The 71,934-nt window shown below is 35.9% G+C and overlaps 5 protein-coding genes across 20 annotated transcripts; 2 read left to right on the forward strand and 3 right to left on the reverse strand.

Annotated features, from left to right (window-relative positions):
- Window positions 1–14,325: 14,325 nt before the first annotated feature.
- LOC113330683 (CASP-like protein 5C1) lies at window positions 14,326–16,771 on the reverse strand. 3 transcript variants are annotated; one of them, XM_026577508.1, is made up of 4 exons: window positions 16,312–16,771; window positions 15,871–16,003; window positions 15,667–15,770; window positions 14,326–15,412 (listed from the first exon to the last, which is right to left on the reverse strand). In XM_026577508.1, exons 1-4 carry the CDS (start codon window positions 16,500–16,502, stop codon window positions 15,364–15,366), a joined length of 477 nt encoding a protein of 158 aa, XP_026433293.1. In that variant the 5' UTR covers window positions 16,503–16,771; the 3' UTR covers window positions 14,326–15,363. The 3 variants fall into 3 exon arrangements, with proteins under 3 accessions (XP_026433293.1, XP_026433291.1, XP_026433292.1); XM_026577506.1 differs by having other exon boundaries at window positions 14,326–15,351; window positions 16,312–16,770; XM_026577507.1 differs by lacking the exon at window positions 14,326–15,412 and having other exon boundaries at window positions 15,413–15,770; window positions 16,312–16,764.
- Window positions 16,772–17,702: 931 nt separating this feature from the next.
- On the reverse strand, window positions 17,703–20,262 carry LOC113330739. 3 transcript variants are annotated; one of them, XR_003350465.1, is made up of 6 exons: window positions 19,812–20,245; window positions 19,701–19,714; window positions 19,163–19,549; window positions 18,787–18,977; window positions 18,413–18,621; window positions 17,703–18,029 (listed from the first exon to the last, which is right to left on the reverse strand). XR_003350465.1 is itself a non-coding variant. In XM_026577576.1 (4 exons), the coding sequence occupies exons 2-4, from the start codon at window positions 18,795–18,797 to the stop codon at window positions 17,803–17,805; spliced, it is 447 nt and encodes a 148-aa protein (XP_026433361.1). In that variant the 5' UTR covers window positions 18,798–18,977; window positions 19,163–20,262; the 3' UTR covers window positions 17,703–17,802. The 3 variants fall into 3 exon arrangements, 1 of the variants encoding a protein (XP_026433361.1); XR_003350464.1 differs by lacking the exon at window positions 19,701–19,714 and having other exon boundaries at window positions 19,812–20,243; XM_026577576.1 differs by having other exon boundaries at window positions 19,163–20,262.
- A 3,800-nt stretch (window positions 20,263–24,062) lies between these two features.
- On the forward strand, window positions 24,063–29,319 carry LOC113330378 (dirigent protein 21-like). Of its 12 annotated transcripts, none has more exons than XM_026577197.1 (4): window positions 24,063–26,231; window positions 26,353–26,406; window positions 26,918–28,846; window positions 29,005–29,319. In XM_026577197.1, exon 1 carries the CDS (start codon window positions 24,163–24,165, stop codon window positions 24,727–24,729), a length of 567 nt encoding a protein of 188 aa, XP_026432982.1. In that variant the 5' UTR covers window positions 24,063–24,162; the 3' UTR covers window positions 24,730–26,231; window positions 26,353–26,406; window positions 26,918–28,846; window positions 29,005–29,319. The 12 variants fall into 12 exon arrangements, with proteins under 12 accessions (XP_026432982.1, XP_026432985.1, XP_026432986.1 ...); XM_026577200.1 differs by having other exon boundaries at window positions 28,527–28,846; XM_026577201.1 differs by having other exon boundaries at window positions 28,702–28,846.
- LOC113330479 (RING-H2 finger protein ATL65-like) lies at window positions 29,077–46,387 on the forward strand. The gene is made up of 8 exons (XM_026577286.1): window positions 29,077–29,217; window positions 29,725–29,784; window positions 29,989–30,039; window positions 31,642–31,740; window positions 31,932–31,989; window positions 32,237–32,338; window positions 43,407–43,496; window positions 45,231–46,387. Exons 1-8 carry the CDS (start codon window positions 29,077–29,079, stop codon window positions 46,385–46,387), a joined length of 1,758 nt encoding a protein of 585 aa, XP_026433071.1.
- A 22,150-nt stretch (window positions 46,388–68,537) lies between these two features.
- Window positions 68,538–71,388, reverse strand: LOC113330480. The gene is made up of 4 exons (XM_026577287.1): window positions 70,644–71,388; window positions 69,537–70,559; window positions 69,329–69,450; window positions 68,538–69,041 (listed from the first exon to the last, which is right to left on the reverse strand). Exons 1-4 carry the CDS (start codon window positions 71,386–71,388, stop codon window positions 68,538–68,540), a joined length of 2,394 nt encoding a protein of 797 aa, XP_026433072.1.
- Window positions 71,389–71,934: the final 546 nt, after the last annotated feature.

Below are 71,934 nucleotides of genomic sequence, written 5' to 3' on the forward strand. Positions count from 1 at the left end.
CGGATATCTGACGGAGAAGATATCATCAGTGTTGTTTGAAGGGCAAAATAGTCATTTTGCGGTTAGCCGCCTTGGCAGCCCTTATCCAAGCTTGGTTCCTCAGTATTGTGGTTGGTCTTATCTCAACTGAGAAGATAAAACTCAATTCTCTTTTATTTTCTTCTTCATTCTTTTATTCTCTTCTTTTTCTTTCTCTTTCTTCTTTCCTCATTCTTCTTCTTCTTCTTCTTCTTTTGTTCTTCACCTTTGGTGAATCCTTGTGAGATTTCTGAGGTTGTGAGTTCGAGAAAATTAGACAAGAGTCATGGGTTGTTGCTGGAGGTGGTGTTTTTCTTGTCTGGACGAAGAGAGGAGAGGAAGTATTAATTCAGATAAGATATGAGTTAGGGTTTATGGAGCTGATTGATGTTATGAAGATTTAGAAGATGAAATAAGGAGCTATTGTTGATGAAGAATCATAGGTAGAGGTTTAATTGAAGTTCTGAAGTTGTTTTAGAGAAGAATCAAATAATTAGGGTTTCATAAGAACAACTCAAGGAAGCTGTAGATGATGAAATTGATAATTTAGAAGATTGATTTGAGATGGGTTTTAACAGTTCGAATGAATTAGGGTTCGGATGAAGAGTAAATAGAAATTGAAGAAGTCAGGGTTCTTAAGTTGGGATCGATTGAAGCTCATGACTGAAGTTTTTAATAGAGTGAGGGTTTGATTGTGTTAGTAAGAAGGTGATAAAGATTAGGAGTCTGAAATCGAGAAAAGAGAAGTAGATTTAAGAACCAGTAGATGGTGGTGGTGTCAATTCAGGTGTTGATTCAGATTCTGGAGGAAGGGTAATTTAAGGTTTCTCCTATTTTGATTATGATTTTATGTCATCGAGTATGAAATGATGGGTTCTAAAATAGGTTTTGCTTAGATTGAAGTTGAAATGTTTAGAGTTATGCAGTGGGTGATTCTGTAGTTGCAGGTGTTGTTAGAATGGAGATTGTTGTTTAGGTTTATGTTGATGTTTAAGGATTTGATGGCTTACTTTTGAGATGGTTGGAGTACTGACAGATGCAGGGAAGAATTATGGTTGTAGTTCAGGTTAAATTACAGGGGTCATGATGGTGAAGGTCTGGAAATGTAGGTATTGGAGTAAACTGAATTGCAGGTGAAGATGAAGATGGCTGTAATCGACTGTTCTAGTGTCGCAGTTACAGACTTAGTATTGGGGGATTTGAATCACAGGGGGTTGTTAATGATGGTGATAATTGCTGAGATGGAGATGAAATTGGTGTTAGCTTGTGAGATGATGAAGTTGCAGATTGTGCAGGCATTAATAAATGAGTATGTTGGTTGAACCACAGATAAATTGTTGTGAGTATTGTAGTTAGTGAATATGAGATGGAGATGGTAATATGACTGATTGTAGTGGTAGTGGTGTAATGGGGATACAGATGATGCAAGTGAAGCAAGATACCATATCATATCTTTTATATTTCCTATATAAATACAAATATCAATATCAAATCATATTTTTATAAACATAATATCCAATCATATTTTTAATTTCTTATATAAACACAATATCAATATCAAGTCATATTTTTTTTATAAACACAATATAAAATCATATTTTCTAAATATATTTTTATCAAAAAAAAAAATCATATGGAAATACAATATGAAATCATTTTACTAACAAATAAAAAAATATTTTATATAAATACAATATGAAATCATACTACTAACACAAAAAAAAATTATACACACAAATATGGCTTCTCATCTTAAAGGTGTAAAAAAATCAACAATGACCGATGAAATTCGTAGAGAATTATTCAAGCACAAGAAGGATAATCCAACAACACCAAAAATTCTTGCAACGATAAAAAAAATTAGAGATGAAATTCAATGTGATATTGATTTTAGCAAAAAACAGAAGACAATTAAATCATTTTTCAAAAAGTCTTCGTGAATCATTAATGTATTGAATATTTATATATATATATATAATGCATTATTAGTTTATATTTCATATGGGGACTACATAGGTAATCAAAAAAGTATTATCTTATAAATTTAGAGAATTATTAATTTGGCACGTTGTCCCGACTCGAGACCGGCCAAAAATGTTATTTAAAAGAGTTTATTAAATAATGGAGTATTAATTAAAAGAGTTTCTATTGTATATCAATCCTTACGTGAATGTAAGATTATATCTAGAAGATTAAGGTTTAGTGTACCAACTGGACTATCAACTTAAGAATAATGAGAATAATAATACAGTTGATAATAGTATTTGAATAATTAGGCTCGTAGTAAATTTATAATAGATAATATTTGGAAAATTTATATATGGTAATATAGTAAAGTTAAAATTACCAAATATTATAAATTGACGTAAAATGGGATTACTTTTATTGGTAAAAGAAATAAATGGATAAATACTAAATTGCTTAAAATGTTATGAAATATGTATGTATTCTATGAAGTAAAATTTTAAATTACATCAGTTAAGATGGAAGTTAAAAACTAATTAATCTTAATAAGTTAAAACTTAGTTAATCCAATACTCGGGAATGGCGAGGTTGGTAATTCTGATGTGTTCGGGTGATACTTGTTACGTAGGTAGGCATTGTCGGGCGTCGCGAACCTAGATAGGGAAACTGTATTCTTGTATCACTAGGCACTGAAGGGAGAATTGCTTCTGTTAGTAAACTGATAGATCCTGAATATTACTTAGAGACTTTACTATAAAATATCTTCTCTCGTAATTAGAACCAGTGAATTATTAAAATAGAAACTAGTCTATTGAACCTAGAGCCACAAATTTTAGTTATAGTAAGCCATATAGGTTTGTGCTTTGTTTCATGTTGTTTGCGCTTAGTTGAGAGATAGAATTTTTTCTATAAGGTGGGGAGTTTTTGAAGACCAGAAGGATGGTTTGATTTTCGAGGATGAAAATTTATAAGGTGGGAAGAATGTAAAGACCCTTAAGCTCGTCAATGCTATTTGACTGGGTTAGCGATAGTCAATAGACGTTTTAGTCGATAATGACTCGATTAGTTTAACACGAACGTTAATTAATAGAAATTAATCTAACAACGATTTAGATACGAAACTAGTATCGTTAGATAGATCTTGAAAAGTTACGTGGAATGGACTACTCGAACGTGTCATTCGGATATCTGACAGAAAAGATATCATCAGTGTTGTTTGAAGGGAAAAATAGTCATTTTGCGGTTAGCCGCCTTGGCATCCCTTATCCAAGCTTGGGTGCCTCAGTATTGTGGTTGGTCTTATCTCAACCGAGAAGATAAAACTCAATTCTCTTTTATTTTCTTCTTCATTCTTCTATTCTCTTCTTTTTCTTTCTCTTTCTTCTTTCCTTATTCTTCTTCTTCTTCACCTTTGGTGAATCCTTGTGAGATTTCTGAGATTGTGAGTTCGAGAGAATTAGACAAGAGTCATGGTTTGTTGCTGGAGGTGGTGTTTTTCTTGTCTGGACGAAGAGAGAAGAGGAAGTATTAAATCAGATAATATATGAGTTAGGGTTTATGGAGCTGATTGATGTTATGAAGATTTAGAAGATGAAATAAGGAGCTATTGTTGATGAAGAATCATAGGTAGAGGTTTAATTGAAGTTCTGAAGTTGTTTTAGAGAAGAATCAAATAATTAGGGTTTCATAAGAACAACTCAAGGAAGCTGTAGATGATGAAATTGATAATTTAGAAGATTGGTTTGAGATGGGTTTTAACAGTTTGAGTGAATTAGGGTTCGGATGAAGAGTAATTAGAAATTGAAGAAGTCAGGGTTCTTAAGTTGGGATCGATTGAAGCTCATGACTGAAGTTGTTAATAGAGTGAGGGTTTGATTGTGTTAGTAAGAAGGTGATAAAGATTAGGAGTCTGAAATCGAGAAAAGAGAAGTAGAATTAAGAACCAGTAGATGGTGGTGGTGTCAATTCAGGTGTTGATTCAGATTCTGGAGGAAAGGTAATTTAAGGTTTCTCCTATTTTGATTATGATTTTATGTCATCGAGTATGGAATGATGGGTTCTAAAATAGGTTTTGCTTAGATTGAAGTTGAAATGTTTAGAGTTATGCAGTGGGTGATTCTGTAGTTGCAGGTGTTGTTAGAATGGAGATTGTTGTTTAGGTTTATGTTGATGTTTAAGGATTTGATGGCTTACTTTTGAGATGGTTGGAGTACTGACAGATTCAGGGAAGACTTATGGTTGTAGTTCAGGTTAAATTACATGGGTCATGATGGTGAAGGTCTGGAAATGTAGGTATTGGAGTAAACTGAATTGCAGGTGAAGATGAAGATGGTTGTAATCGACTGTTCTAGTGTCGCAGTTACAGACTTAGTATTGGGGGATTTGAATCACAGGGGGTTGTTAATGATGGTGATAATTGCTGAGATGGAGATGCAATTGGTGTTAGCTTGTGAGATGATGAAGTTGCAGATTGTGCAGGCATTAATAAAATGAATATGTTGGTTGAACCGCAGATAAATTGTTGTGAGTATTGTAGTTAGTGAATATGAGATGGAGATGGTAATATGACTGATTGTAGTGGTAGTGGTGTAATGGGGATACATATGATGCAAGTGAAGCTTTAGATTAATGTTAAGAGGTTACAAATAATGTTTTGGGCGAATGCAATGGTTAGCTGGACTGAAGTTACAATTGTAGATGGGTTGTTAGATTAGTTAGTGCATCAAGTGCAGGCTTGCAACTACTGCAATTGCAGGTAATCAAAATTGTTGTTTGTAAATAATTTATGAAGTTTAAGTTAAGGATATGTTTTGTTGGATCGATTGATTGTTAGAACTGATTAGAGATAGATATTGATATTGTTAGAAAAGAGATGGAATGAAGTCTGTAGTAGAGTTTTGGTCTGTCTGACTGAGCCTATTCAGTCTGACTCGGTTTGTTCTTAGCTAACTCAATTGTCTGACTGAGTTGAGCTAACTCTGTAAACCTTGATTCAACTCATTGAGTTGACTGACTTGACCTTGAATCTTTTGACTTTGACCTGACTTTGGACGTTGACTCCCTCTGACCAAACATTGACCGTTAGTGACTGTTAAGGGACCAGATAGACCATGCTTTAGTTTAATGGGCTGACTTAGTGGACTTGGGGTTTTTGGCAGAATTCTCAATTAAGTTTATTGGACCCTTATGGTCCGAATTGAACTTTGATTCCTTCTACAAAGTTGTAGATATTCATAAGACTTAGTTAATGGACTATAGAACAGACCTGATCCAATTAGTAAACCTTAGTTATGCTAAAGATAGAGTATGAAAAGGTATAAAGTCATAAATGGGCATGATTCTTGTACGAGCCATTTTGGCTAGATTCTTAAAGTTCTTGTGTGATTAACAGTTAGTTATTAACAACGATCGATTCAAAGGATGAATCAGTGGATCGTGGATCTCGAGGTAGGCGTGGCTTGTTATCAAAAGAGGTGGGAATACATTTATCTCTTTTGTGATTGTTGTTGTTTTCTATTACAAAAGTTTATGTTTAACAAACTCATGCATTATCTGATTGTGTATTTCTTGCATTGTTTAGTTTTAAATTTCGAAAGTTTTGTTATCTCTTTTAATCTTTCCATCGTTTGGGAAGGAATTATAATACTTTGATTGTCTTTATGAATTGTTTGGGAAATAAGATTTTCCATTTGTATGTTTGGAAATGAGAATTTCCATCTATGGTATATAGGATACTGCTCCTTATTTTATACCTACATGAATTCAGCTTTTATGCACATAGCTAGGGCGATACACCGCAATATTTATTATTGAGTGTGGTTAGCACAAATATTATACACTGTTTGATGAAGGAGTTAGTTCCATAAACATGATTGCTTATTTCTGCGAATTGATTGTCTTCTAATGTTTAGGAAAAACATGTAATGTTTTTCGGATCATTCCAATGATTACTTGAAAGTTAAATGTTATTCCTACTGGGAACCTCTTTTAAGGATGATGTGTTCACCCATTCCCACTTTCAGTTTCAGAGACAGATCAGAGTTGCGCAGCGAAAGCTTCAAGGGTTGATTTTGTTAGTTGGTTATTTTTTTATTATGTTTATTATATTGCATATTGTAAACCAAATGACTATTATATATGTATCATTTGAGAGGAGTTCTTATATATATATATTTCTGAGCGGGGCTAGTTTTTGGTTAAAATTTGTAACAGATTTCTTAATTGAATGTTTAAGTAAATGATTTAGATTTTTTAATGCATCTTATTTAGTTAATCTCTTGGATTAGTCAGCTGCTAGCTTAGGGGGCGCTACAAAATTCTTGTATATAGAGTAGGGTGAAGGAACTGTCTTAAGAACTAAATCCAACCGTTTTGATTGTTTTTCTTCTTGGAGAAGAGATGCTCTTGTAAAATAAGAGTAATTTGCCTAATATCTTGTCATCTTAAAGAGATTAATCAGGTGAAAAGTGAAAACCTTGTGAACCCAAATCAGCTAACCACGAACAAAACTTCAATAATAAAAAGAACCCCATAGGAGGGAAGGCTAGAATCCCACAAACATGGAAGGCAAGAATCGCACAAAAGCTAAACACTAAACCTAATTAAGATCAAGAAAAAATCAAACAAATAATAACTAGAATCAACAAACCTAATTAAAAATCAAAGTAGAAATCTTTACTCAGATCTAGTCCCAAATGGGCTATAGATCCGAGCAAGAAAAAAGCTAGGGTTTTCTTTTTTCTGGAGAGGGAGAGAGGGGAGAGAGGATTTTTGGAGTTTTCCAATACTTATACCATCATTTTAGTGGCATAGTATAAATTTGTATTATTAGCTTTTTGAAGTTTTTCAATGCTTATCTATTTCTCGAAATATGTGTTAGAAGTTTTTTGCTTTATCTATGTCATCATTACTCTTGGCGAGTTTAATTTCCAACAATTTATTGTTGGAAACTAAATACAATGTCAAAAGATGATCATGTGAAAATTACCTAGAACATCTTATATGATTTGTGTGAGACAGTCATTTGATGTTAACTTGGGAAGTTTCGTATTGATCATTCGATCACTTGAAAATTACTTGAAGCTAATGGTTTGTGTGAGAAAACCGTTATCGTCTTCCAAGGATGTTTAAGTGATTTAAATAAGAGTTTAGAACGATTACCTATGTATGGGTACATCATGGTGTGCATACCTAGTATGCGAACTGTTTTGTAATGATTCAGGTCCGGGAACCTTGTTTACGTACCCAGTATGCAAACAGTTTTACCTGAGAAAGTCCGGCAACCTTGTTTGCGTACTTAGTATGCGAACGGTTTTACCTAAGTTGGGTTCGGGAAGGTTGTTCGTGAACCGGGTTTGCGAACGGCTTGACTAGGCCAAGGTACGGAGCTGCTGTTCGTGTACCTGGTTGGCGAACACAGTGGTAAATTTCTAGAGTCGGTCATGTATGATTCTCATACTCATGAACTAATATATTTATGATCTAAAGATTTGCAAACCGTAGCTTAATGTTCATGAATTGATTCATGTATAAGTATTTTGTACGATTATGAATCAAACCGATTTCGATCCAATTTTTTCATATATATTTCTATGAGATAGTGAACAATTGAACAACTCTATTTGAAACACAACTAGATTCATTTGATTATCTTTCATGATTGATTGATCTTCATATTTGATCTAGAAATGTTAGATGAATAAGTCTAAGACAAAAGTGTTCATATGACTAACTTCTGTTAACTATTATTAAGCCAACTCAATATACACGTTTAGGTACGGTAACCCATATCTAAATGAGGGTATAATTCATTTGTGTGTAACAAGCTAAGACCATCTAACAGTGGATATTGATTGCTTTATTTTTAAGCAGACTTAGCTTGAATCTTAAATCAGGTTTTCATCTAATGGTGAATATTGAATGCTTTGTTACTAAGCTATCTTAGCTTTGATTGAAAGCAACCTTGATTTCAAAGACTATATAATGGAGAACTCTAGCAATGGGAAAACTTAATGCCCATACTTATGTGTGTTCCTAGTTGCGTACTAGAGTCGATTCTCCTTTAACCTAGGTTTTTCCTAAAACCATTATATGTTAACGACTTGAAGACTTCATTGGGATTCGTGAAGCCAGATCCAATTATTTTATCTGTAGTTGCTTATTCTGATCTTATTTGTTCTATCGTATTGAGTTTTATCTTCTCTAAGATTTACTCGAGATTTATCTCCGATAGGTAAGATATAAAAAATAATTACAACAGTTCTTCGTCTCAGAATCTTGTGTTTCCGCAATAAATTTTCCTATTAATCAGTTGGGTTATTGTGAGGTGATTGATATTTTTAGGCTGTTCTTGGGGAGTATAAAACCGGATTATCAATTGGTTCCTGTTCACCTTGATTTTATCAAAAGACTGAACAAAAACTGAATAAAGAATAGACATATATGTGGGAGACAAATTTATTTATAAGTTTTCGACTTTGGGCCGTAGAAACTCTTAGTTGTGGGTGAGATCAGCTAAGGGAATCAAGTGCGCAGAATCCGGCGTGGTTCTAGAGGCGTAAGGAACGCGACTCTACCTTAATCGCGGTTAGACTTGGTTAGGGCTCAACTACATTCTAGTCTGAAGTTAACTTGTATTAGGCTAGACTCTGTGGCGGCTTAATACAGTGTGGTGTTCAATATGGACTAGGTCCCGGGGTTTTTCTGCATTTGCGGTTTCCTCGTCAACCAAACTTCTGGTGTTTGTGTTATTTCTTTTCCGCATTATATTTTTATATAATTGAAATATCACAGGTTGTGCGTAGTTCAATCAGTTGATAAATCCGACCTTGTTTGTTGGATAGAACTTGATTGACACTTGGGCAATATTCTTTGGTATAATCCAAGTTATTTCTCATATCAATCAGGCTTGCAGATTTCTATCTGTTTGATTTGCTGATTGCATTGAGAAAGAGATAAGCTCTTTTATATATCTCTTGATTGAGCTTGCTATTAAGTTGGTGCTCTCGGAATTATATATATCGGAGTTTAGTCCATACAGATTGTCGAACGAATTATTGGGTGTGGTTGTTATACCCCTGCTTTTTCACCTCATACAATAGATTAATTAATATGATTCTCAGAAATTTGAGGATCATTTGCCGTTACAATATTGATATAATTTCTAATGTAAAGATAGTGCAAAATATCTATTAAACCATCATCTTTCCAAATGTTTTTGATGGCATTCCTATTACAAAAGGTTGTTATATTTGCTGCCTTTACATTGTTAAATCTAGAAGTTAGAATGAAAGCAGTAGCTTTCAAATTGGTACATGCTTTAATTTCATTTCCAGAATCCACACTTATATTGTATCTATGTTTTCGTGTCGTTGCATATCTTCCCATTAGCAGGTGCAGAGTTCGGCTAGAGTCACTTTGGAAAATGATGTTATGGCCACTGATTTCACTTGCCCATTAGAAGGTTAAATCTGCACCTTATTACTCAAGTTGTTCCCGTGTAGTACAATCTACATGTGATCCCCTTGCTTCGATAACTTTTCCTGCATGGCCATTTAAAGTTAGTCCAATTCCTAATGTATTAGCAGGATTGTTCATCGATAATGCAATAGATATTCTCAAACACATAAGTGACATCTCTACCTGGTTCCCTTTCCAGAATTTTTAGAGCTTCATCTGGTATTGGATTGTAATACAGTGTTTGCATAATATTATAATCTGGTTTATTTACATACATATAGTTGTTTATGAACCGTAATATCTTTTCTGCTGTGTTTTTACTGTTTTGTTGGTTCTTTTGAAAAGTGACTTCACACCTAGCTTTCCACATGTGCCATGTAATGATGTCGCAGAATTCTTGCCAGTTCAATGTTGTTCTCCTCTATTGTTATCATTAAACCAAGTACTCAACCATGGAAATCAATACAGTTGTTTGTCAGAATACTCATATCAAAATATAAATGCATCCACACCTATTTTGCAAAATTACAGTTGAGAAAAAGGTGTGTTAAGGATTCTTCTTCTCCATTACAAAGATGACATTTGGTATCTATGTTTAGAAGAACGACAACGACTCTCATACATGTTGGTAGTACTGCAAGTGCTGCTTTCCATATGCATATCTTTATGATTGGTGCTATTTTGAGATTCCAGATTCTACCCCACTCGGCGGAGTTATTATTTCTACTATTTATTGAATGATATAGACATTCAACTGTAAACGTACCTTTGCTATTTAGTTTCCAGTATGTAGTATCCTTTACCTCTTGCGTAAGTATTGGAATTCTTTTAATCGTGTCGACTGCTGTTTAGTAAAAACAAACATTTAGTTTGTGTTCATCCCACTCTTTGCTTTCGGCTATCAGATGTCTTACCTTACTTATGTTTTGTATGCCTGCAATTGGTATTACTATTGGTGCAGTGGTATCGGGTATCCATTGATCTTCCCATATATCAATTGGTGCATCATTTCCAAGTTTCTAGGTACAATTTTTCTTAATTTGTTGCACTCCACTATGAATTCCTTTCCACCCAACTATCTCCATCCTATGCTTTTTGTTTTTGATATGTAAGATATCACATTTGGGAAAGTATTTAGCTTTCAAAAATTTTGCATAAAGAGAATCGGATTTCTCTTTTAGTCTCCATTACATCTTGGCTATCATAACCAAGTTGAAATTTTCTATGTTCTGAATTCCTAGTCCTCATTCCTCTAGTGGTTTATAAACTGATTTCCACACTTTTAAGTATATACCTTTTTTTCCTTTTTCGTTCTTACCTTTCTCGTCCTTTCCCCACCAGCAATCACGTTGAAGTTTTGTCAGAGTTTTACATACAATGTTTGGAATTTTGAAGCAATTCATTTAATTAACAACAAGGGTAGATGTTACGTTTTTTATCATTACCGTTCTGCCTGCACTATTCGTCAGATTTCCATTCTAGTTTTGATAGCCTACTACTCATCTTCTTTACTAGTGGTTCAAAGATTTTGACCCTAGATCTATTAGTAAATAGGAGAGATCCCAGGTATACATCATCTAGAGGTATGAATCAGCTGGTGTTGGATAACTATACTACAGAGAATGTAACCTTCACAGGTTGCCAATTTGGCTAGCCGCTCTAAATATATATGCGTTTTCATGGAAAAAAGAAACGGGTAGCTAGCTCAGCTGGTCATCCCCGTTCCTCAAAAGGTTGACATGGAAGGTAAAGTTAGCTTTCCCCTCTTGCGACCTTGGCTGGTTCTTCATAAGGCTGAACTAATATAGTAGTGTGTTGTTGGAGCTTAGATCGTTAGACTTCCAACTAGTTTCTTGTATTAATCTTTATCCAATAATATCCGCATATAAAAAAAAGACGGGATTATTACCGATCACAGTGTACATTCCATTTGAAACGAAAAACTTTTGTCCCTACGGGGGTCATCCGACAAAATTGGAACGAAACATAGGAGAGCATTGCCCTAGAAATGGTAAATTGTTTTCAATGACGATATGTAAATTGTTTTGAATGACGAAATGTACAGGTAAAAATCCTCAACTTCTACGATTTCTTTTTCTTCGTGCCAATCCGCAGAATTTTCATCAAATTCTTATCAAACCCCTCCAAATAGAGCCCTAAATTCAATGGGGGTAGTACCGATGTTCAAAGAATCGAGAGGATTTCATCAAAACCTTAGATTTATATGAAGTCGCAGTTAGATTGAAGTTTGATCAAGTTTTAAACTTTTAGGATTTATTATATGAAAAGGAAAGCTCAGTAGTGTAGTTATCTATATCCAGCATCAACAATTTGTGTTAGGGTACCGACCCTAAATTCGTCATAATTCCATGGGTAGAACTCAACTCGAAAACCGGTTGACTAGATGAGGGAATCCATTGATTTATAGACTACCAATTAATCCCCATCAAACTAATGTGGGACTAGGATTCCAACATCCGACCACGCTTCCAGACCCAACGTCCTCGTTGGCCCACTCTATCGACACTGACCCGAAGGTAGCCCTTTCTCTTATGGCGGCTTCATTCCCCTATCAGTATTCAATGCGGGTGACAACTACGCCCATACATAGGTGCCCCAACACTTTAATCTAGCATATAGGTCACCCCATCCGTGGAGCGGGCATGGGTCGTGGTGGTTGGCTCTGATACCAAATGTTAGGGTACCGACCCTAAACTCGTCATAATCCCATGGGTAGAACTCAACTCGAAAACCGGTTGACTAGATGAGGGAACCCATTGACTTATAAACTACCAATTAAACCCCATCTAACCAATGTGGGACTAGGATCCCAACAGTTTGAAATGCCGGCCAATTTTATCAATAAACCACCTATTTAGTACGGGAGAGTTTTCTAAGACTCAAGTAAGAAAGAAATGGTATGAATATGTTGTTGGTTGTTAGGATCCAACCTCTTCTGCTCGATAGCTGAAGTGATGAACCCACTTGTTAGTATTGACTCTAAAGTTTTTATAACTGCACGATTTCAAAATTATTTATACCAGCTGATAGATTGTAAATACAGTGGTATTTGTGAAGATATCAGGCCTTTGTCCATTTTCCATTTGTTTATGCATAACGTAGGATGTCGTAGTGGCTTTTGTTTAACTTTGCTTATACCGTGTGAAATCCTTGATTGATTTATGCTTGCACCTGAGGGGCCTAATGTCGATAACTGTTAGACCATATTACTTTTGTATGTTAAAGGAAAAAAAGTGATACCACCTTGTAACAATTTGAAACCCTTCTGGTTATGCTAGTTAATCCTTTATCACTCTTCTTTTCTTGTATCTGTTCGTTACATGAACTCCTGAAGTTCCTACACATTGTTGCTGCCCTTGTCTATTTGTCTTCCTCACTCTTGGCTGTTTTTCTCAGGTTGAGCAATGCAATTATAAGCGGTCGTTTCAATTTGTCAACATTGAGACGCGTGAAGTCGAGGTATTAATTTTGCTTGTAATTTTCTGTTTTCTGATTACCTTTTGATTACATTGGTTTCCATGTTTCTGGTCACAGAACATGAGAAGCTTGAATTTGTGGGATAGTTAAATTGAAAATCAAATACTGGATTTTGCTGATCCCTGTACTGTGTCTGTGTTCATTCTGTATGACTGTCTGAATAGCATATGACCCAATTCTGAAATATATGGAATAACGAAAATGTTTGAACATTATCTCGTTCTATCTAGATCCTTTAAGTTCTTGCACTCTTGCTTTCTATATCTTTTCCGTAGGTTGTGCTTTCTTTCATGCATTTTACCTTTACAAGCCACAGGATTGTTGAACACCCACATTTAGGCAACTCAGTCTTTGTTGTTATTTTGTTCTTCAACCAATGGACAACTTTCAGGTTATAGCAGAAATTTTGGTTGCCCAGATCACGACTTTTTTTGAAAAGCCTACCCTTATATGTGGCCAGGTTTATATTTGGCCAGGTTCATATTGTCGACTCTCTTTCTTAGTAGTTAAATTTTCACTTTGTGTCAGAATTCTAGTTATATGTGAGGCTAATATGATCTTTCCTGGTCTAGCTTGAGTGAAGCTCAGTCTAAAACTTTGAGCCAAGTTACAAGTCAGGGAGGGGCTGCCAAGCACCTGTGACCTATATTAGTTGAAAACATCAGTTGTTAGATTTGCTAGTACAAAACAAAAAAGTCATAATTTTGAGTTTAAAAGGAATAAACAAAAAAACACAGCGTCACTTTTTCTTTCTTTCTTACAGTGCCACGATTCTGCCAATCTCTAGTTGGTGAACGAGAGAATGGTATTTCCATGTTTATGCATCTGGTTTACTATAAATATATGAACACATTTTTGGGTGTTAATGTTCATTCAAATGGTTAGATTGTTATAAAGTATTTATTTTCCTTTTGTGAATTTTATTGGGCCGACCGAGCGAAGCGAGGGAGGATTTTTATATGGTCATTTTTTTTTGTAAAATGTAAATGATCAATTGACTCAAAAAGATTTGAAATGGTTTGGGCCAAAAAATCAAAAATGTCCCTCCTTTTTAATCCAATTACAACTTCTTGTGTATCCTATCTTTTTAAGGGTATAATTGGAAAGCAAATTTTAATATAACATATTTAAAAATTCGTGCCTTGAAATTTTACAAAATTTATCTCGTTGGAAAGCTTATAAGAAACTCTACGCAACAAGTACAAACAACAATATCAAATTTAGAGTTTTTACGAAAAAATTGGAGGTATTTATCATTTTAGGCATAATTTTAGAAAATTTGTATATCCATTAATTATCCAAACCACGAATGATACATAATACTTTATGTAGCAAAATTTTGGTTTATGCATCAACTAATTTTCCGTTGAAACTAATTAAATGATGTACTCCCCAGAAAAACGATATTTTCATTTTAGGCACAATTCTCGAAAATTGAATGCATAGCCATTACGCAAACCAGCACAAAGGGTGCATAACACATCATGCAATCATATTTTGGTTTATGGATCGACTAATTTTTCGTTTCATAAAAAGTGGTACTTTCACATCCCGTTTCAGAAAAAGTGATACTTTCGCCCCTTTCGGAAAAAATGATACTTTGGCTTCGTTTCAGAAAAACATGGTGCAAGTATCACTTTTTCCAAAACGAGGAGAAAGTATCATTTTTGTCGAAACAGGGAGAAAGTATCACTTTTTCTAAAACGGAGCGAAAGTATCACTTTTTCTGAACAGGGTGAAAGTATCACCTTTTCTTAAACGGAACAAAAATAGTCGCAGACAAACCCCATCTTCAGATTCTTCTTCGGTCGGCCCTTCGACCGTGGCAACGGTCGTACTAGTTTACTTCATGTTACCACAATAAGTGGAATCCGTTCCTAATGATTTCTGAACTCTTGAGGAAGCATATTTTACGCAACTGTAGACTAGTTACTGCCGAACTTTGCAAGTATTCATTGCTCCTTGTCAATGGTTTGCAGTGGTACAAGAACTGGTAGGGTTGGAGTAAGTGGATAGAAAAAGATGCAAAGTTCAACCATATTGCAAAGTTTGAGTTGTGGGAACCCCATACTACTAAGCATTTACTCATCCACTTCTTCTTGTCTAGGAGTTTTATGACAGTGACAATTACAGATACCAGCCATAGGTTTTATGATAGTGACAATTTGAGATACCAGCCATAATTTCACAAATCTGCACTTGAAGGAAACTAGTTTTATTTCACAAGGAGGGTTTTGCACTCTTACTGCTTCGAAGATGCAACTGCCAGACAGAAAATGGAGATGTTTTAGGCCTGTTTAATGACCACCAAATATATTCCTGCAGAAGATGTAGATCCTTCGGGATTCTTCAGGGATCGGGAGGAAGGGGACGACAGGTGCATTCATCCCCCTGGCTGGCCTAGCAGCATTTCTTGTGCCAAGATCAGATGTTGTCAATAGAATGAATAGCTGATCGGCCATTATAGCATAATCTTCATTATAAAGAAACATTTTAATTTTTATCCAATATTTTTTTGTAAAATCAGTCTAAGTACATATTTTTCAACCATTTTCTCATAAAATATACTTTTTTTACTATTAAACAGTTAAGTTTTGTATGTATTAGATACAGCCCTGGGAGATCGTAAGTAATAATCACAAGGAGGGAATTACCCAAAGATTGAAAAGAGATGAAGCAGCGGTCAGAATCCAAGATAAGAAAGCCATTGCGGCAGAAAATTGGTACCTGCTGCAGAACTTTGGAGGACAATAGCTTCCATCATTTTGGAGCAAGAGATCCATCACCGCAGCCGTAGAGCAAGCTGCTGCTAAGGCAAGAATTGATAAAACCTGAACAGTGCAGCATTGAAGTGTATGAATTTTTGTTTAAGTAATGAAAGGGGTTGATAAGAGGGTCATTGAACAATTAAACAAGCGGATAGGCGCATACCCAATCTCCCATTATAATGATCCACAGAATTCCTGGTTGCCGAAGAGGACACTTTGCACAAAGCGAATATGCATCCACCATTGCCAGTGTAAAACTCCATGGAAGCACTAAACCCATGACTGTTACCAAGTAGCTGTATAAAGTATAAACACAATTAAAAAATTCGTTTCAGCTGGGATATCCACGACTTAAAATTAGTGTTCGAAAATTGAACTTGACATACTATTGGAAGTTTGGAACAAGTTCAGAAGTTAATATTCATATAACTGATTCAAATAATAAAGCAATTGAATAAATAAAAATCTGTTTGTTTTTCTTTTGAACTGTTGAAATTATGAATACAAACTGGAAAAAAAATGTAGGACGTGGGGTCTTGCAAATTAAGGTAATGATGCTTCAAAAAAAAAATTTAAGGTAATGATTTTCATTAAAGAGATTTACCAGAAGGCAGTATAGCTGTAAAATTCAACACCAAAAGATATAAACAACAGAGAAGCAGAAGAGAAAATAGCTTGTCCCAATCGTAGCGTCAAGCTTGTACTCGTTCCCAGTGACCCAGGTAACAACAGTTCATCCATGGCGATGATGGGTCCTAGGCTGTGATCGCCTCTGACCCAACAGAAGCAGTTCATCAATCTTTCATTTTTCGTGCCACATCTCCCATCAATCCGAATTCCGCAAAAACTCTGAATAAAACTAAGATATAAGCAATACTTTCTGTTTTCTTCTTTTCTACTCTGTATTTTTTGGTTGATTTTTGGTCGATGTTGATATCGGAAGAGTAAACTAGAGTAGATCACTAGACACGAATTAATGCAATTTTGTGCGGTTCAGGTTGTTTTCATCTTACACTCCACCCGTCACTAGTGACACTTGTTGGGGACTCTTGCTTTTTCTTGTTTCCTTTGTGTTGTCGTATAAGTGGAGCTCTTTTTCTACTTTTCCCTTGGAATAAATGTCACAATTGGATGTCACGTTGAAAAGACTCAAACAAGCCACGCTCCATATTCTTTACTATATTATTGCTAATACTGTACGGGCTTTATTTCTTGACTAGATTTTGTGCCCGTGCTACGCACCGGATGGGCCTTTTTTCTTCGAGTAAAAATTATTATGGGTGAAATGAACAAAAAAAAAGATAGCAAGGATGAAACTGGATTCATCCTGGCTTAAACTTAAAAAATAGCGAGGATGAAACTGGATGCATCCTGATGTAAATAAAAAATAAGAAAAAAATATTTGAAAATGGGTAGGATGAAACTGTTTACATCCTGGCTATTTTAACATTTTTGTTCATTTAAACAGTATTAAAACCTAGATGTCTTTTTACCCAGGAATTGTTGATTTTGGTCTTTTTAACCAATTTTGTGACTTCCAGCCATATTTTTGATTTGGTGTAATGTGGCTTCGCCTCGACCCTTCGCGATGCATTTTTGATTTGGTTTGGCTTGGCTTCGCCTCTCCCATCGTGTAAGATTTTTATTTGGTGTGGCTCAGGTTCGCCTCGCCCCGTCGTTTTGCTATTTGCGCGAAAGGACAATTCCAAACATTGAAAATATTTTATTTGGTGTGGCACGGGTTTTCCTTGCCCCCGTCGCTTTGCTATTTGCGTGGAACGACAATTCCAAACTTTGAAAATATTTTATTTGGTGTGACTCGGCTTCACCTCGCCCCCGTTGCTTTGCCCCCGTTGCTTTGTTATTTGTGTGGACTCGATCAACTATGAGCAAGCGAATTGGGAAAACTTATTGCAATGTTTCGTGTAGTCGTACCCAAAATACAGGGATAATTAATTAAAGCAGCAGTGCAACTCATCGACCTTCTAAGTTCCATAAAGATATTGAAGCTTAATCTTATCTGAATCAAGAGGACAAATAAGTTTATGAAGATCACTTCATGGCACCACATTCCTTTTTCTCTTATCCTAAAATCCTAAAAATATGAGCTTGATGAAACTAAAAAGATACTGGCGAATACAATAGAAGTAATATCTCTTAGAAACAGATTTCTAAAAAGCTTCTCCGAGATCCTGGTCCAGCTCAATATCTTTTGTTGGAGTCCCACTATGTGAGCTTCAACTGGAAGCACGCTAGCCTGCTCAAATAGCAATGCTATCTGTGGGAGTCGAACCCACGACACCATGTGCTCTTCCGTTTGAGCTAAGATAGCAAATATCGTTTCCAATGTTAGTGGGCAGAAAAGAAGATTCTATAGGGCCGGTAATTGTTCAATCAAATCATCAGTATCAGGTTCTTTAGTTGTCTAATCCTAAAATAAAAATGACAGATACAAACTTCATAACTATGCCGAACAGCAGTGGTGGACCTATACTTATTTAACGAACCAAATTGAGCTTATTAAATATGTCGAAAGGTGAAATCTTTAGCAGAACCTAGATTCCAAAGTTAGCTAATCTGAAATGTTTAATAGTAACCCCTTTATGCCGAACAGCACTAATGATCTTGAGGTAAAGGATATTAGGGGTTTAGTCCGATGTAAACTATTGGGGACAGTAAACACTATGAAGATAGTAAGAGCTCACCAATGAAGATATCACCAAAGCTCTTCTGCTTGCTACCAAGTCTTGATCCAGGGAACCCAATGAGTCCATCAATACCAAACTCAAGTTTACACACACAAATAACTAAGCATACATGACTCCATACGGGATAGGTGCCATACCAACGAACTTTACAAAATCTCACAACAGTCAGGTATCTTGAATCCAATCCATTAGCACATATATATTTCCTATACAGAAATTGAAAAAAAATAAGAAATGAGAGTTTAATACATTCTAATATCTTTAACATAGCCAATAAAGGTATACCGAGAATTTGTGTACAGAAATCATTGTGCAATGAACCTAATAATTCTTGGTAACTATGAATGATAAACACAAATTATATATTTTACCTTTCTTCCATCTCACTGCTTCGAGAGCTGTTATCATAAACAAGAACGAAATCTCACTTATCAGATTCCATGGTGGAAGAATCACCCACAATTTTTTCTGAGGAATTGGCTAGATGAAAAGAAATCCGTAGGCCTCAAACCGCTGATAACTATGATACTTTTGAATTCAAATAGATAGTTATTGTTATTCTCTGCAACGAATAAATTAAAACGGATAATAAGAATTTCAGAAACATTTAATGAATAAATCAATTAAAATGGCAGTCTCCTTTCTTGACGTCCATGGTAGTTGACAAAAGTAAGCCGGCAGTAAGAGGCAACAACAAAGACAAATTACCGAACAAAAGAGAAATGAGATATCATGAACATCCGTTACCTCAAAAAGAGTTTTATCCTCGAAGAGAATTCCCCAGCAACTCCTCCCACAACATTTTCAAAACCATATTGGCTTGCCCCATTACCACCAGTGCCGTCACCCATGTTTACGTTTGATGTACCAATGCTCAAGCCGTCTCTATGGAAGCTTAATTGAATGAAGAAAAATAAGCATAAAAAGAAAGCCTACCTGCAACTATGACGCTCCTCAACAATAAGGTCAGCATAATCTTTGCATCCTCAAGATCATTAGTGCTTGTACCATTGTTGTTCCAAGCAAGATCAGATCCTGGTATAACATTGTACTTCTGGCTGGTACTGCCCATCTAGCTTATCAGTATCTAAAGTTTCCAGAGGAGATCTTGGGCTTCTTTCCCCAGAAAAACACCTTCAACGGTAGTTGTTTTCATTCAGTCATCATATCAAACACTTTTTTTTTTTGTTTGTTTACACAAAAAAACAAAAGGGAACATGCATACCAACTAAAAAAAAATCAAAATACAAAACCTAAAATTATGTCGGTGAAGAGACAAATCTACCTGTAGATATTAGCCTAAAAATAAAATATCAAACACACAATTAAAATCAATTTTAATGGACAAAAATTGTATCGATAAAACGATTTGACAAGCAGAAAACAATTTCATTACCCCAAAACCAGCACCACACAGAAAACCCTGCTTTGTTTGCTGCCATCTTCTTTTCAATTGACGCCAAGAGCTGAAAATAGAAATTTACCACAAACCCAAGTCGATTGAATCACCATTCATGTTCTTAACTCCCTGAAGCACAATGAATCTCAGTTTGCACCAGAAATCCCCAAATCTATTGCTAGCAATCACCACTACTTGCTCTTATCTAGCGATGACTTGAGTGATTTTCAATTCCCACCAGCTCCCTAATGTATCAAGATTTAGAGAAGATAATCTCCTCCAAAACCCCTCATCAACAGCACCTCGGAATTGAATAAACCGAAGAATAAAAGAGAATATGAATATAGCGTTAGGTCTAGGGCTGCTGCACAGGCACCGTCCCGTCCCATGGAACCGTCCCGGAACCGCAAGAACCGTACCGGTACCGTCCCGGAACTGCGGTCAGATGGGACAGGTACAAGTACCAAAACTGGTACCGTGCCATAGGGAGGTACGAGTAACGGTTCTATGCTATTCCCGTCCCGTCCTGTAGTACCGAGGATCTCTATCCGTTGAAATTAGGGTTAAATCCTAGCCGTTGATAGTAGGGGTTATACCCTTTATCCATCATATTCTCCTCATTTCATGTTCCCTCTCTCAGCGGCTCAGCCTTAGGTTTTCATTTTCCTCTCAGAGAAGAGAAGAGAAGAGGCCATCGTCGATGCACCAGTCCATCTTCTAAGTTCAAATCGTCGATTGATCATCACCATCTTTTAAGTTCTAATCATCGATTCATCATCACCATCTACTAAGTTCTAATCATCGATTCGTTTTTTATTTACTGCAAGTCTGCAACAGGTAATAATAGTTAGGGTTTCTGCTTTTGTCTTGTTATGGGAGTAGGCTTCTTGAATTGAATGAGAATTTGGATTAAGATAGCCATATGTTCGTAAGAAGACCTCAAGGTTTTGTTGTTGAATTTTCAAATCGATTGGTTATGAGAAATCAATGAAATCTGTGTCAAAATTTGTTGTTACAAATGCTTAAACTTAGTTGTGAGATTATTTTGGTTGTATCTTTTTAATTGTGATATATTGAGCCAACCCATGTTCGATTCATTGTAAAATTTCATTATGTTTGATGTAGTAGCATTTTTCAGGAATTTGTGGTTCAATTAGTAGGTGTAGTACTGTTTTTTTTAAATGGAAGATACAATGAGAAGCTTACAAAAATAATGATATCATTTGATTCATGATATTATAGTATAGGGTTTAATTTAGTAGGAATTCAATCCATTTCATTCGTGTTGATGCATATCAGTTGAGTTCTCATCCGTTTTTTGTGCCTTATTATGTCCATGTCTACCTCTGTCACATATAGTTCGATTGACCAACTAAATCTGTGTCGCATAACATAACTACCTTTGTTCCTTTTTTTCATTTCAGATGGATGCAAATACAACTCAAAGTCGAGCTGCAACTGAAGTTGGTTCCTCTATTTACCCTACATTTGTACCTGCACCTTCTGCTGACGCTCAGTAAGCTGCACAAGGAGATCCAACTGAAGATAGAACTACTGTCGGTGATACATCTAATTACAGTCAGGAAAGGTGTAGAATGGCTCTTGCTATGTTTATCATTCTTGATGAGGTGCCATTCAGAATGGTTGAAGGTGAAGGGTTTAGGGCCTTAATGCAAGTGTTGGATCCTAGATTCAAAGTCCCGAGTCGTATGACCATTTATAGGGATTTGTCAAAGCTGGTTGCGAAGACTCATTAAGAGGTCTTGGATGTTTGATGCTTAGAGATGAAGTTCGTTTCTTGTTGAAGCAAATTTATGGAAGTGGTCAAGTGCCAAAGCCGAACTGCCGAAGTGCTGTTTTTTTGCTTTGCTTTCTGTTTTTTCTACTTAAGTGTTAAACAGTTGAATTGAACTTAGAACTTTGAAGATATGTATTCAGGTCAAATGCCAAATGAATTTTAAACTTATGCTTATGAAGTATGGATTCAGGTGTTAACAGTTGAAGTGGTTGAACTTAGAACTTTGAAGATTTTTTTGCTTTGATTTTTTCTTATAATTTTACATATGCTACAGGTAAAGAACCGGTCCCGTCCTGTTCATGTACCTAGTTAAACAGGTACAGGTCCCGTCTCGTCCCGTACTGCACAGGTACAGGTACAAGTACAAGGTACAAGTACCGGTCATAGGGAGGTACAGGTACTGAGTTAGGCAAAAACCCGTACCGTCCCGTCCCATGTGCAGCCCTAGTTAGGTCTGCTAGTTAAGTTTAGCAGTTTTCGCGTAGGTATTGTCTACTTAACTGGGCGTTAGTAACGTCCAGTTAAGTATTTGGTGTAATCCAGGTATAATTAATGATTTAGCTGTAGATGAAAAACGTAAGTGCTGTACACCTAGCTTTACACTGACGGCGTTACAAACGTCCCGTTAAATACCGGGTGTAAACCAAGTGTGACCTAACTTTTAATGTCCCGACCAATAGAGTCTCGCCAAGTGTCCTCACCAGATTTACTAATGCCCAAAGCTTTTATCAAATTTAATTTGAGGGGATGTCACATTCACCGTGCCATGTGGGAGCTTATATGACTAAATGTTTTAAGAGCAAGTCTTATGGTGGAATCCATCCATCTTCCATCTTCCACGCTACCTCAGCACTTGGAACTGTGGATGGAAGCGCAAGTGTAATGGTGGAATAGTAGAACGCTATTCTTAATGGAGTTAAAAAACGCAATTAAGATTGGAGCTAAAAAAACGCAATTAAAAATGAAGCTTTCTTTCAGTCCTTAGATTTCAACAACTCATTTTAAATCTACGGATAAAAAAAACGCAATTAAAAATGGAGCTAAAAAAACGTAATTAAGGATGGAGCTAAAAAAACGCAATTAAGAATTGAGCTTTTTTTTTTCAGCCGTTAGATTTCAACAACTCATTTTAAATCTACGGATAAAAAAAAACGCAATTAAGAATGGAGCTAAAAAAACGCAATTAAGAATTGAGCTTTTTTTTCAGCCGTTAGATTTCAACAACTCATTTTAAATCTACGGATAAAAAAAACGCAATTCTTAGTTGCGTTTTTTTAGCTCCATTCTTAATTGCGTTTAACGTTATTCTTATTGGCGTTTAGATGGATTCCACGGACCCTTCCACCAAACCATGGAACCTTGGATTTTCTTTGGAAAACCCCAACTTGGAAGCCATTAGACTTGACATTTCATGAATTTTCCACGTTTGAAATAGGTTTCATTCCACCGTAAAACTTGCTCTAAATGATGGGAGATTGTGAGTGATAAGTTCGGCCTATCTTATCTAATTCGTAGGATGTTACACGATAACCAAAATTTTGTGCATTTGAGGCCGTTAATTTTGTTTGGCCCGGTCGCTTTGCGTGGAATTTAATAACTCTCGTACCAACATTTATACAATTGAAACAGCAAAAGTTTGTCCAATGCACACGCTTTTTCGTTCTCTGACTACGCACCACGTTTCTCATTTCTTTAATATCTATTGCTTCTGTTGATAGAAACACTCTTGGGTCAACCCTTTTGCCGAACAACTAACCATTCCATCTATGCCTAAACCTAAAATTAACAGGTGCCTGTGTTACCTAAACATACGTCCGACTTGTTTGTTTGATTGATATTAATATAGTTTTCTTTCACGGTAACCGTTCCTTTGACGACCTCATCCAAGTATATGTCCATAGTTGAATATACGGCACGTTCTCATTAAAGTATATGCCTAAAATGTGTCCCCTTGCGTTTCAAAGGTCTCTATCAATATTCTTTGATAAAATTCTTATATGATACATCAAATCAAGCCACAAAACTCATCAGCTATTGGTTGCCAAATCCAAGCTAACTTACTTTGTCATCCAAGAAGCATACTTGAAATGTAGCAATTTGTCAACTTTAGTCCATAAATTGATTACCTCTCAATTATTTTCTTTTCAAAGTTCAAAATGAAAGAATTCAACAATAGATGTCGGAGCTCAAAATTTCACTCTATTTAAAATAAACTTTACATGTGCGAAAGGTTAATCAACTCTTTAGCCTCGCAAATTTATTAGGTACGGTTTGAACTTTGAACCACTTGTTTTGTCTAACTACTTCATGATAATTTGCTCACGTAAGCAGTTGACCTAACAAAGAATTTGCTGAAATGTATTTCTATTTTGACCTTCCAAAAACCCCGTGTAAGCAACCTTTTTTAGGTTTTAGACTTTGATATAGACAAAGTGGTTTAGGTGATGAACCAAACCATTTAAAGAAATAGATTAAAGAAGATAACCTCACAAAACATATAAAATCAATCAAACTGAAATAGCAAACTAGAAAGAAACCTCTAGGTTTGCAATGAGGGCAAAGATCATTTTTTGCACAGCAGTGTCTGTTGCCACATTAGCAGTTATTCTCTTAGCCTTGGTCTCACCGGTAGCTCATAAAAAAATGAAGAAGATCCAACCAAGCAACAGCGCCTGGCTTACTCTTTCGCTATATATCCAACATCCCCATTCGGAAACCATAAAAAACCAACCAAAACCAAGAATAAGTGCACATCCTGGAGCATATGTGTTCCACCGAACTCTTACAGAGGGGCCTGAGAATACATCGAGAATAGTCGGTAACGCTCAAGGTTTCATACTCCCAACTGAGCATTTTGCTCATTCTGCTTTCAACATTATTTATCTTACATTCGATACGCCAGAGTTTTCTGGTAGCATTAGTATGCATATAGATCACAAGACCAGGGAAGAGCTTACGGTTGTTGGTGGGACGGGCTCTTTTGCTTTTGCTCGTGGTCTTGCCATTTTTGCACCGAGGTCGTCGAACTCCCAAGAATCTGATGTTATTGATGCAAGGTATCAATTGAAACTTCGTTTAAAGTTCCCTAACCAGGTGAGGAGGACAGTTCCGGGATGAGACAAAAACCCCATGCTACTTCACGCTTGCATAATATGCGTGCATTTTTCCCGAGTGTTCTTGTTGTTATAGCTTGAATTCTTTGCTGAGCCAAAGGCAGTTTCTTTTCTTTCCTTTTCTGTTTATTCATTTGTTTTGGTGAGACAATTACACACTTTGCCGTCAGTTTCATATTGACAACATTTTTACATACGTTTTCTGGAAGTATCAGAAGATAATAGTATTTGACTAAGCTTAGTAACGTGGGAGTATGGCTAAAGGTACAACGGTCTTTTATCCTTGTAAACTGTGCAATAACCATCCCATCTAATTCACTCTTCCGGAACCGAGCAGCAGCTTTTAACATTGCAACTTTTTTCTTCTTCTAAATGAATACTACAACCTATTCTGAAGTGAACTGATTTAATAGTGCCGATTAATGGGACAAATAGTTTTCATGACTGGCTTAATGACATGTATAACAATCGGGATAGAAATGGGTATGTAATGAATTGGTCTGTTTTTTTGTAGCATTGTTATTTGGCATGTATCGAAAGCAAGGTGCAAACAGAATAGTGCTGCAACCTTGTGTTTCAGAAAACCAAACAGAATAGCGTTGAAACTGCAAAAATGATTGTCAAGTATATTAATAGTCTGATGAATATTAATAATGCCGATTATAACATAATGCAAGAACGGTGTTCTCTTTCTTTAATGTTCATGTTCATATCCTCGAGGATCATCCTTAAGGTTTCCAGAAATCTGAAATGAGTGAACATTATAGTAAGAGAACAATGCTGTGAAACATTTGACAACTCAACAAGAGGATGAGGGAAGCATCACAGAAAGTTTTTTTTTTGTTCAGGTTGATGAGCAACATTATTCATCTGTCGGTTTGATAATTTTCATATATGAAAATACTATAGATAGAAGTACTGGTTTGAATTTATTAGGTTTGTGTAAGTTTTGGTTTCAGCTTTCCTAATTGTGTTTAAACTCCCTTGAGTACCTAACAAAAATATAGGTTCCTTATTTCTTATCAATGAATTCATTATAGTGAGCTTTTTCTCTTTTTTACTTTCAGCGAATACACGTGAAAGTAAAAGCTGAGAATGGCTGTCATTTTAATGGGACCAGTAGAAATAAGTTCCGAAATAGTAATCGTATATGACATAAATTGAGCATTGTCTGGATTCATGAAAGATTATATATTTTTTTTCTATCTGGCTACGTACACTTTCAGGTAACTATTATATATTATTTTTCTATCTGGCTACGTACGCTTTCAGGTAACTTGGCATTTTTTGTTCATAGCCATTGCTTATTCAGGGTCCAGAAACAGTACGAGGGTGGTAATAAGATTGGGTGATGCGGATTTGGTACTCTATGCATGGTCTGGACGACAAATACAGTGCAATGGCATCATATTTTAGTGGCTATACAATCTAAATATTGAAGCCGTGAAGAAAAATCTATGAATTAAGTTGTATTCCTAAAATCCTAACTGCAACCAAAATACAAAGGTTCGGTTTTGTTTTTCAGTTGTTATTTCTTAACAAAATAAAGATGGCACCATGCTTTTGAACCTTACAGGGATGCTTTCCAACCTAACTGTTGTACATGAGTAAACGTCTTTCCTTGCAGCTGCTCGGTCCACTCCTGACCATCACTCCACCAGTATTGCTAGGATTTACTATGGTAATGTTGTTTCGCTCCCAAGCAAATGTGGTGTTAATATTCCTTATATGATCTGCCCTTCCCTTACGCAATGCTAATCTGAAATATAATTTTTGTTAAGTGTCTGTGTAGTATTATTAAACGAAAAAAATGCAGTTGATACTTCTGTTAAAAGAGTTCAGCTGCTGCTGACATTTTTGAGTTGATTACTAAATTTAGGAGTTATTGTCACTTTGTTGGTAGCCTATATGTCCTCCAATTGAATCCTTCTTTCTCATCCTTTAGTCTTTTCTTACACAATGGTCATCGTTTAGTCTTTTCTTACACAATGGCGAGTAACGGGACAACAGACGGGAAAGCTAGCGTTAAATTAGAGATATTAAGCTTTTCTAAGAAAATTGAATATCTCATTTTCTACAGTGGTGTCAATATCTCTTCTACAGCTAATCCAGCTATTCCCAATGAATTTTGCTCCATTCAATTGAATCTCTTCTTTCATTTTCTCCTCATTGTTAATTTTTTATTCATTTAGGCTCAGACAATTGCATTTACTTAAGAAGAAAAACCATGGGCTCCTACTACTACTAGACAAAAGCAGGGAGCCGTCGCAATAAAGCTTCTGGCATCGATTCTTTAACCCCAAAATGCCGGTAAATATGGTTGATATATGCGGTAGAGATTGGAATCTTGGAGAATGCAAGGAACAAAGCATTTGAGAACGGATTTTCCATGATTAGGTTAATTCTTTTAAGAACTTATAATGATTTTTCCTTACGATCAATAGTGCATAAAAATTCTCTCCTTCAATCAAAGCTTCTCTTACTTAAAGTTTGTGTCATATGAACCATTTTTTTTTTTTGCGTGGGATCTTCTATTCATTTAACTCCAAGAAGACCAATTGTTTCAGATTTTACACCTAGAAGGCTTTGGCTTTCGTTGTTATAATGCAGGTAAGTGCTGAAACCATGTACCATCCTTATTGATGTTTCTTTCCACATTTTCCACATTTTAGCAATGTATGAAAATGATATTAGACTACCTGAGGTCAAACACATATCCAAAGGAAACTCTTAGAAATTATCAAAGTTACATTCGAGGCCTAAGTACACCCATTGCCGGAGATTCGGTATCAAGTGATAGTCTCTTACTTCTGGTGGGCGAAAAATTGACAGAGTGCGGGTTGTTTATTTATTTTTATTTCTTTGAAGCATAAAAGGTGTGGGTTGGGTTGGAAGGATCAATGAAAATAACTTTTTCTTTTTGCAATTCTTATGCTTTATGGGCAATTCTTATGCTTTATGGAAAACGACCATATTCTTAAAGTTGATTTGACGTACTTCGATGTTTGTGTTGCCAACATCCCTTATCAAATCTCTTCTCAATTTTAAGTTACAGACGCATATACCTTATTTATAATGAGATTGATAGCATTTGTCTCATGGTGTAACATTTACACCTTTAGCCGAAGCTTGCCCAAGAATGATTTCGACTGCAATCTCTTTGGCTAGATTTTACTTGATTGTTTAGAGATATATTGTGTTTTTTGTTATTTTTCTTACTTCCATTTTCGGAGGCCTCAGTCCTGGACAAAGCTAACCCTCACCTAGCCAGAGGGTTTCATCACAGGTAAACATTGTAGTAATCAAACAATGAAAATCAACCCAATCGACCTAAGTTTAATTTTTCGTGTAGGTAATTCTTCCCACGAACTAGAGATATATCGATGCACTTAAGAACTGACTATGCCTCTGCACACTGTTTAGAGATATCTTTATAGAATTAGGACCGTTTCGTCCAGCTAGGAATTGTATTTTTGTTCATGTTTTTCTGTTCATGGAATTATCATTGCTCACTATATGGATTTGATTGGATTTAATTCTCATTCTTAGTAGTAGTTAGTAATAGTGCTTGCACGTTCTAGAAAACTAAAAATTTCTTAACTCGGAACAAGGTGAACCCTAAAACAGTCAAATCTTAAGCTTAGGTTTTGTAAGACTAACCCATCTTTTTAACTATTCGTTCTGTTTTTGTTGATTGATTTTAACACATACAGTACATTAATATTTACTCGGTATTTTTCCTGATTTAAATCGTTGTCCCTGTTTTTGTTTTTGATTTTTTAGTTTCTTGCTTTTCAGTAGATCATGTACGTCTTCGGTGTTGCATGTTTATCTCTTACAGTCTCTTTACCCTCAACAAAAAATCCCTTCTTCCACTGGATGGGATCACATGGGATCATGAATGAGACGGTAATGCGGTTTGTGTCTATGTTTCCCTTTTTGTTTTTGACAATTGATTTCCTGAATTTTATTTCAGCAGATATGAAGCTACAAGAATACAAAATATGGGAGTTTTGGGGAAATTCTAAATTATGAGGTTCTGAATTAGTCTATAACATTAAGCCATACACCTGGGTTTGTGTTTATGCATGTTCTGAATCTCCAATCTTTTAATCTAATAGGTATCAGTATCCAATAGAAGGTTTATGTTCTTTTTAAGTTGAAGTACTTACAATGCATTCTATCTGTACTTATGGTAGTACCTGGCTAAATCTTAATTTATTTATTTTTAAAGATTTGTCTAGATCTAATTTACATTTGAAACATTTGAATCTTGCAGGTGGAAGCAGTGAATAATGTGAAAGATATAATTTAAAGACTCAAAGGAAGAGACAACCGTTGTCTGAATAAGATGAAGAGCGAATTGTACATCAAAGAAAGAAAAAAACTCTTTGGAGGACTCCCGCGGATCCTTGATCAAGAGCTGAGACATTTGGATAACAAGGATGGTGAATGGCAAGATATGAAGCAACAGGCTTCCCTGGAAAGTTGTGTAAGATTTGAGATTTCTGTCGTATATATTTTTAAAAAGGTAAAACAATCTTCGTGCATTAGCACCATGAGTTATTATATGAGACCCGACTGTTTTAAGTTATTTATTATAGTATGTGTTTCTGGACCATTGTCCATGTATTCATTGTATTGCGAGATAAGATACGTAATCGGTGGTTAATTCGGTGTCGGTGGTCGTAGCTTCAATGTTTGAGTGCCAGTGAATTACTGCTTGGTATGCTTCTTACTTTCGGTTTACATATTAGTACTGAGCAGTTTGAAAATTGTTTGAAGTACTTGAGAAATTTGAAATTCGGAACTCTTATTCTTGATCCCTCCAAATATATGGCCGCATGTGCGGGGTTTCATTTCTCTCTGATTTTGTAGAAGTTGGATTTAGGTGGTGATCCCTGTCACTGATCCTGCATTATATATCTTCATTCAATGTACCATGTAGTCAATCTTTTAAGTTGGTCAATACAATATCGACTAATACGTATTTATGCAGATGAATATGTTGTCTGAGACTAGCTTCATTTCTGAATTCAACATAAATGTCGGTGTTATGGTAATTCTCACCTTAAGATCTTGCAGTTAATATATGCTTCGGGAGATACTAACTTTGCAAGCCAAATTTAGTTAGGCGGACTCCGGAAAAATGTTTCACCAACAGAAGTATAGTCATTTTCATATGCTTGGTATCTGAAAATGAATGACAACAGTAGAAACTCTTATGAGTATTTCCTTGAGATTTTTATTATGCCATTTTTAGGACGCTTGGCCTTTCTACTACAATGAGGATAGTGCCAATAAGGGAATGGCTGTACGAGCACATTTACAAACCTGTTGTCCTGGTAAAAATAAGTAAAAAAATGGATTTTGCTCCATAACTTCGTATCCAAACTCTAAGTTGTTGCTTTTTCCCAATAGGCAAATATGTGAGCAAGTAGTATTTGAATTAATTTGTTATATCTGCTTATTTGGAGTACTTTACTTTAGATGTTATGTGCATTTAGAATATATTTTGGTTTATTCCTATTCTCAATATTTAACTTAATGCAATATGATGATCATCAAATTTGTGACGTTAGCTATGTAGGTGTATGGTTTAGATTACTTGAAAATAAAAGTTAATGTGGAAGGATTTTAGAGGTCGGTTCTTTTAAGGTTTTGGTCTTACTTTTTTCTGCAAAGAAAATTTTTAACAGTTAAATGGATTTCTTTTTACGCACGTAAATGAAATTTTGTTTTACCTGGGTATGGGTTTACGTTTATGAAAGTGGAGTGTCTTAAAATGGGAGTATGAGTGGTTTCTTCACCGGAGGTTCTTTTTATGTACGCCACAACTTTTGTATATCAAATCCCATGTCATCATGTTTCATCTAAGATAGATATATCAATTTATAATCTCAAAGTGTTTTTGTGAACTTAAAATATTTGTGCATGGCGTATCTCCTATCCACTTTCATCCTACATTTTGGTGGTGGGTGGTGGTGACAATGATTATGGTGCTGATATTACGGGATTATAACTGCGCATCGGAGTCCCCAGGGACCAAAGAGGTCCTTAAATGAGTCAATAACCACTGGTGATTTTATTGATTTCCTGATGATGGGCGAGTTTGGTTGTCTATTTTATATTTTTTAAGGGAAATGTTATCTGGATATTATTGAAAATGTTTTTCTTTCCTTTGTAGTGTCAAAGAACCGAAGAAATAATGCACACCGTGTACCTGCTAAGTTATATTAAACCTCTCCCAAATTGCATGTCAATGAAATTCATTAAACGCAGTTATGATATGTCGTGGCCGTTTTTGCAGTGAGGCCATGATGGGGCTGGAAGACCGAACATAAGTATGTACCTGAATTCATTTTTATTTGCATGCAGTCTGTGAATCACAATTCATATTTTTATTAATTTGATTGGTTGTTTATGACTGTACTATCAAAAAGTTTTAACCAAAAATTAAAGTTTGACAAATTACTTGGACAATATTAGGTGTTTTACTTTAGCTTCATAATTGTAACTCTCTTTTGATCATATGTAAGGCATAATCTTTTATAATTTGACTAAAATCATCTCTAAAGAGTGAGTTATCATTTGATTTGTTATCTTTGTGTATTACGGTTCCAGAAACATCTAATTAATCGTTGCATTATGTTGAATTGTTTGGGATGCACTAAAGTCGGCCGGAAGCCTCGCCAGCATTATTAACAAGCTATAGATGATTTGGGGCCAAACAAAATGTAGTTGCTTAGCAGCAGTCTATTGAAGATATTTGAACTGTACAATTATTATGGTTTGTTTTGTGTTGTAGTGTAGTGTGTTAGTCGTTTTTGTAGGAGATTTCTGGAATGAACTCGCTGATTGCTGAATATTCTGAAAGTAAAAATATGTAGGACATGGCAAATTTGGAGCTGGTTAGGCTTCGGAAGATGAGAAAAGACTTCAGCAGGTCTTGCTTAAATCAGTGTTGCGTAAGGATGATAAAGATGAAATGGTGATATTTTGGAGGCAGGAGAGGGTGAGTAAAAATAGTGGAAATACGTGTGAATTCAAGTATGCCATATTATGTTTATGATCCAGTGTTTGTAGAATTGTTTGATTTCTCCAATATGTTTCCATTATAATGATGATGATCTGATGCAGGGATTTGAGGTGAATAGGCCTCTTTGTTTGTTGTGGATGTTGTCAAAATGAATGTTTCTTGACCAGATTTACTATCTTCTTGCTTATTATCCGAGATTTTATTATTTATTTGGAGTTATAACAGGTATGTGAGATATACACAAAAGATTATTTAAAGGTTTAAAGAGTTTAACCTTTCCTTTTTTATGTATTTATTAAATGTTTACCGAGTTTTTATTTATGTGGTAATTTTAACTGATTTCCAAAGCACATTAAAAACTAATTTTTTTAATCAACTTTTTTTTGTGTCACTGTTAGTGGAATTTTATTCAAATAAATTGATTTAGTTTCTTAATTATGATACTTATTTTTGATTCTTTGATGTTATGTAGGAAGTCTTGATGGGATTTCATCCTCCAATGGTAGGAATTCTGTAAACTCAAATGATACAAAATGGTCATGCAATTTATTGGCATGTTTTGGCACTTTTATAGGTATGAGGTATGAATCACATTATAACCTTCCAACAATTCGTCGTGGTCATACTTCAAAAAAAAATAAAAAATCATCATGGTTTAAAGTCATCAAATTCGCTGACAAACAAGTAATAGGTTGTGTAACTATTGATGGGGCTAGATGAGGCAACGGGCACAGTGAAATTAGTATTTGGTGGAGACAGTCACAATTTTACTTAAGAGAGGGCTGGTATAGTCTAGATAGAAAGCTTTTAATAGAGCTCTTAAGTTATTAAATGTTAACACAGTGCTATATACTCCCTCCGTCCTAGACAAATGACATATTAATTCACTCTTATATTTTGTCCCACTAAAAGGAGACTTATATCATTAAGCAAATGGATATTTCAAAAATTGCCATTCTAATTGATTATTATTGTTAGAATAAAAAATATGTATATTTGGGCTGTCATGTTTATATTCTTTAAGTTATATAAAGTTTACGAATATCCGTAGTATGGATTGAGAAATAAATTTTTTGTAAATTTTACTGATGTATAAATATAAAAAATACATAAAAATGCTCATCTTTTCTCCTTACTTTAAGAATTGTACAAATTTTAACTTTGCCACCTATTATGGGACGGAAGGATTATGAGACTATGTAATGTGTTTTTTTCAAATGCTTTACATGTTGCAACAAAAAAGTATTAACCCAATTTGATTTGTTTGTTTCTTATATACAGTTCCTATGTTATTCTTATTTTTATTAGTACGAGGAATAATTGTTTCCATAGGACTCCACGGTAGCAATTTCTCAACAATTTTACTACAGTGACTTCAAACATTTTTTTTAAAATAAATTTTAGTGATAATAACTACCAAATAGACCGGAAAGTAGCAAAGGCTAACGATATTAACATTATGAGTTTATTTTTAATCTTATATTAGCATTTCATGAGTCAAACAATTTAATTACAATCAGTTTTTACTTAGAGAGATTATATGAAAAGAGTGAATATTTATTTTTAAATGTACTTTTAAAGCCGATCTTAAATCTCGGACACTTTAAACAGTAATTGTTGAATTTGTTTCCAATTGTTAATCTATGAAATGGTTATTGGTGCTTTGATATTGTACACCGCAACTGATAATTGATGCCTGTTTTAGGTTGGGTGCGGGGAGAAACCCAACATCACTAAACAGGAATGAATTCTCATCACCAGGTGCTCAGCACGGGTTTACATACTAGGTGCAAGAAAAAGTTGGATAAATACGTTCACGAGCATAGTTCTTCTTCTTGAAAAGGATCATCAGATACCAAGATACAAATTTGCAAATTTAGATTTTACATCACTTGGAGAAAAGAAATATAGTTAAGAGAACATAGTTGATTGGTAATATATCAAACAGTATACTAAGAAAATTTATTTATATATAAATAAGAATATATAAACTTAGGAATTATCTGTTATATATGTTGTTGGGATCTTAAGGGATATTTCAAAAAGTCAGATAAAACATAGAAAAATAAAACCAATGCACCAGCACATTATTTTCTTATACAAAGCCACAATAGAATTTCGATAAGGGTAACTCTATGAGATAATCTGACCACCCAACTAAGTGATTTTATTCTAAATAACAATGGGGATGGGCGAATAATAACAACAGCTTCAACAACTGTTGAGCTATTTCAAGGTCTATGTGAAATTCAAATTAAATTGAGCTTAACAACATATTTTAACATAGATTGAAACCACAAGACAATACAACATATTTAAGCATTAATTGAATTTTTGAATTGAGTTTTACATTGAAAATTGAATGATCACAAAGGAGAAATCTCGATCTACTAGATTTGGAGATTTACAATGGAATGCACGTTATGAGAAACATGTTTGAATTGATCGACTTAGTATTTAATAGATCGTTGATGATTTTAACACTAACAAGTAGGTAACATGAAATATATGGCAGTGGAAGAACTAAGTGTTTCAGGACTCCCAAACGAAAGGGTAATACAACTTCGCACACCTGCTCAGAAAGACCTGTACGACACTATAGAAAACGACAATGACATGCCAACGTTGATCTAACTGGATAAACATGATGATAAAATGGATGAGATTATGGAGAAGAATCCTGACGTACCGCCGTTTGTCAAGATAGATGAAGATGGCAATGAAGTGTTTACTTATTAATAGCGATTATAGATAGCATCAGAAATTATTTTTAGGCATGTCGTCTTTTAAATATATTATTATTCTCTAACAATACACTTGTTAGATCTTTTTAAACCAAAAACCAATCATGGCAATTTCATCATCATAAAACCAGTTCCCATCTTGGATAAAACCTATTTAGTTATATCATGGAGTTATGCTTAATCAGTAGTTTAAACATCATCGACAAACATATGATGTTGACAAGGTGTCATGCAAAGCTGGATTCAACATAATACCATTATATTGATCGACTTTTAACTATTGACATAAATAAAGTTATTTCTGCAGTAAAATTACATGCACACTTTTTACATTTCACATTCTACAAGTCTGTATCTAATATATATATAAAGTCGTCGGATAGAACAATTTGGTAATAAAAAAGAAAGTGTAATTATGATCGATTACAAACAAATATATGCATAAAATTTAAGTATTTCAAATCCAAAATTCATGAAGTTAACTAATTTTTAACTATTTTAATTTTTGCTCACAAAATTAATACATGAAATTTAGGTTTATAACACTAAATGTAAATCATCGGATCATCATATACTTAAAGGGTACCATAGTTCTCTATCCCTTCAAAAATCGAACTAATCAAAAGACTGTTTAAAAAGGAATCTGATGCATTTGATCACGGGTGCGGGGCGAAGCCCCGCCACGCTAAATTACATGATCTCATCGGTCCCGATGAGTAGCACGAGTTACATACTAGTCTTTTCTAAATCCGAGAATTAGAAAAGATATATGCATTCGAAACGATAGGACCCACATACAAACCATCGGTACACAGACACGCTGGGAAAATTTGGGGGTTTAGCATTTTGTGTATTTTAGTTGTGAGAGTGGAATTTTTCTTTGTACATGGTTATTATCTCAAACTACCGTAGGCATAATTTGCTGGGTCTTCAGTGGGCTTTTGGTTCTCAAAAAGCCACACGAATGTGTCAATGTCGAAGACACCGAGAAGAGGAAGAACCTTGATTTTGGGCATACTGAAATCTTTCTAGACATATTGAATAAAGACAAAAAAAAAGGTTGTGAAATAGCAAACTCAGATAATCCCTTAACCCAAATTTTTTTAATGGCAAATCTTCCCTTTACGTATTAGTGTTAATAATATTGATTAGTGATTAAATATTTTATTTAGTGATTAAGATAATTTTCAGAATTATAAAGGTTGTTTAGATGAAAAATTTTGGGGAAAAAAAATCAAAGTTTTTATTGAGAAGGAGAGAAAGAGAAGGAGAAAGTGAGAAAATTTTAATTCTTGATTCAATGGAGGATGAGGAGGGCCATAATGCATATAAAAAACCTAGGAAAATACACATCAACTACACCAATGATTCCCAAATGGATGATTTTTTAGATTATGAGAATGATTTTACACCTACTCAAACTCAAGCTCAAACTCAAGATGATGATTTTTATGAGCCAAATCCTGATGATGAAGACATTGATGAGGAACCCAATGCTTTTGATACACAGGTACACTTCTATCCTATGCTTAATCTCACTTCTGTAGCTCTCAATTATCAAAAGTTAGGTTTTTTGGATCATGGTTCGGCGAAACAGGTTGAGGTTCGGCTCATAGAATCTACCAATTGATGAACGGTTCGGCTCACTGAATCTGTTTGCAGCATGCGCCGAACCTATAATTTTCAATTCCAACCCTTTTGCTAGACACTGGTTCGGCTTATATGAAAGTTTCATAGTAAGCCGAACAACATCCTGAATAGGCCGGAAAAAAATAATTACTGGTTCGGCTTATATTTCGAAAATAGTATGAGCCGAACATCAATTTGTTATTTTTTGGGTTAAAATATTGTTATTGGTTCGGCACATATTGAGAATATCGTATAAGCGGAAACCTCTAAATGTTCATGGTTCGGCATATAATATGATTATCGTATGAGCCGAACATAAATTTTTAATTTTTGGGTTGAAATATTTTTATTGGTTCGGCACATATTGAGAACATCGTATAAGCCGAAACCTTTAAACGTTCAGGGTTCGGCACATGATATGATTATCGTATGAGCCGAATATTTCTATTATTTTTCCTTTCAAGTATTTGAACCTTGTGATATTCTTTGTAGATCGTACCCATGGAAGATCAACCTGATCCAGTAGACATAATTCACGAGGATATCAAGGATCACTTCCAAAATGATTTGGTATGTAAGAACCTTTTGTTTACCCTAATGTTGTCGGAATGTTGTCGGAATATTCCAAAGTTTTGGAATGAACCTTTCTAATTACTTGTTTTGGAATGAACGCAGAGATGGAAAACTAAATCCGAAGTTCTGGATTGGCTTGAGGAACACGCGATGAAGATAAACTGTGTACTAGTTAAAGGACAACAAAGCCGATCGGATCGGTTTGAAATGATTTGTGAACGTAGTGGAACCGGCGCTAGCAAGTTTAAAAATGGTACTGTATACGTTGGGAAGACCGGGAGAAAGAATAGGACGAAGACGAAGAAAAGAAATTGCCCTTTCAAGATCGTTTTCAACCTCAAGAATAAGTCCTTGAACAAAGAAGATCAATATTGGATAATGAATAAAGATACGGATTGTCGTCATAACCACCCACGTCCCAAAGACCTGCATGGACATGCGAAAGTAGCGCGACTCAAACCCGATGAGATGCTAGAAGTGGATAAATGACACGAGCACGTTTGCCACCGTCTAGGATTCTTAGCAAATTGAAGGCGGACAACAAGAATAACAAGTCGACTATGCAAACTATCTACAATGCAAGACAAAAGATTAGAAGACTCAATTTGCAAGGTAGGATGGTGGTGCAACAAGTAATGTGGTTAGGGGTGAAGAATAACTACACTTGCCAAAAGAAGTTGGATGAGTTCGTTCAAGTCACACACCTTTTCCTTGCCCACCCAGAATGCGTCCAATTGGATCTATGCTTCCCACAAGTTATTATATTGGATTGCACGTACAAGACTAATAAATATGAGATGCCGTAGATGAACATTGTGGGGCATACTTCGACAAAGGCACCGTTTACCGTGGCTTTTTGTTTCTTGAAAAACGAGAAGAAAGAGAGTTATGTTTGGGCGTTAGAACAATTGAAGTTAATCTTCCGGGAGGGTGATCTTCCTAAAGTGTTCGTTTCCGATCGAGATTCATCGTTGATGTATGGTATTAAGAAGGTATTTCCGGATGCATTCAATTTTCTTTGTACGTTTCACACATGGTGCAATGTGAGGAAAAAATGCTAATCGAAAATTCAACCACTTAAGTTGAAGGAATTAGAGAATATTGCTAAAATACAACTGGAGGAGACACGAGTAAAGAAAAAGAAGGAATTCTTGAAAGAATATGAACATAATGAGATGTTGTGGGCTTCTTTCCAAGGCGAATGGGAAGCTTTGGTATGATCAATCACCGAGGATGTCTACGAAGAAAATTTTAAAATGCTTATTAAGCATTGGAAGACCGGCTACCCCGATGTCATTACTTACTTGGTCAAAGATGTGTTGGAACCTAATAAAGAAAGGTTCGTGTTTTGTTTCACAAATCGGCACAAACACTTCGACAACCAAGCCACAAGTATGGTAGAGTCAGCTCATTATCGGTTAAAGAAGAACCTTTTTGGATGTGTTGACACTTTTGTCACGGTTTTTGATGCAATTGATGAATATTTCAAAAGTGATGTTGTGAGAATTAAATCCGCCTTCGAGCATAACCTTATGTTCAGACACAAGAATTGTGGTAGTAAATGGCTATGGGGATTAACTTATAGAGTCTCACATCTATCCATCGACTTGTTGATGGAAGAAGTGGATTTGATTAAGACATTAGGCGCCAACTTGGAGGAAGAGTGTGTTTGTAAAATGAAGACATCTATGGGACTTCCATACCACCACGACCTACTTCGGTACAAGGATGGTATCATACCATTTGAGGATATTGATCATTTTTGGAAACAATTAAGCTTCGATCCTCTCCCAACCGAAGACGACGAAGATGATCTAGAGATATGGGACACGACAAATGGCAAAAAGTTGGCGGAGATGTATAGGAATATGGGCCGAGGTCAAAAGAAATTCCTATGGGACAACATGATGCCGGTCATGTATCCTTTCACCCAAGAAAATATTTTGGAGCAGGAGAAGAGTGAACCGAAAGGTAGGAAGAGTAAGAAAATGAATAATTTTCAAACTAGACAAGTCAACAAGGAACTATTGGGTAATAAGAGGGATCCATCCGGCGTTGACTACCATGATGCAAGGATTGAAAAGGCAAAAAAGGAAATTGAGAAGTTGATGAAGGAGGAAAAAGTCAAAGTTCCAAAAAAACGAGGTCGTCCAAGTATTCAAAAAGCTGAAACAAGTAACAAAGAGGTGAATAATAATGATTGTTCGGCACAAGCAAAGGATAGTAAAGAGGATGTCAAGGGGAAAGCTAAGATGTATCCTTCACAAATTAAGATAAAGGAGAAAAGGACCGTACATGAAATTGGTAGGATGAGAGGACCTAGAAGGCCGGTAAGTATTTGAGGCCTATCAATTTTATACACGATAACTATTTGGAAGATCTATCGTCAATAATTCATGAGCATATTGTAGCAATGGACGACGTGAAAGGTGATGGAAATTTTGTGGATATCACGTCACGGCGGAACAACTTGGTCCTTTTAAGGAAGAGAACAATCTTGTGCCCCCTGAAAATGAAGTTAACTATATTCGGCAACGAATGTTACAAACCCTACGTAAAAACAAAGATTTCTATAAGACAATGATGAGAACAGGTGCAAGAGGAGATGCAGGGGTGGCAGCAGAGTACATTGCATTCGAACGTCGTTTGCATGGGGATTTTATCATTACCGAAGAACATTGGATGTCAATGCCCATTTGTGGGTTTTTAATAGCGGAGACATTCGATTGCGTCGTACATTGTTTCTCATGGACGGGTAATAGCTTTACTTACGCGCCTCCAACAAAACCTTGCAATGATGGTGTAAAGGATAGAAGAATTTTTCTTGGATTTGTTCAAAATTGTCATTTTATCGGCCTCAAACTTAGACCCGCTTGCCCATTACCACCCTTGATGAGTGCAGCCTTTTGGCCTAGATTTGAAAATAATTTTGCGATGGATTGGTGTGCAAATTATGCGACGAAAATGGATCTTTGGATATCTTTGAATGTGCAGCCTCCCAGTGGACAAGTAATTATGTTTTCAAGTGATGAGGATGAAGATGATAAGCAAGAGGTCAGTGAAGATGATGAGAATGAGGTCAGTGAAGAGGATGATAAAGAGGTCAGTGAAGAGGATGAGATTTATTTAGGATCTCCATAAAAATGTTTCATGGATTTATCCGCGTATTTTGTGTCTTTTGATTTTTGTGTATGATGAGGATGATATTTTGACTAGAATTGCAATTACATGTACCCATCAAAACGAAATACTTGAATGATTTACTTTTTGGTTATGGAACGTGTTGTTTTCTAGAAACTGGAACCATGAACACGGAAGATGGTTCGGCTTGTAACTTTAGTTCAAGGAAAGCCGAACCCGACAGAGTGATGAAAATCCAAAGTTTTTCTGTCAGGTTCGGCTTATAATATTATTTCACTGCAAGCTGAACCTGACAAGAAAAAAACAGAGTTTTTTTTGTCAGGTTCGGCTTATAATATTATTTCACTGCAAGCTGAACCTGACCAAAAAAAACCTGAGTTACTCGTCTAGGTTCGGTTTGTATTATTTTATTTTTAAGAAAGCCGAACAATGGATTTCAACATTCGGCGCATAACTGGAATTACAGGATAAGCCGAACTTTTCATGATTCATGAACATAAAAAATATTATATCTTTCCAAATAGACTTTTCAAATTCATCGAAAATGTGGATTACACACCCGTTACATAATAGCCTTACAATAAATTTCTAATCGAATTCTTCTAATATCCTAAACGGGTAATGAGAAACCTTCTAAGAATGTAGTAGTGATCTTTGTATTCTAAATTCTTTCCTTTCCATCTTCGCCATTCCTCTAGAGCTCGATCTTCAATCTCAGAGTTTGTTTCACCCTTGAGACGATATAGACTCACAATCCGAACTAAAGCTATAAAGTCTTTCACCGTTTCTTTAATAGTTCCAATTCGGCAAAACAAGGCCGCACTATCCCGGTTGTGAGGATTGCCCGTTTCAGTGCTGAAGGCTTCATGAATTCTAACCAGGTAGTACATACTCATCAAACCCTTCACTCGTCGTTCTTCACCCTTCTTTGGATAGTATGCTACGTAATTATTGCAAAGAGACAAATCTTATTCTAAAGTAAACTCATGAGTTGGGGGTGCCATTTTTTTTTAGTATATGCTCTGAAGATTATGAAAAACCATGTATGCCTATATATAATACAGGTTACAACGGTTATATATTTCAAAAAAGAGTCGTTCATTTTTGTGCAAAAATAGACAATGTTCGGCTCATAAGAAGGTTTGAACATAAGCTGAATCTGTTTATATAACGGCTAGAATTTCAAATTTTGAAACTTCTTACAGGTTTGGCTTATACGACCATAAAAGTGTACTTAAAACTTAAGAAAACATTAAAAGGAACTTGGAAACATAAAAGGGCATTTAACCACGACCCCTCTTCTTAGTTGCATGACCACCTCGTCTTCCACCTTGGTCTTCATCTTCCAACGCATCATTACCGGGTTGGCCGGTAGCACCATCTTGGATTGTACCTTCACCAACTTGTCGAGACCTCTTAGTGGTAGGCTTTTGTGCGGGTTCCTCGGGTCCTTCTCCTTTGTTGATGATTGCATCCCACTTTTTGTAAAGGTATTTTTGTTCTTCCACGGTCATTGGTGTTTTGCAACCAAGTTTGACCTTCATTTTTTTCAACATCTCCCTACCCGCGGCAACCTATTTTTTCATTTGTAAGCAACAACTTATAACCGTGAGGTTGAAAACATTTTTACCATAACTAATATATGAAAATAGTATAAAGTGAAGTCATTCTTACCATTATCTTGAAAGCGTTGATTACATCTTCGGAAGTAGACTTGTTGGTGATCTTGATTGCCTTCGCCTTCCCCTTATCAGTTACCTTTTGACTTTTCTTATTGGTAATGAAGGGATGAGAAATTTGGTTATACCAATCCATATAGCCCAGATCCTCTTCACATGGATCATCAAGTAAAGGTGCTAACTTGGACGCATCTAATGTGTGATCTTCTAAGTTATTCCAAAACTCAAGGGTGGGATCAGGATCATACTTTGGTTCCCAAGATGAAGTGGTGCTTTTAGTTCCAGTACCACTCTTTGGTAACAACCTGGATTTCTCATCAAACAAATGAACCTTTTGCACGCATCCTAATTGACGGAGTACTCGCCAAGGATCGTATATAACATAACCACCGGGATACCACAATGGCCCATGATACATACCTACCGACATATCCTCATATTCAACAACTTCATCTTCTTCATCTTCATTCTCATATGGTTGAAAAGTGACACCATCAACACCCAGTAGGTCTAACGTCTCTCTCAAACTTGCCACCAAGTGTTTTTTGTTCCTTTTCTTCGAGTCCTCGTACTCGTACCGTGCTGCAGTTGGCTCTGTATCAAAATAATCGACATCCTTCTCAAATATTTTGGACAAGTTCAAAATTGGGAAATGGTCATATATCCACACCTACATCCAAAGAACCACATTCAAAAATCAAAGAAATTGAAGTGATAGAAAAAAAATTTACTTGGAAACACCAAAGTAAGAATAAATTTTGCAAACTCAGAGAACTGTTTGGCTTATATGGATAAAGTATTACAAGCCGAACCAAATAAATAACAAGTTCGTCTTATACGATTTTATGGTTATAAGCCGAACCATACTCTGAACTCCCAAAAGTTACCTGGAGCAAAGTGAAGTTCCCTCCGATGTTTGTACTTGTCAACCTAGACGCGGTGTCAAGTTGTTCCATCAGGTAAGCGAGCGTAGCCGTTCCCCAAGCATACTTGTTACAAGTTTCAAGATTCTTTACCAATTGGAGATAATTAGCATTTACCTTGTTTCCGGTTGTGTCGGGAAAGATGTCTCTACCAAGAGTATAAAGCAAGTAGGCAGTTCCGACTTGCTTCACTTTGACGGGATCCATTACTCTTTGCTTTCTGTTCTCAAACTCCTTTTTCAAGTTAGTCAGCTTGATCTTCTTATTCTTCTTATTTCTGCCATTGGGAGTGCATACGGAATTGACATCTTTAACGGATCGACAAAACTCCAACTCAGTTTTGTTTGAATCCCAACCAAGACTTTCCTCGAACAAATTGTAGAGATCATCCCAATTCATGTCATAAAAATCAGCATCCACACTTCTACCCCTTTCTTTAAGGCCTGTAATCTTTCTAGCCTCATCAGGAGTGATTGTCATCTCTCCAAAAGGTAATTGAAATGTGTAAGTTTCTGGACAAAAACGCTCGGTAAAGGCAGAGGTTGACACACTATCATATTCCTTATGTCCATAATTGATAGCATGCCATAAAACACTTGCTTGTACGTAAGCAATCACCTTAGGAACCTCTTCAGAAAGTTTCCATTCCGCTGCCCTCTGGTGTCTCAATACTCGGACTGCACGGTCACAATCAGGAGTCTCATAAATTCTCTTCTCCCAAGATTCGGCATAACCAATCAACACATTTCCTCCATCTTCCGGAAGACCATGAGGCAAACCATCTGATCGAGATGTAATTACGTCATCTTCATCAGGAATGTGTAAACCAGTGATCCGTCGATCAGCATCGTCCTTCTCTTTCTCGGGTTCTGCCACCTTCTTACCTTTCTTGTCTTTCTTGGGTTTTCCTTGGGGTTGTGTTTCTTGATGAACTTCTTTATTATCATCTCCAGTTATTCCTTCTACTTCTTCATCTTCAGCTATTCCTTCTTCTTGTCTTTCAACTCTTACTTGTTCAGATTCTTCTTCTAAAATGCCCCCTCTACGTCCCGCTCCCAATTTTTTCTTACCTCCTCCTCGAGGATCGGGAGTTTTAGAAGTAGAAGGTGTTACCTCCATCTTCTTCCTCTTTTTAGCTGCATCGGTCCTGACACAAGTATGAAAGTTATAAGACTACTTCGAACATGAAAGGGATACAAACTATACGAAATATGGATTTCAAATGCCAAAAACTTGTCAACAAATAAGAAGGCTCGGCTTACCCGAAATAACACATATGAGCCGAACCATGTCTTAGAATTTTCAATAGCTTACACAGAGAGTGGTTCGGCTCATACCACAAACTATTTATAAGCCGATCCCATTTGTTCGGCTCACAACCAATACTATCGAATAAGCCGAACCTGAAATTATGAATTCAAACATTTATTCGGCGCAAAACTAGTACTACCATATGAGTCGATCCTATACACATGCAAAACTTATGAAATTGAAACAACATTTATTCGGCGCAAAACTAGTACTACCATATGAGCCGATCCTATACACATGCAAAACTTATGAAATTGAAACAACATTTATTCGGGCCAAAACTAGTACTACCATACAAGCCGATCCTATACACATGCAAAATTTATGAAATTTCCACAACACAAATTCGGCGCAAATCTAATGCCATCGAATAAGCCGATCCTAAATACAAGGCTCTATGTCACTAGATTCGGCGCAAAACTGATATGCATTTTAAGCCGAATCGTTCATATGCAGTTTCAGGATTGAGTTTGAAGAACAGTTCGGTGCAAATCTAAACTTGATTTTACGCCGAACCCAACCCTGTAACCGCTGCACAAACCATGTTTTTGACGAATTAAATCAATCATACCAACCAAAAACATCAAATACGAGATGGGTTTGTAGAATTAACCTTCTTATTCTCATTTCAGGAGTTGGTTCTTCTTCAATCTCTTCCTCCGGTTGGATTTGTGGTTGATTTTCAGTTTCTTCTTCACTCTCTAAATCTTCTTCTTCTTCAACAGGTTGTTCAATTGATCGATTAGAACGAGATACTTGCTTACGACGACCCATTATATAGATGAGTTTAATCGTCGATTAACTTTTCACGAATCAACGATCAAATTTCGGCGATGATGCGATGAAATTTTTTTTTGGAGAAGATGAACGGGTTCGGCTGTTGTGGAGAGGAAAAAGAAGGTGAATGAAACTGATTTTAGGTTTATTGATTATAGGTTTTTGTATTAGGGTTGGGGATAGATTAGTAATTTAAAAAATTTAAGGACATATAGATAATTGAACTACCCATATAGGGTACCCTTATACGGTCACCCAAATTAGGACTATTGATTCGTATGCCTAGAAAGATTTAGGTACGCCCAAAATCAGGGTTGAAGAGGAAGGTCAACTGGTCAAGCTTTCACGAACTTTATTAATTATATGGGCCTATGAGTATTCATCTCTGACTCTGAGGCTGAGCCAACGTTTTACTCCAACATACTTCCCGCGAATAAACGCACAGTCAGCAAAAGAAAACAGAGTAGTAATCAATGAAATTGTTGATTCTAGAGAGAGAAACAGTACTTTGTTTTCTCCCACTAGTAGTATCACAGAAGACCGACCAAGAAGAAATTAATCGAACAAAATCCAGTGAAGAGGAAGAAAAAGATAGAAGATGACTGTACCAGTAAAACCACCACCATCACCGGCAAACGATGAATTCAAATGGGGACCTACACCAGCTATGTTATTCAATCAATCTCCTTCTTCAAGGATTCCGGTAGATTTTAGTCCACCACTAATCGCCATGGTTGTTATTGTAATCACAGCTTTTGTAATCGTTACTTACTTCCGCTTAATCTCACGTCATTTACTTCCTCCAATAATTCATCTTCTTCGTAAATGGAGAATCCGTTGGCGATTATATCGCCATCGTCGGAGATCTTATAATCCTTCAACTGGAGAAGATATTGAATCATCATTTTCACCTCCATCAGATTCTGCTTTTCATTACTTATCATCGTATGGTCTTGACGATTCTCTAATCAAAACTATTCCTCTTTCAATTTATTCAGCAAAAACAAAAACCAAATCCGTTCTTGATTGTGCTGTTTGTCTTCTTGAATTTGAAGAAAATGATTACATTCGAACACTTCCGATTTGTTCACATTCTTTTCATGTTGATTGCATTGATATTTGGCTTAGATCTCATGCTAATTTTCCTCTTTGCCGTGGTGGAATTTTTCCACCGCAACAGCTTAATTCATCATCGCCTTTTATTCCATTAATGGCTTCAAGAATCAGACCTAGAATCGAAGATATTGATATTCTTGAAAGTATTCTTTCCGGATCAAGAAATTATGAAAATTCAAACTCATCTGTTTGTGAAATTCGAAATGATTCTTTTGATCATCATTGTCGTCGAGATTCAGCGATGTCACCTGGTAGAATCATTAACGAAATCGACTTTAATTCAAACAGTAATAATAACCGAAACTTCTTATTAAAACGATCTTATTCGTTTGGGTTCGAGAGGAATTTGTTACCGTCTTCTGATAATCGGTTACTTAGTGAAACATCCACAACATCATCACCGTGGAGAAGAAGTTCCTGGAGTAAAAGAACAACATCACCGTTTAGTTGTACAACAGTTTCATCGAAATCTAGAGTTTTCTCATTACGTTACTACAGAGGAGGAATTAAATCACCGTTCTTCCGACGGAGTCGAGGATCGTCGTCGTTCTTTCCTCTATCAGAATCTAACTTCCGGTACGGCGGCGGTGGAGGTGGATATTCTTCGCGGCGGAGTAAATCGATGACGAGTCCGTTTTTCATGAGATCGTCGGCGGCTCAGCCATCGAGTCGGTTGAGATGCGGTGATCCGGAAGCTCTGTTATCACCGGAGAGATTGAGTAGACGGTAGTAGTAAGAGTCTGTGCCACGAGGCATCATCCGTAAACAGATGATCTCGGAAAATGGACGGTGTGCAGTAGTGTTTGAAAATTGGGACAAAGCTTTAATGGTTGTAGCGTGGTGCATATTAAATGAGTTGCCGGGTGAAAAAGCCTCATTAAAGATTCAGCTCAGCATTAATTGAAAAATTGACGAGAGAGGGAAAGCAAAACAGCAGTGGGAGAGATAGAGTGGAATTCTCAGCTCTCTATCAATGTTTTCTGTCTTTATTTTTGTAGGTTTTGGGAAGGGTTTGGTGGGTTTCTCATAAATGCTACTGTTTGGGTTTGTAGGGAAATGGGGACTAGATATATTTCATAAGAAAGAGAAAAAGTGGTGAATAGAATAAAATTTTGATCTTGATGGAGTCATTTTTTTTTTGTTGTGAGCATGTATTTTATTAAAGTTATTAACGGGTTATAACACGGTGATCAAAGATTCATCGGTTATAATTGGGTGATATGCAATGAATATCAAAACTGAAGAGCAGGACGTGAGCAAGGCAGTCAATATATGTTGTACCAGATGATAATATAGATTTTTATCGTGTATCGGGAAAACCTTTACGATATTTAAAATATCGGTGATACAAGAAGTGAATAATAAAAACGCTCATACCGGCCGGTACAAATCGATATATCAGGTTCATCGACACTGATAATATCGGTAATCTGGTAGAATAAATTATTTAGATCTGAGAATCTATAAACAAACCCTTCTTCCTAATAAATTATTTTTTATTTCATTTTCTAATGAGTTTCTTATCCTTGCAATAACTATGGTTCTTTATTTCTCTTCTTCCGAAGATTTATCAAATGAGAATTCATTATCGTTAACGCTTTTAAATATCAATAACTCAGGTTAGTAGGAACGAAAGGGTCATCTAAAATAGGAGTAGTAGATAAGGGATAAAAAGTGGAACGTGATTGAATTTGTACACTGAAGCTTTTGATCTTGAGAATTAATGCATCATATGGCACCGATTTTTTTAAATTGAAACATTTATAAATATTTAGAATTCTAGTCTTAATGATGTATCACCGAAATAAACCGATATAATATTTTGGATAGGTGTATCGGACCTGACCGAGACGATACTGATACACGATATAACTACTTTGGGCATGAGAAGCAATCTTCGGATCCGAGATGCATCGAGAGGAGATGTTGGAGTCGAAAGTGAGAAGGCCTCGGTTCAATGCTTTCCACAAGAAAAAACTGTACTTTTGATGTACACAACACTGTCCATAAGAGCTTGGATGATGGTAGAGGTGTTCGATGCGCTTGATTGAAGATGTCATCCATGCGACCGTTCATATGCTATCGTGTACAACCCAATCATTAATTGTGTATCTTTTTTTTTCTCATCTTGATCCATTAGTTGGTGTTTACTAGAGAAGACCGAGGTTACAACTACTAATAATGCTACTAAAATAGAAGCAACAGGTATTACGGACTCATCCTATATTAGACTAGTGTATTAAAAAATGGGGAGAACAAGTTTGCTTAAAGGTAAGATACAATGAACTGATACTAAATGAGAGTAAAGGATTCGAGTTCATCGGCCCGAAAAACACATCGTTTACGCTTCTATGGGATCAAAAGTTGTTGTTGCTGAGTGTTGTTGATAATTTAGTGATTGTTGTGAATCTTGTTGACCTTCAGGCTTTCAAGTTTTGCTCATTCTTCTTGTATGCATAGCGAGAAACCAGACGAAAGCCCAAGATGATGAAAAAATATTGTTGAGGTTGAAATATACATGAAGAGCAGTCACTCTTATTACCTCGCAAATACTCTAGATATTGGAAGATCTAAAACCCGACACAAAGGAGTTTAAATCTTTTTTAAACGGAGAAGCCTTTGTCATACTCAACAATCAAATATCTCTAATTAACTTCTTGAGTTAGAAGAGTGGTTACCAAACAGATTAGTCCTTTACTGTTTGAAGACAATCCAAAGGGTTGAGTGCTTAAAGTATTCAAAGAGACTGAAGCAACTTAAGATAGTGGACTTTATTTTGCCCATACAAGCCTTCCAAGCATGTCATCATCGCAATCAGAAAGGCAAGAATAAGCCTATGAGCTAAAGAGTTAGAATAATTACAATTTCGTGCCAGCCAATGCTCAGGAGTTTAAAGAACATTTTAATTGCGACTCAACAGTCCAGACACCAAACAACTTAAAGTCAAGGCATCTAGCAATTGAGCGCAATGCAGTTTGGCAAATTTTGAAATCCGATGGAGAGGATGGATGCTCATTTCTTGGAGACAGAACCTTATTACACATTCCAGAGAGGATCGATGGAGTTCACCCAGGATTTGATGAAATTTCAAAGCCGTGGAAGTTATACGTACGACAAAAGTTCATCTTGCAAAAAGAAGAAAGAACGAGATGTACTTACATTGTTTCCTATGATTGGCACGCTCATGGTGGAGCTGTTGATAGTGACGAATAGGAGTTGGCTGCTGCATACGAAAGCACGGATCCAGACGAGCAACAAAAAACGGAAGAGGGTTGATACCCCTTTTTATACGAACAGAGTTTATAGAAGAAGGATTTTTTGCTCCATGAACGAGAATAGATGGTTGGGCCCATAGCACTCATGCTCCATAGGCGAGCTAAATAGCAACACGCTACTACGAAGACCACTGGCCGCGCGATCCCGTTGCTGAAGGAGGATTAGAATTTTCCTGGTAATATCTACCTTCTTTATCTTTTCAATTTTAGTTTCGTCTATCGCCATCTAATGCTTACCCCGCAGCAATGTCACTGTTACGTGCTAAAGCAGTGGACTTAATATTGATGGTGGTTTTTAGTATAGGGCGAAAACTGTAAAAGTTTGTCTACTTGACCCATCATCATAAGTAGTAGACCTTTATATGTCTATATTCCGCAAGGAATTTGAAGAATATATCAGAATCTGATGAGTGTCTATGTCTCTCTTCATATTATATTGAAACTCAAGCTCCTAGATGAATTGTTCACTAGTATAGAGAATAATGAGTATTTAAGCTCCTAGCCGCATTACTCACTAATGCCGGAGCCTGCGAAGTATTCATTCTATGCTATGTTCCCCAGACGAACTCTTGATGTTGACATGACATGATAACTAATGTACGCTCGCAATTAAGTAGCATGAATTTCCCGAAGTGTCAGGATTAAGATATGCATGGAAATACTCAATTAGAGGCACGTAAGGTTATGATGCCCTCTAAAACATAATTAGTGATTTTGTATGAACACCCAAAATTCACCAGAAATGGATTGATTTTGTGTCAGCTCACAAAATTCAATCTTTCTGGCCTAATTTTATTAATTTAAAAAATTAGGGTTTTTGCGTCCTGCGCGATATTTCGAAACCTATTGGTCGAAACTAAATCTAGGCAAATTAGGAAATTGATCCATCATGGAGCTAATAGGAGAAAGATCTTACCAAAATTAGAAAACAAGAAATAAAGAGGAACTACGGCAAGTAAGAGCAGCGGAAAAAGGAGGCGTGGCCGCGCCACTTGGCTTTAGCAGGCGCCACCTGTGGCCAGTTGCCCACGCTCCATGTTGCTGCTTACCGGGACCCTTTCCCATCGATCAATCAAATCGCTTTAAACGTGCCACACACACTTTTAAATAAAGTTGGAAGTTGGTTGGACGCGCCTAATTCCTTAAGGAATCTAATATAGACAACCCATGTCAGTCTTAAAATGATAACGGTTGTACGTTTTGGCCAATCGATTTATCAAGCTTGACCGCTTCCTGACGCGACCGAACAAGTACCACCATACCGTGGCCACATAGCCGCACGCGCCACTTAGGGGTTCGACATGCCAAATCCTAATTTGGCCGGGACCACTATGTCATCCCATGTCAAATAATACCACCTAGGCATTAAGTTTGATACAGCAACTAGAAGCCAATATCGTTCAGTCATATTTGTATCTAACAACGATATGCCAAGATATAGTGGCCGCAGATACGCCACTATGCCACTGGAAGGCGACAGTGCGCCATTGTAGCGTCGATACGCTACTATGCTACTTGTTATTTTTACCGCTTTATGCAGGACATGAACGCGCCATGCTAAGTCTACGAATCGTCCGGTCTAACCCTTATTTTAGACAGCCAACGAGTTGTGGCCATGATCAACGACCACCCCCTTTTTCATAACGATTGTGTCCATGATCAATGTACACCACCTTTTCCATAACGAGCTGCGTCCATGATCAATGGCCAGCCCTCTTACATAAGGAACAATCGGCCACGCCGCAGCCTACCCATATGGCTTCTAAACGATCACCCAAAGATTGGACGAACAACTGGGAGCATTTGGTAAACAATTTTAGTATGATCTACATGAAAAAAGTCTCGTATGGATGTCTAGCACTACATACTAAAAAATCACATCAATCGGATTGACGAGCTAAAAGATATATCTTAAAAGGCGAGCTAGGTCATGGCTGAAAACTGACAGAATTCCTCCTGAATTCTTCCTAAGTTTTTACTGCCGGGCAGTTTTCACCTCCTAAACGAGCTCAAAACCTAAATATTCCCTCGTGGGAAGATAGGAAATTCTTTTCTGATAAGAATGGAGGGGAGGGTCGTCAAAATTCGAGTTTGTATGAGAATTCTACAGCAGTTTTAGTGAGGGTCTCACAACTGAATATTCTGATTACGAAATTTCATGAATTAGCACAAACTTATGCAATCTCAGCCATCCAACTTGGCTAGACAATTTAATCGGTTTAGATTTAATTTGGGCCCACCAATAGGATGTCAAAATAGCTACCATCCACCATTCTCCTATAGAGACCGATCACCACATCTTTAATGTACATAGATAGCTCCTGGCAGCTACTCACACATGACCACCCTCCACCTAGCTTGCGCGTGATTGGTCAGAATAACTAGGTCTTGCAAACAAGTCAGCAGCCTACTGCATATTTTCCACGAAAATACTCGAGACATCAAACATGTCGGATGTTCATCAGGGTATTGGTCTGGCGGTTTACAGCGTGCGGCGTGCAACACGCCTATTACAAGAAAGTGTCAGGAAAGGCGGGAAGTTAGTGATGATAGAGAAGTAGTGGGACGAAACCACCCAGTCTTCCCCTCATAGTGCAGACGTGGTTTTCACCATCCTGCACGATCTCACTCCTCCATCACTCAACTATTCCCAGTTTCTATGAGATCAGGGTGCGTGCAACTATGACTGATATAAATAGGTTTTCAACCTATTTCAACCTACAACAGAGTTTTGGTTAACAACACAGTATCCATAAAATCATCAAAGAACTGATAGCTTACATTCTGCAAGCCAGTTCCATATTCTGATATAAGTCATAAAATAGCCACACGTTCAGAGTTAACCATTCTGATCTCAACACCTTCTTCGCTTCCCTCCCTAAGATCAATCCTTCTCCTTCATTTTTTGACCGAAGCAATACTGGAACAGCCATTTCTTGGTTTAGGCCAGGATTGTACAGACTGATCTCTCGAATCTAAAGTACTCTCGTGCAGTGCATTTGTCTGGGGGTTTGGATTCATTTCTCATCAACACACACAAATTTACCAAAACCAGTAGAATCAGTTTTTACCCCAAAACAATCGGTCTTGTACCGTAACTATTATAAAGTGATTATCTTGTTGTTGTATTGTCTCAATAGGGTGAGACGTGCTTACAGGATACATGTATGTCTCTGCTATGGCTCATAAGTCCATCGAGGAGGTTTTTACGCATCTAGAGAGCCTACATGACCAACAATATCTCGTCGAGGATGTATAATAGGAATCATCGCATCACAATCAGTTGCGTCTCGTGAAAACATGCTGGAATTGTGGTTGTTCTGGTTCATAAGTCTGTCGGGGACGTTTTACGCTCTACAGAACCTACGTGGCCAGCAGTATCTTGTCGAGGATGTGCTCTAGAAGTCACGGCATCACGACCAGCAGTGTCTCGCGGGGACGTATATTAGAAATCGTGGATATGGGTGCCTTGAGGACCAAGTGCTTAATCTCTCGTGTGAGAGTTGAGTTTTGTCATATGGTCTTGAAATGACACTTGATAGATGCATTTATGTGTCTATTTTGTTCTCAATTATCTGTAATGTTAGTACTCGATTTTATGCTTATTATGCTATTTTTTGTATTTTTAGGTGTTTTTGAAGAAATAATCTTTTATGGAAAAATTGGCTCGAAAAGTTCTATTTGCACCCTCTGGAGAAAATTACTAAAGGCACCCCAGAAGTATATTAAAAACGCCCCAGAAAACTTGTTAAAAAGCACCCAAGGAATTTGCTAAACACACCAAGAAATTGCTAAGGAACACCCTAATTAAAGGGTACCCCAATTACTATCGCCACCCCCATCAATTCGTTAAGGGGTAACCTTCTTCAACCTTTTGAAAACCAAAATTTGGCGTGAAAATGGTTTTTCAGATAACAGAATTCAGGGTTTGGAATTTGGAAGACTTTTAATGAGACTCAATGGCTGAAATTAAATGGGTTTGTTCCTAGTGCCTAAATAGGGCTGCTATGGGTATTTATTTCGATCAAAATTGGCTGGAATTGTGTAATTGAAGCAACACAGTGAGATGATATTCTCGGGTTCACGTGCTTCAGATTGGCCGAATTTCTTTCGTTGGGTTAGTATGGGCCTGTTATGATTGACCAAGGCTAGTAATTAGGTTAAATTCGAAAGCAAAGGAATTTTCCACGTAGATTTTACAAAACAGTAAAGTGAAATATTCTCGGAATTATTCCGAGTTATTTTTGGGAACTGAGCGTGTCTTGGGAGCATTTTACTTCGGCCGAGACGTGCAGAAACGTATTGAAGAGTGTAGAAGCAACAGAAGATTCAAAGAACCAACTGCAGACGCATGAAGGAGTTAATCAGGGAAATAATTCCCGTGATATTGCATGAAAGATTAAAAAAATATTTGGAAGTTATTATGGATGCCCAGCGAGTATATAAAGTGGTTTTGGGGATCTGTAGAGGGGGCGGAGAGTTAGGGGAAAGAATATATAGGTTGCAGAGAACAAATCACGATTCACGAGTTGCAGTGCAACTTCTGCTGCTGCTGAAGAAAAAGAAGAAGCTGAAAAACAAAGCCTGCAGAAGACAGTCGTTACATTTCCACAAAACTGAACTGTTGTTCTTGCTACAGTGCATCAAGTAGTAACAGTTGATTCGCAACGCTTATAAACGTTGCAGTTTTATGTTTTTATTATGCTTCTCTCTTTTCACTGCAATAGAAACTCTTTTAATTAATACTCGATTATTTAATAAACTCTCTTAAATAATATTTTGGCCGGTTCCGAGTCGGGGACTACGTGCCAAATTAATAATTCGCTAAAATTATAAGATAATACTTTTTTGATTACCTATGTAGGCCCCATATGAAATATAAGTTAATAATATATATGTATATATATATATATATATATATATTCAATACATTAATGATTTACGAAGACTTTTTGAAAAATGATTTAATTGTCTTATGTTTTTTGCTAAAAACAATGTCGCATTGAGTTTCATCTCTAATTTTTCTTATCATTGCAAGAATTTTTGGTGTTGTTGGATTATCCTTCTTGTGCTTGAATAATGCTCTTCGAATTTCATCGGTCATTGTTGATTTTTTAACACCTTTAAGATGAGAAGCCATATTTGTGTATATAATTTGTTTGTGTTTTTTTTTTTGGCCAATCAACAAATTTCAATTCATTCAAATCAAAATAGTGATTACATGTTCGCTTACAATATTAACAAAAACATCAAAAAACATCAAGATAATCAAAATCCTAATACAAATAAGGATATCAACTACAAGTAGATCGCGAAGATAAAGAGCGATAAACCGCATAGATACCCAATTTTTGATTATGTATAAGGGAAAGATGATGGTATAATCCGGAAATAATTCCGACCTTTTGATTTGATTGTATTCTTCTATGATAAGAGATGCTCCTGAAAGGAAGGAGTGTGGAACCGTTGATGTTTTTGAATCGAGAGAATATGATTTGTTTTTGTTAGTAGTATGATTTCATATTGTATTTATATAAAATATTTTTATTTGTTAGTAGTATGATTTCATATTGTATTTCTATATGATTTTATTTTTTTGATAAAAATATATTCAGAAAATATGATTTGATATTGTGTTTATAAAAAAAAATGATTTGATATTGAAATTGTGTTTATATAAGAAATTAAAAATATGATTGGATATTATGTTTATAAAAATATGATTTGATATTTATATTGTATTTATATAGGAAATATAAAAGATATGATATGGTATCTTGTTTGTATAGAAACTAATTATTTGATATGAAATTTATCTATAGATTAATAAGTATTAATTTATCGGTTAATTAATATCTCGCTAAATTAATAAATGTTGCTGGTCCCGACAGCATTAATTTATAGAGTTTCTACTGTATTGTAAACACACTTTTGAGCTATGAATAAATATTTTGAGCGTGTTTTCACCATGTGGAGCTAAACCCTATCACTGGGATGACGGAGGAAGCCAATTCTCTTTAGTGTGGTAACTTTATTTAATTGTTTTTATGACTTTTGCATTAATATAAATTGAATTATGATTTTAAATTAATTGGGCTGGCCGACCGGAAGGCCCGAAGGGCCTGAAGGGAGGGAGTCCCTTTTATGGCCACTTTTTTGTAAAATGAAACCTAACACAAATGTCCAATTTAATAAAAAGATTGGATTTGGTGAGGCTTTTTTTTGGTGAAGCCTTTTCACATAATTCCCTGTGTATCCTATTTTTCCTTATGTATCCTATTTTTTCAGGGGTATAATTGGCAAGCATACTACAATATAACATATCTGAAAATCCATGTCTTGGAATTTTACAAATTTTATCTCGTTGGAAAGCTTTTAAAGAGATCCACACAGTGAGTACAAACAACAATATCAAATTTAAAGTTTTTACGAAAAATTCGGAGGTGTTTATCATTTTTGGCACAATTTTTGAAAATTGAATACATAGTCATTATTCAAACCACCACAAAAGATGGATAACACATTATGCAGTTATATTTTTCTTTATGCATCGATTAAATTTCCGTTGCAACTAATAAAACGATGTACCCCCTCCGTTTTAGGAAAATTGATGCTTTCACTTTTTCAATTTGGCGTATTTGTCTTTAATTAGTTGTCATTTAGTTCGATGGGTTATGCTTAGCTTTACTATTTTGATAACCCATGCTTACCATTTACAACTAATGTTTTATAAAATCCACCTTGGCAAAGATTAAGAGTCAATAATTGTTATTTTTGGAGCCATAATTGTCTAAGAATTAATATTGAACCATAGAATAAGAGTTTGGTGAAATCTTGATTCCCAATAATCTCTCAATATTATCATTATCTTTTATTTTATTTTCTAGATTAATTTTATAATTTGAGTCTAAAATCAACTTCATAAGTCCGAGAATCAAACCTGTTAGAGCACTGCTCGGTCGAACTCGCAAGCGTTGCTATCTCAAGCTTGTTGTCAAGTTTAGTTGCCAAAACTATAAGTCTTGATTTCTAATCTACTTATAGCTAAGTCTCGGATTAGGATAAAAAGTGTAGTTGAGCTTTAGACTTCACGGAGTTCATCGATTGAAGACGAAGAACTACCAAGGGGAGCTTGTGGAACTTCATCAACAAAAGGTATGTGGAGACTTGAACTCATCTATCACTCAAAAGTCTATATACTATATCTCCTATTTGAGACAAAATTCGTATAGCTATATAGACTTCAATTATACACATTTGATATTTCGAGTCGAGTTTAACTCGCTTACATATTTCTCGAAATATGTGTTGACAAGCTTTCGCTTTAACCAAGTTCATCTTATATTCTTGACGAAAACACGAAAAAAAGAAAATCAAAACAATCTAGAAGACTTTTCTTTTCCTAAAGCTTGAGGTGTGCAAAATCTTGTCTCTTTTGATCAGGCACATGAGACAAGATGCACTTACCAACACAATTTAAGTTGTGTTGGGGTGTACAGTAATCTTTCCACTATATCCTTTTTAAAATTAATTCATAGAACAATGTTTCTCATAGTGTTTAGACCATAAATTTCTTTCTAATGATCTAGTCTTTTCTTTGGAAACTAACTTCTTTGAAGAAGAGATGTGTTTACATACCTCTGATGATTCTTGAACAAGTTTTAGCTTGTTTGCTAATCGATTCGCTCTTCATTGAAGTTTGTTGACATATCTCATTTTGTGTTTGAACTTGAAATACTTTGAAAGTTCATGACCTTTGAGAGAACAATAAGAGCATGTCAACCTGGAAAATGATTCAGATGCCCGAGATGTGTACGCGGCTAGACATATAGTGGAACCTGTCAAACCATAAAAAAAAGTTTCCAATAGAAACAGATAGGTCAATTTTTTCTTCCAGATTGGTTGAGATTTCTTCTGAAAGAATATCAAGATTTATGTATGTATTGTTACAATTATCAAAATCAATATTTTCACAAAGAAGTGCAACACTTGACTTTTCGTCTTCATTAGAATCATAGTTGTCAGACATCTCATCAAGAGTTGCAGCTAGACCTTTGTTCCCAATGTATTTTTTACGATTTGGACACCCATTTGCAAAATGGCCAAAACCTATACATTTAAAGCACTGAGGCATATCCTCGTCATCAGTTTCATCATTATCCCTATTTTTAGGAGGAACACGATTATGAGGTTTAACTGATGACCTGGGTTTATTTCTGGAGAACCTTTTACTTCTCTTCAAAAGAAGATCCCTAAACTGTCTTGTGATCAAGGAGACTGACTTATCAAGAACTTCATCTGATGAATCAGCCTCAGAAAGATCATCTTCAGAGATGCAAACACTTTTACCTTTGTCAAGTAATTTAGTGTTCTTTTGTGCTTTAAAAGCAACATCCTTTCTGGATTTGGATGTATGCTCATGATCAAAGATCTTTAACTTCCCAACTATATTAATTCTGGAAAGAGTTGCGAGACTATTTCCTTCAACGATGGAATGCTTCTTAGAATCGTATATAGATGGCAGTGATCTAAGAATTTTCATCACAATATCCTTTTCAGGAATAGTCTTACCAAATGCAAAAGATGCATTAACAATTTCAGACACTTTGTGATTAAACACATCAAATGACTCTTCATCTTCCATACGAAGGTTTTCCTAACTTCCTTTTCAGAGGTATTCCCTTCAAATACAGTTTCTAAGATATCCTAGGCTTCTTTAGACTTTGTGCAAGTAGTCACATGATGCTGAAGATCTGGGGTAATGGCATGTATGATAGTATTTAAGCCGTCGGAATTTTGCTTCACAACAAGGATTTATTCTGGACTATATCTACCAATATCCTTAGGTATATATACATCGTCTTCTGTATTAACTGGAGGATCATATCAATTAACAACAGGTACCCATGTTTGAAAATCACGAGCTTGAAGAAAAGCACGCATAGCGATTTTCCACCACGAGTAGTTTGAGTCGAAGACTGGTGGTACGTTTATGGAGATAGAATTTCTGTCCACATATTCAGATCGCTACAAACACAGACTTATGAGGTATTGAACGTGTTTGCCTGCTCTAATACCAATTGTAAAAGCATGGGTCTAACTACCTCACCCAATATTTCGCTTAGCAATCTGTATGGACGAACTCCAATATACTTACAAGAGAATCAAATAGACAGTTAGACTCAATCTTAAGAAAAGTATATCAAAGATTTATACCTCAATCTATTAATTCAATCCGCAATCAAACAAATAATAATTTGCGAGCCTGATTGAATATAAGAGAGATAACTTGAGCGGTACCAAAGACCAACGTTCAAGGATCAATCAACAACCAAAGGTTGGATTTACCAATTGATCGATTCAACGCACAACCTGTGATATTTCAATTATATAACAAAATATAATGCGGAAAAGAAATAACACAGACACCAGAAATTTTGTTAACGAGGAAACCGCAAATGCAGAAATACCCTGGGACCTAGTCCAGATTTGAACACCACACTGTATTAAGCCGCTACAGACACTAGCCTACTACAAAGCTAACTTCGGTCTGGAATGTAGTTGAACCCTAATCAATATCACACTAATTCAAGGTACAGTCGTGCTCCTTACATCTCTGATCCCAGCAGGATACTACACACTTGATTCCCTTAGATGATCTCACCCACAACTAAGAGTTGCTACGACCCAAAGTCGAAGACTTGTATCACACAGAAAAGTCTATTGAATAGATAAATCTGTCTCCCACGGATATACCTACGAGTTTTTGTTCCGTCTTTTGATAAACCAAGGTGAACAGGAACCAATTGATAACCCAGACTTATATTCCCGAAGAACAGCCTAGAATTATCAATCACCTCACAATAATCTTAATCGATTAACGAAACAATATATTGTGGGATCACAAACGATGAGACGAAGGTGTTTGTGACTACTTTTCTTGCCTATCGAAAATATAAATCTCAAGCCAATCTTATGATTGTACTCAATCACAATAGAAATAACAAGATCAGATCACGCAACTACAGAGAGAATAGTTGGGTCTGGCTTCACAATCCCAGTGAAGTCTTTAAGTCGTTAACCTACAAGGTTTCGTGAAAAACCTAAGGTTAAAGTAGAATCGACTTTATCTTATACAACTAGTATCACACAGGAGGTGTAGGGATTAGGTTTCGCAGTTGCTAGAGTTCTCCTTTATATGGATTTCAAATCAGGGTTTGCAATCTAAGTTACCTTGGTAACAAAGCATTCAATATTCACCTTTAGATGAAAACCTGATTAGATTCAAGCTAATATATTTCAACCGTTAGATCGAACTTAGCTTGTTATACACGAATGAAATGTAACTTCATTTAGGTTTGAGTAACCGTACCTAAATGTGTACACTTAGTCGGTTCAACAATAGATAACCAATAGTTAGCCATATGAACACTTTCATACCAACCTTATTCATCTTAACCATAACTAGTTCAAATGAACTAGTTAGAGAGTTGTCCAATTGCTTTGATCTCATAGAAGTATACAAGACACAATCGAAGCAAAATCGGTTTTGATTCACTCGAATCAATTCATGAATATTATAGCCACGGTTTGCAAAGATTGCATTCCTTATTATATAAATGTTTTAGTTCATGAACAAACCGGTTTTAGAAAGTAACCTACCTGAGTTTGCAAACGGGTACGCATACTTAAGTAACCGGATTGAGTTTGATTTTCACTTTCAAACTCCAGCAGAAATTCACGGACGTGAAACTTCCGCCACCCGGATTTCCAACAACCGCCAGTACGCGTACGGGTACGCATACTTTAGGTTCCAAGTTTTATACTTTTACACAAATGTGAGAACACACTATTTTTATATCCAAAGATGGTTACTTATTCTAAACTCTCATTTCAATCATTGAAACTTTCTTAGAGGATGCTAAAATAGTTGTTATTCACAAACTATTTTCATCAGAGCGATTTTCAGGTTATTGAAATAATCAACATGACTTTCGTCACAAGTAAAGATGAACTTGGCTAAATCGAAAGCTTACCAACACATATTTCGAGAAATAGATAAGCGAGATAAACTCTGCTCGAAATAGCAAATGTGTATAATTGAAGTCTATATAGCAATACGACTTTTGTCTCAAATAGGAGATATAGTAGATAGACTTTTGAGTGATAGATAAGTTCAAGTATCAACATACATTTTGTTAATGAAGTTCCAAAAGTTCCCTTGAGTAGTTCTTCATCTTCAATCGATGAACGTCGTGGAGTCTAAGGCTCAGCTACACTTACGATCCTAATCCGAGACTTAGCTATAAGTAGACTAGAAATCAAGACTTATAGTTTTGGCAACTAAACTTGAAAAACAAGCTTGAGATAGCAACACTTGCGAGTTAGACAGAGCAATGCTCTAACAACTCATATCTAAATGAAGTCACTTTTCATTTGTGTGTAACAAGCTAAGTTCGATCTAACGGTCGAAAGATATTAGCTTGAGTGTAATCAGGTTTTCATCTAACGGTGAATATTGAATGCTTTGTTACCAAGGTAGCATTGATTGCAAACCCTGATTTGAAGACTATATAAAGAAAAACTCTAGCAACTGGGAACCTAATCCCCACACCTCCTGTGTGATACTAGTTGTGAAGCCAGACCCAACTATTTTCTCTGTAGTTGCGTGTTCTGATCTTGCTAGTTTCTATCGTGATTTAGTACTATCTTATTTAAGATTTGCTCGAGATTTAATATCCGATAGGCAAGATAAAAAGTAGTCACAAACATCTTCGTCTCATCGTTTGTGATTCCACAATATCTTGTTTCTCTACCATACGATTAAGATTATTATGAGGTGATTGATATTTCTAGGCTTTTCTTCGGGAATATAAGTTTGGTATATCAATTGTTTCTTGTTCACCTTATTATCAAAAGACGGAACAAAAATCATAGGTTTATCTGTGGGAGACAGATTTATCTATACAATGGACTTTTCTGTGTGAGACAGATTGGTTTATAAAGTCTTCGATTTTGGGTCGTAGCAACTCTTAGTTGTGGGTGAGATCAGCTAAGGGAATCAAGTGTGTAGATTCCTGTTGGGATTCAGAGACATAAAGAGCGCAACTGTACCTTGATCAGTGTGAGATTGGTTAGGGCTCAACTACATTCCAGTCCGAAGTTAACTTGGAGTAGGCTAGTGTATGTAGCGGCTTAATACAGTGTGGTTTTCTAATCTGGACTAGGTCCTGGGGTTTTTCTGCATTTGCGGTTTCCTAGTTAAAAAAACTTCTGGTGTCTGTGTTATTTCTTTTCCGCATTATATTTGTTTATATAATCGAAATATCATAGGGTGTGCGTAAAATCAATCAATTATAAATCCAACCTGTGGTTGTTGATTAAATTGATTGATACTTGGATATTCTTTTTTGATACTGTCCAAGTTATTTCTCATATTCAGTCGGACTCATAAATTTTTATTTGTTTGATTGCGGATTGAATTGAGAAATTGAGATACAACTCTTGGATATATTTCCATTGATTAAGTCTGATTGTCTAGATAATTCTCTTGGAATTATATTGGAGTTTGTCCATACAGATTGCTAAGCGAAGTATTGGGTGTGGTTGTTAGACCCCCGCTTTTTCAAAACCCCTTTCTTAACATTGTAAAAACTGCATCGACACTTTTGCCCCTTATCCAAATTCACCGTCTACAACTATCTTATAACTTCATATATCTATATTATAAGAGGAAATGGTGTTTTTATCAATCGACGATTATCTATAGTTTGGACACATAAAGGAGGGACCTGATTGAAATTTTGGGGAGATACACTTAAGAGCAACTGCAGTGGTGCGAGTATAACCAAAGACCAAAGAGGGAAAAAAAGATCAAATTTTGGGTTTAGTATGGTGTGTGACGCTACGGTGGAAAGACTAAATTTGGTCAGACGTACATTATACGTTCGCCTGGTGTGGGGCGTAGACTATACCAACGCCTGATTGGGTAGATCCTAAAAAAAAAAAATGAAAGAAGTGGGGCGGAGGTATAAAGTCCGCCCCACTAAAATGGTTTTGAAAACAAAGAATGGGGCGGGGGTATAATACCCGCCCCATACAAAATAATAATAAAAAAAATGGGGCGTAGACTTTACGTACGCCCCATGTGGAGCGTAAACTATACCAACGCCTGATGTGGGGCGTGGAATATACGTCCGCCTGATGTGGGACGTGCACTATATGTCCGCCTGGTGGTGGGGCGTGAAGTATACCAACGCTCGACTATATTTGGGTTTAGTCTTGGTCCCAGACCAAATATACTCTGGGTTTTAGTCGTTGATCAAAATTTGATCGATAGTACGTTCCACTACGTCTGTTCAAAAGACCAAATATTTGGGTTTACTCTCCCACTGTGGACGCTCTAAGGCACATAAATGACGGTCCTGATTGATCCGAATTTATAGGTTTTGAGATTTGGGGGAGATTTTAGCCACCAAAAAATATAAAGGTTTTCTGCTAATCTATTCAAATAAAAAACGTAACGCATGTTTGAAACATACATTTTCTTTTGCTCTCGCCTTAACTTAAATTAATGCAATGACTGATTAAATGTTTCCGTAACTAAAATACATATGATATTTCAAAATGATTTCTTCTTTCTAGGTTTTCATTTTGATTCACTTCTGCAACCCAAATCTCCCAGCTTTTAGGTTTATTCTTCTTTCAATCTGGGTTTTCTTTTTGGTTTATTCTTCTTTCTAGGTTTTTATTTTGATTCACTTCTGTAACCCAAATCTCCTAGCTTTCAGGTTTGATTCTGTTTTCTCAATTCTTCTTTACAATTCTTAGATTTAAATCTGTGTATGAGTAATTCCTTAATTTTTGTGGGTTTTGATTTGTTCCAGCTGATTCAAACCTATCAATGGAGGGAATAGTTTTGGGTGGTGCAAACTCAATGGAAGGAACTTCTATCTGTGTAAGTTCTAATTGAATTTATCATTACTATATTTTTCTGTGATAATGCTTCGAAAATAATTTGTATCATGCTATCTAGAGTACACCAATTCCTGGTGGTTTATTGGCTTATGAATGTATGTTCCGGAGCATTGTCTTTGTTCTCCAAAGTATTTTTTTTACATTAAAATCGGCTTATGGGTTCTCTTCAAGTTTACATTTTTAGTTGGTTGTAGGTGTTTTCGGAACTGGGTTTTCATTAAAATTGTCTTAATCATGTATATAGCAGAGGAAGTTGTTAATTTACACCACCACATTCAGTCATGTACTGATGCTCATCCTCTGCACCATCCTTTTAGTCGTCGCTCTTAATTGAAATACACTACTGACCACCAGAAGAAATTCCTAAGAAGGATCTTGTATAGATACTACAGTCCTTCCATTTCACTGTTCTTTACACCCTGAAATTCAGGTAAATTGTTGTGTCCTTAAATTTTGTTGGTCGTTCATCTGATATGGAAGATTATATGTGATTTATCAACAGATTTGGTGCATTTTCTTCCGTTTAATGCTTCAATACCCTAATACTAGGTTACAATCCAGTTGCAGAGGCTTTGATACCCCAAGATAGCAGAAATATTTTACATTAAGATAATATTTTTTTACGTGTTCAACAAGAATGTCCCAACCAGAGCATAAACTAATCTATGAAAGACTGAAACTTTAGTGTTTATCAGGTTATCTAGGTCACTGACATGTTTCATTGTATCTGCTAATTAAGAATTGATGAAATGCTTACATGGCCAGGAAAAATACAGTTTGTTATTGGACTCTTGCCATAATCGGTTGGTGGACAGGCTTATGTGGAGCTCAACATGGCTTCAGCATAAAAAAAGTGGATGAGGAAACATGTATCAAACTTAAATTCGTTTCAGGTTACTTTGTATGGTTTTTAGATTGTTAATTCTGGTTTCTTTATAGCTGTCATTTTATTAGCAAAAATACCGATGACGCGTTATTCAAGAGGCACAAAGCATTTTCTGTCTTTGAACCGATTTCTTCAGGTGCGACGGTATCTTATTTATTAAATGATTGGTGGGTAGTCGAATTTATTTGAAATACATCAACAATATATGTGTATTTTGTTACAGAAACAACTAAGTTAACCAACTAGGAAGGCCCTTGGCCCCTAATAACTAAATACCCTTATTGATCTTTTTTTCTTTCAAAATTGTTCTTTTGATTAATGCTCATGAGGTTGGACATATATAAGTTTCTATTAAGCACTTAAGAGTCTGTTCATGTGTTCTTGAATATTTTTGAATATCTCTCTGCGGCATACTTTGGGGATTTGTTTGTTTGGATTTTTGGAAATGTTGTATTAGCAGTAGAAATGAGCATATCTTTCAGCTACATTTGACTACCTTAAATCCTTTGGTTTTTCTAGGTCACGGTAGGTTACATGGACACCTCGCGATAGGTTCTAACTTATGATCTTTCAACTTGAAATACACGTTTTGTATACATACATAGGGATTGCGATATTGGTTTTATATACATATATTGAGATTGGGATATAGCTAGCTCACCATGAATACTTTGTCTTTTCAGTTTTTTTTTTTTTTTTTTTGATATTTTCTTATATGATGAGATTATGCAAGTTAAGAGTCCCCAGGACCATCACGAAAGACCCTTATTTTAGTATGTTCAACGATAAAAGCTCACTATACATTTCCACAGAGGACTTGAAAACCTTTCCTAACCCACGATCACAAATATAAGTAGCCCTTTCTTTTTCTCTATATATATTGGACTATTGAATTTATTTTTAGTTCCAATTATTTGAATTTTATCGTGTAAAATTGACTTATGGATATAATAGTATAAAACCGCACAGTGTTGAAAATTTCAGCAGTGCTTTACAGTTCTTTTCAGTTGTCATCGTCTCTAACTATTCTTAAAGTGGTTGAATTTACGTCTTCTTTTTATTTTCTGCAAAATTAGGGATTGATTGATAGATTAAATTTGAAACAGTGGACGAAGGTCATCAATTGGTGAGGGCAGAAACATCTTTTTGCGCAGTATCATGTTCATCATCATAAATTTAAAACTGGTGAAGGAGCAATGGTGTTTTTACGAATCGATGGTTATCTACAGTTTGGACACATAAAGGACGGACCTGATTGAAATTTTGGGGAGATATACTTCAGGCACATAAAGGATGGTCCCCATTGATCCTAATTCATATGTTTTGAGATTTTTGGGAGATTTAGCCACCAAATAATATAACGGTTTTCTGCTAATCTATTCAAAGAAAAAACGTAACGCATGTTTGAAACGTTCATTTTCTTTTGCTCTCGCCTTAACTCAAATTAATGCAATGACAGATTGAATGTTTCCGTAACTGAATTACATGTGAGATTTCAAAATGATTTCTTTTTTCTAGGTTTTCAGTTTGATTCACTTCTGCAACCCAAATCTCCCAGCTTTAGGTTTATTCTTCTTTCAATCTGGGTTTTCTTTTTGGTTTATTCTTCTTTCTAGGTTTTTATTTTGATTCACTTGTGCAACCCAAATATCCTAGCTTTCAGGTTTGATTCTCTTTTCTCAATTCTTCTTTACAATTCTTAGAATTAAATCTGTGTATGAGTAATCCTTAATTTTTGTGGGTTTTGATTTATTCCAGCTGATTCAAAACTATCAATGGAGAGAATAGTTTTGGTTGGTGCAAACTCAATGGAAGGAACTTCTATCTGTGTAAGTTGTAATTGAAGTTATCATTACTATAATTTGTCTGTGATAATGCTTCGAAAATATTTGTATCATGCTATCTAGGGTACACCAATTTCTGGTGGTTTATTCTTTTTGGGTTATGAAGGTATGTTCCGGAGCATTGTCTTTGTTCTTCAAAGTGTTTTTTTTACATTAAAATCGGTTTATGGGTTCTCTTAAAGTTTACATTTTTAGTTGGTTGTAGGTATTTTCGAATCTGGGTTTTCATTAAAATCGGCTTAATCATGTATATAACAGGGGAAGTTGTTAATTTACACCACCACATTCAGTCATGTATTGATGCTCATCCTTTGCACCATCCTTTCAGTCGTCGCTCTTAATTGATATACACACCTGACCACCAGAAGAAATTCCTAAGAAGGATCTTGTATAGATACTACAGTCTTTCCATTTCACTGTTCTTTACACCCTAAAATGCAGGTAAATTGTTGTGTCATTTTGTTGGTCGTTCGCCTGATATCGAATATTATATGTGATTTATCAATAAATTTGGTGTATTTTCTTCCATTTAACGCTTTAATACCCTAATACTAGGTTACAATCCAGCTGCAGAGGCTTTGATACCCTACGATAGCGGAAATATTTTAAATTAAAATAATATTTTTTTACGTGTTCAACAAGAATATCCCAACCAGAGCATAAACTAATCTCTGAAAGACTGAAACTTTAGTGTTTATCAGGTTATCTAGGTCACTGACATGTTTCGTTGTGTCTGCTAATTAAGAATTGATGAATTGCTTACATGGCCAGGAAAAATACAGTTTGCTATTGGACTCTTGCCAGAATCGGTTGGTGGACAGGCTTATGTGGAGCTCAAGATGGCTTCAGCGTCAAAAAAGTGGATGAGGAAACAAGTATAAAACTTAAATTCACTTCAGGTTACTATTGTGTGGTTTTTAGATTGTTAATTCTGGTTTCTTCATAGATGTCATTTTATTAGCAAAAATATCGATGACGCGTTATTCAAGAGGCACAAAGCCATTTTCTGTCTTTGAACCGATTTTTTCAGGTGTGATGGTATTTTATTTATTAAATGCTGGGTAGCCGAACTTATTTGAAATACATCAACAATATCTCTGTATTTTGTTACGGAAACAGCTAGATTAACCAACTAGGAGGGCCCTTGGCCCATAATTACTGAATACCCTTATTGATTTTTTTTGCTTTCAAAATAGTTCTTTTGATTAATGCTCATGAGGTTGGACATGGACAAGTTTGTACCGAGCACTTAAGAGTTTGTTCATGTGTTCCTGAATATTTTTGAATATCTCTGTGCAACATATTTTGGGGATTTGTTTGTTTGGAATTTTGGAAATGTTGTATTAGTGAGCGTATCTTTCAGCTACATTTGACTATTTTAAATCCTTTGGTTTTTCTAGGGGAATAATTGGACGTTGGTAGTCAGGTTTTGTCTAACACTAGTCCTTGGTCTAACATCTGTCAAACGTTAGTGCTTGGTACCTGGACTCAACGTTGACTAGAATTGACTCGGTTAGATATTGACTTCCGTTTAGAAATTAATAAACCAAAAAATATATGACATTATTAGATGAGGTTACTATCTTACCCTTTCATTTTCGTAACATTATATAAGATCCAATGGCTTAAATATTTCACCCTACGGTCTACCTCTAATTAAAACATCCATTATCTAACCCTAACTCCTAATTCTTCTCCACTCTTCTTTTTTTGCCCCTCCATTGTTAGAATTTGAGCAACAACGACGAACACCATCAAATCCATACAAGTGTTAATAGAAATCGATTCCTCTCAAACCACGCTTATTTCTCCTTCTCAAACATCAAAACCCATAAAATCATCACACCAATTTCTCCCCTGACATTCCCCCATTCAAAACCTTAAAAACCTAAACTGCAAAAGCTATACCTCTGATGCAAAAACCATATTCATGGACAATAAAATCGATCCAGGTGAAAATTTCATTTTTGAACAACCACCAAAACAAAAAGGTTACAAATAACCACCTTCATAATTTGATTATCTTCCACAAGAATCTGAAAAATGATGTTGCAGCAGCCTATGCGTATGGTTCTGATTTAGGGGTTTCTATCTCAGAAGTTAGGTTACAAATAATTTGATTATCTGGCTGGAGTTTCTTCATAATTTGATTATCTGGCTGGAGTTTCTATCTCAGAATTAAGTTCTTGATGGGTTTGAAAACACTCCCTGAATCAAATTCAGGGGTTTTGATTTAGGGTTTCAATTGGAGTTAGTTGTTAGGTTTATATGGTTGATCATGAATTGAATGAATCACTAAGTTCTCTTTCAATCCTGATAATAGATAGTTTTGAAGAAAAGAATGGCGTGGTTGTTCCGGTATTGAGGCAGGGAAGAAGGAGATGGTGGTGGTGGTTTCGGGGACACGGAAGAGAAGAAAGAAATTATAGGTGAATAAGTGATGAATTATTTCTGGCCGTCCACGTATGTTTAAGATCAGCGGCTTAGATAAACTTTTTTTATTAAAAGTTAAAAATTACTAAAAATATTTTATTAAAAGTATTTACTAACAGAAGTTAAGACCAAGGTAGTTAATTTTGGATTCCGGTTTATCTCGGTCCCGAGCGAGACACTGGTACAACGTTGTCTCGGGGAGATTCCGTTTTCAAATTTCGATGTAATTTCGGTTCCAACTTTTATAATAAGAAGTGTTTGTTGCCAGGTTCAATTACCAGGCGTAAACACTAACTCTCATATGGATTGATGAGAAATTGTGCTGAGGCCAGAGTTCTGAAAGACTATTAGTAACAATTAATTCCATTCACAAATAAAATTGGAAGCATTTCACATCCACAGCCAGTTCCAGAGGTTATCAAGAATGTATCATGATTGCACAACCAAGAAAAGTAGTCTCACGCTCTAAGTAAACGTTACAAAATGTGTACAAAGTAAAGGAACAACAAGGATATTACAATTATAATCAATATAATTTGATTCATCATAGATATCATCATCTAAAGTAACTCCATCATTCCCGACACCATCGAGTAGCCCATTTTGAGTGTCCAACATCAAGTCATCAGTATCATATCCATCATACTCCGAGTTAGTTGGATACGTAGACTTACTTCGAGAACTACTGACACTTTTACTACCAACAGTCCCACGTTCTTCACTAACTTTCTCTTGCAAATCATCAAAAGTTACATAATCACCATGAACCTCCAAGTCATTCAAATTTCGTAACTCCAACCATTCATCATTTTCATCACGCTCCTCCAGAAAAATAGGATCATTAGCTTTATCATTATCGTTATATTGTTGGATATCTAGGTAACGACGCTGCAATTTCTTATTATACTGGATAAAAACACTATCATTCAATTTCTGTTGCGTTATGCGATTTCGTTTTTTCGAGTGCAACTGAAATACATAAGATAAGTAAGTAATTCAACTCAAATACTTAATAGTAAGCACATGCTAATTTTTTTGTTGCTTGTTGTCATAAGAACATAGGGGTATACATGCATGTTATGTTCCTAGTTCAATCGACCTACTATACAGAGCACTTAAGGGAAATGAGTTATGGTCAAGTCTTAACAGTAATACAACACTCCACAATCAATTAATTCAAAATATAGGTACTGGAATTGCATGGTTCATGCATATTCAGAATATTACTAATCAGTGTAAAAGATTAGAATACTTACATTTTGAAATGTGCTCCAGTTTCGCTCACATGGGGAAGCAGAACAAGTAAGACTCAATACTCTGATTGCAAATTTTTGTAGGTTTGGCGCATCGATTCCTCCAAATGTAATCCACCATTCATCTGTTATAAATATAATCAAAGTAGTTATAAAATCTATCTAACACAAATGTAGTCAAACTTTAAACTTAAAGAACAAACAAGCTTACGAGGTTGATCCTTATTTCTTCTTCTTTTGCAAGGCGGAGTTCCCAAGATCCCAACAGCATCAGCATACTTTCTCAATTCACCCGTAGCAGCATCAAGTTCATCTTCATTGGGTATAAGCCTTTGCATTGCTGTATGAAGTCCTCTTTTGATTTCTATGTACTTTGGATCACTATCCATTTCATAAGCTTCAATAGTGTAGAATATGGAAGGATTCAAATAGTATGCCGCACAATGTAGAGCATGATTAAAGTTATTCTTCCATCTTTTCTCAAAGCAAGCCTTAATTACACCCCACGTATCATCATCTTCACTGAATTTCTCCTCTAGTTGATTCCTTGCTATCCTCATTGCATCATAAAAAGAAGGCATTGTAGGTTTGCGCTCGATGTCCACCAACCTTACAACCTTAACTAAAGGCTTCAGCACACTACAAGCATAATCAACATCTTCCCAAAATGTGCTACTTGTAACAATTTTAAGTGCATTAATTCCAAGAGTTTCTTTTGAAAATCTAGTTTTTGCCCACCTATCATTCACAAACACCATTTGTAAAGGAGTTTTATACTTTTGAAGACTTTTTAGTGTGTAATACTGAGTTGCAAATCTAGTCTTTGTAGACCTATGTAAGTCTGCACGTGTCAACTCCCTCATCAAGCACAATACTTGAAAATGAGCATAAATGTAAGTAACAAGTCTTTTACCTAGAATGACGGCTGTCTTGATTCGCATAAGCTTGTCACCAAGTTCTTCTAGCATCAACTGGACACAATGAGCACCACAAGGAGTCCAAAATAGATTCGGGTATTCAAGCATTAAATCTTTCCCAGCCTTTTTAAAATTTGAACCATTGTCAGTAATGAATTGAACCACATTTTCTTTCCCGACATCTTCAATTACCTCCTTTACAAGCTCACGTATGAAATCAGCATCATTGGTTCTGTTTGACGCATCTACAGACTTCAAGAAAACTGACCCTTTCGGACAATTCACCAAAAAGTTAATAAGATGTCGCTTTTTCCCATCTGTCCAACCATCGGACATAATAGAACATCCATACCTCTTCCAATGTATCCTAAATGTATCAACAAACTTCTTTGTTTGCTAACTGGTCCTTGAAAAGATTTGTGCGAATCTGATGGTAAGATGGCGCGGCATAGCTTTACCATATTCACCAATTGCATAGATCATTTGTTGGAAACTTGGACATCGAACAGTATTAAAAGATATAGAGTTCTCAGTCATCCAAGCTGAAATGCTTTTCCATGCATCTTTCTTTAACTTCTCTTTCGCTGAACTGTTTCTGTCAAGAGTGGCTTGCTGAGTTTTCTGGTGGTCTGTCTGCATGAGTAAATCCATTGGACCCCTAGAACTACTTTGGCTCTTGAATTTTCTTTTACTTTGACTGTGAACAACTACTTGACTACTACTGCCCACATTAAAATCTTTTTCAACTTCTTGTACCTCATGGTCCTCATCATCAGTATCAGCATCAGACTTCTCATCAGATTGTGTGCGACGATACATAGCATCAACGTTATCCCTGTGAGCTTTCTTTAACTTCTTTATACTGTCATTTTGTCTAATTTCATTTATAGTTTCAACTGTTGCTTTCATACATGATGAAACATTCCCTTTGACTTGTGTGATATGCTGCTTAAGCCTAGTAATTCCACCACCACGCATTTCTTTGTTACAAAGCGTACAACTTAGTTTCTTCGGAAATGCAGGATCTTTGCATGTAGCCCATTTCCATGCTAGATCTCTTGTTTGAGTCAGACTAGAAGATTGAGGGAGTATTGACCCACATGTAGTGTTTGATTTGTTAGAATTGGATGCATTAGAAGAATCCATAATCACAACCTGAAATTCATGTCAAATTGAAATTATGAGAACAATAAGCAAACTCTATTACCCAACTGAACTTTCTTACAATTGGGAGCCAACTGAACTTGGTACACCACTGGCTAATACAACCAATTATTAGCACAAAATTATTACCACTGCCTAATAAAACTCTACTTATGAACATCGATGTATAGTCTATAAATTGATATCAGATAATGACACAAACATCACCTCAACCACATTCCTACCTGAGAGAAGCATAGAATGGATGCCTACCTCAGATTTGCATCCAGCTGAAAGAAGACTATTACTTGAGCCACCCAAAGCAAAATTAAATACTTCTTGAGCTTAACTAGCAGTTAATACTGCTACCTGAGGAAACCGAACACCCAATTCTTCATTACTAAAGCAAATCAACAAGAACCCTGACATGCATCAAACACTGTCACAACTATGAAGTGAACTCAATATTTAATGACCTCACCAGCAAATCAACAAGAACCCATGACAAATCAAAAAGAACCCATGAAAAACAAATTCAGTAATTGAACA

Source organism: Papaver somniferum, unplaced genomic scaffold (genome assembly GCF_003573695.1).
Source record: "Papaver somniferum cultivar HN1 unplaced genomic scaffold, ASM357369v1 unplaced-scaffold_118, whole genome shotgun sequence".
Classification (NCBI taxonomy): Eukaryota; Viridiplantae; Streptophyta; class Magnoliopsida; order Ranunculales; family Papaveraceae; genus Papaver; species Papaver somniferum.

What these genes read in the sequence shown, in the direction of transcription:
- LOC113330479 (XM_026577286.1), top strand. Translation starts at nt 29,077, where the DNA reads ATGAAGAGCGAATTGTACATCAAAGAAAGAAAAAAACTCTTTGGAGGA. An exon ending in ATGTTTTGGCACTTTTATAG is followed by an intron (nt 32,339 to 43,406) that starts GTATGAGGTATG and finishes TATCATCTCCAG; the next exon opens with TTATTCCTTCTACTTCTTCA. An exon ending in TTCTTCTAAAATGCCCCCTC is followed by an intron (nt 43,497 to 45,230) that starts TACGTCCCGCTC and finishes ATCAATCTCCTT; the next exon opens with CTTCAAGGATTCCGGTAGAT.
- LOC113330378 (XM_026577189.1), top strand. Translation starts at nt 24,163, where the DNA reads ATGAGGGCAAAGATCATTTTTTGCACAGCAGTGTCTGTTGCCACATTA.
- LOC113330480 (XM_026577287.1), bottom strand. Translation starts at nt 71,388, where the DNA reads ATGGATTCTTCTAATGCATCCAATTCTAACAAATCAAACACTACATGT. An exon ending in ACAAATCTTTTCAAGGACCA is followed by an intron (nt 70,560 to 70,643) that starts GTTAGCAAACAA and finishes ATGGTTGGACAG; the next exon opens with ATGGGAAAAAGCGACATCTT. An exon ending in ACTGGAGCACATTTCAAAAT is followed by an intron (nt 69,042 to 69,328) that starts GTAAGTATTCTA and finishes TATGTATTTCAG; the next exon opens with TTGCACTCGAAAAAACGAAA.
- LOC113330739 (XM_026577576.1), bottom strand. An exon ending in CTTTGGTGATATCTTCATTG is followed by an intron (nt 18,030 to 18,412) that starts GTGAGCTCTTAC and finishes TTGCTATCTTAG; the next exon opens with CTCAAACGGAAGAGCACATG.
- LOC113330683 (XM_026577506.1), bottom strand. Translation starts at nt 16,502, where the DNA reads ATGAACTGCTTCTGTTGGGTCAGAGGCGATCACAGCCTAGGACCCATC. An exon ending in TACAGCTATACTGCCTTCTG is followed by an intron (nt 16,004 to 16,311) that starts GTAAATCTCTTT and finishes TACTTTATACAG; the next exon opens with CTACTTGGTAACAGTCATGG. An exon ending in CCTCCAAAGTTCTGCAGCAG is followed by an intron (nt 15,352 to 15,666) that starts GTACCAATTTTC and finishes TCTTGGCACAAG; the next exon opens with AAATGCTGCTAGGCCAGCCA.